We start from the raw sequence: 60,948 nt of genomic DNA, 5'->3' as shown, positions 1-60,948 counted from the left end.
GTGAGCTCATTTAACCTCAATAGCCTCTTTAAAAAATTAGACTTTTTATTTTAAGATGTAATGTAGATTCCCATGTAGTCATAAGAGATTATATGGAGAGGGCCTATGGTCTTTTGCCCAATTTTCCTTAATGGTTCCACCTTGCAAAGTTGGGATACAATTCATTACTGACTCACTAACCCTTTGAGGTTTGTGTTATTGCCCTCATTTCTATTCATGATTAACCTGGGTCTTAGAGAAGCACACAGGCATGCCCAGGTCACCCACATGGTTAATGTAGAGTTGGGTGGAATGTGGGCTTGGAATTTCCAGGCAGTACCATTATGATGGTCTGTGGCAGGCAGCAGCATTCACTTTGCTTGTTTATTCATTCATTCAACAAAGTTTTTTTTGACTAACCTCAGTGGGTCAGATGCTTTCATAGGGTTATCTGATTCTTCAGCAGTACTGATAATCAGGTAATATTTTCTTTTTTAATCTGAGAAAATTAGCTCTGCGAAGTTATAAACCCCCCAAAGGAAATATAGCTCATAAAGGAGGGATAGTAAATTTGTACAGTTCCCGTTTTTTATGCAGGTGGTACCCTAGGCATTTTATATTTTACATATCCATAATCCAGATATATTCTTGTAAGGCAAGGATTATTTTTTTAATTGAAGTATACTCAAGTTTACAATGTTGTGTCAATTGCAAGGTGTTTTTTGAATTTTGAATTAAAAAATCCTTTTTGAGGAGAGTAATTAGATTTATTTATTTGTTTCATTTTTTAAAATGAGGTACTGGGGATTGAACCCAGGACCTTGTACTTGCTAAGCACGTGCTCACCACTGAACTGTACCCTTCTACCCAAGGCAAGTTTTCTTATCCATTATTCTGCAGCTTAGGAGTTCAAATAAATTGGAGTTGAAATCCAGATGTTTTGATCTCACTGTGGTTCTTTTGTTTATAGTCTGCTGAAGCGGGTTCGGGAAAGCAGTTCCTTTGTTCATTTCTTTATTCAGCAGTTTTGAGGACTGACTATGCATAAGGGTCTGGCTAGGTGCTTGGTACAGTAAACAATAAATGATCCTTCTCTGCAGGGCCTGGAAGCCTAGACCAAAAGCTACATAATGTGATCTGAGCTACGGTAGCCATGTGCAGACTCTGAGGACAAACTGTACCCCCGTCTTTGCTTGGACTTCCCTTGCCTTCTGGCTGGTACACACCAGGTCACTGCAACCCAGAGGGGCCTGCAGCCCGCAGCACAGTATGTACCTCGATCTCCTCTCCCCTCTCTGCAGGGCCTGCAACATGAGCATCCCTGACTACGTTCAGAGTGCTGAGGACTACAAGACTCTCCCCATGGTGGTCCAAGCCGTTGGGATCATCTCAGAGGAGAATTTCTTTTGCATTTATAAGCAAATCTCCTTGGTGAGCTGGATCATCCCCTGCGGCTACCAGTGGGCACTCTGTATCTACTATAGGCACCACTATGCGCCCGAGAATGGGTGGAGCGAACTCCAGACCAACCACAAGGTCGTGGGCCTTGTCACCATTGCGGACTGCCTCTTGGCCAAGGCCTTCGATAAGCTCCACGTGCAGAGGAGCTGTATGGCACCACGCTTAATGACTCTCAGCTCTTTGTCTTTGTGCTGCATGGGGAGGTAGCCGAGCAGACATGCACCTACGTGGCGTTCAATCTACAAGGACTGCAGTGTGGTGAAGAGGATCGAGGCCTTCACTGAGTCACTCTTCATCTTGCTCAAGTCTAAGTGGCTGGATGGGGCCCCCGACAATTCTGGGGACAAGATCCCGCTCCTCTGCATCCTGTTTGAGAAGGAGGACTTCATGGGACTGGACACAGACTGAAGGTAATTAACCTGGGTGCCCGTCCGCCCTGGTTCTGTGCCAGGTTGCTTCCCTACATCCAGAAAGGGATCAGCAAGGAAGAGGGCTGTCTAGTAGCCAAGGGTGGAGGGAGGTGCAGCCCGCCGGTTTACAGACATTTAAAAGTGAATCCGCCTTTGTTTCAGAGAGATCATTTTAGGGTTAGTGTGGACACTGCCTCCCACTTTTCAGACAGGATCCCTGGTGGGACCCTTGGAGTTGCTGTCCAATAGATTAGCCACAGCCACTGATGCTAGGAGCTCTGGGGAGGAGGCTGGTCTGAGATGAGAGGTGCTGTAGGTCAAATGCACATCAGATGCTGAGACTTGTCTAGGAAAAAGAATGTAAACTATCTTGTTACTTTCTATATTGATTACATGTCAAAATGATAGTATTTTACATACAGTAGAATAAGTAAGATCTGTTCTTAAAATCAGTTTCTAGTATTTGTTTTTGTTTGTTTGTTTAGTTCTTTGTTTACTTTTTAAATGTGGCAACTGGGAAACTTTCTTTACATGGATTTCATTTCATTACTGATGGGCAGCCTGTCCTGGGATAGTCTCATCCCTTTGCTTATAGATGAGATGCTGAATACCAAGATGCAGAATGAGGCTCCGGTTGAGGTGGGTGAGGAGCCGGTGTCTCCTGACTCCTAGGTGCAGCACCTGCAAGGCTCAGGCCCTCTCTTCATGCCTGACAGTCACCATGCCAGGTTAAGACATCAGAAACACCGCCAGGGACTTCCGAAAGAACTCCTTATGCAGGAAAAGGCTTGTCACGGAGTTTGGGACAGACCAGGGAAAGGTTCATATTCACTTTGTCCCTGTGATTATGTCAAAGGCCTCACTTTGCCTCGAAAGTGCAGACGAGCTCTTCTGGGCTGCCTACTCCCCACCTTCTGCTGTGTTTCCCCGTGTGTCCATCATGCTGTCCCTCGGGCAGGAGAGGTTGAGTTGCCTTTGCAGAGAGGTGGTCCCCCTTTGCTGCAGAAAGTGAGGGAATCTGTGTCTCCCCGGCCTATGGCCTTGGGCCTTGAGTCTGGTGAGCGCTCATGGCGGTCTCACAGGTGACGGTCGGAGCTCCTAGAACGTGCAGCTGGGTCCGCTGTGGAGGCGGTGATCTGTGATTCTTGAACTTACCTAAGATCAGATCCTAATTTCTGGTTGTTGGTCAGTTGGAGGAGAAGGTGCCAGAGAATTGATAAAAAGAAAGTCCAGACCAGCCCTGTGAGTGAGAGGCACAGGGGACCCGAGTCCCACCTGCGTGTGTTGCCTGGCGAACTCTGGATGAATTTTCAGTTCCTCCCCATACATTCTTCTATGGCTTAAGGAAGGGGCAAGTAATGTCGTGGCCATGATCTGTACTTGTCCTCACAGGGCCCTGTGATCTACATGTCCGCACTTCCCTTGTGCTCCTTGGAGATGAGGTGTCAGGTTTAGGAGCCTAGGCACTGCTGAAGGCACAGCTGCCAGCACCGGGCTTCTCCCAGACTGGCTCCGTTCACCTCACCTATCACCTCCTGCTGAGCCCCCAGGCGTTAGTCCAGGTAGGTGCATTGGTGCAACGTAAGCAGGGACCAACTTCTCCCCCTGGACAGACTGCTGCCTGAGCAGTGGAAGCCTGGAGCCCTGCCCCAGCCCCGTGGCCAGTGCCTCCTCTATTGTCATAGGAGGCACTGGTGACATGTTTGCTCAGCAACTGCTTGGCTCGAGTCTGTAGACCCACCAGAGAATGCCAGCTTGTTTTTGCCTTTTCAAGTCTGTCCTTGGGATTTCGCAGAGTAGTTGGATGTGTGCTTAGCCCATAGTGTTTGACACTGTCACCATTGTTTACCCAGAACCTCATGTACCAGGCATGGTTCTCGGCATCAAAATACAGCAGCGCATTAAACCTCCCTCCTGGTGTGTCTGTCTGTTTTGGTACAAAAAGCACCCAGCCAGCATCTGAACGTCAGTGAGATAACGCAGCCAGTGAGCTCGGGTCAAGCACGTTCTTCTCCAGTCACTTTTACTCCATTGTTCCTTTTACTATTCTACAGTCATTAATTTATAAAACAATACTTTGGTGCAGGAGCAGAGCCTAATCCTCTCCTGCTACTCTTGGTGGGAGTGAGTAAAACTGTCCAGCCTGAAATGTGACCATAATTTGTAGCTCAAAAGCTATCTAGACGCATGTAGGTGGAGTTTTGGTTTGGGGCTCTGACCACGTTGGTGTCCCCCGGCAGCACTGCTCCACACAGGCCCCTGCCTTCCCTGGAGCAGGAGGTGAGGATGGGTCTCACTGTCCCTGCATCCCTGGCCTCACACGCTCACGTAAATTCTTGTACAGGCTGTCAAATTCATTTTTGTTCTTGTGTGTTTCTAATTTTCTCTTGTTCCTCTTTTCCTTTTTCTTTTTCCCTTTTTCTCTTGTACTGGCCTTTGAGTATGTTGTTGCGTCTGAAAAGGTGGGCTGTGCACACTGTGCATTGGAAATAGCTGGATCGCCCTACGTGCTGTCTCCATCGCTTTAAAAGGCAAAAACTTAACAGCTGCCTTGATCCATGTATTATCCTAGTCATCTTTTTATTTTCTAATTTTTGGAATGTTTGCTTTGTTAGCACATCACCCACTGGTGTTTGATACCTGTTAAAATCCTTGCTTTGAGGAACCTGTTTGGACCTCCTTATATTTGGTGACAAATGCGCCCTTATTAAATTTGTTTGATTGTTTTGAAGAAGTGAGATGCGAATTCATTTAGGCGGCTGCTGAGGGATTATTTTCATGGAGTATTTAAACTTGTAAAGTCAAAGTCTGCAGCATCTTGCTCAATTCCTGCTTTCCACAAACGTGCTCGGCACGCGGTTCCTGGCTGTCGCTCTGTGACGTGCGTGATGGTGCTGCCTGGCCGGAGGTCACTGGTGAGGAAGTGGCCGGCTCGTGGGTGAGCAGCTGTTGGAGGAAGCAGTCACCATTTTTTTTTTTTTGCATTCAACTTCCCAGTGCCATTTACTTTACTTTGCCTTCATAAAGGGGCAGAAGCGGGTCTAAAATCCATGTCACTCTTTTGTTCCCTTTACGAGACTGTTTTTTCTGAGTATCAGGACAACATGGCCTTCTCCTAAGTAGCTGGCTCACCTGGATCTGGTGGACACAGGGACCGCTAAATGGGACGGTGGCTTCCTCTCTGCTTCAGCCAGTGGGCATGCAGAGCCAGGTCTGTGGTTTGGCTCAGCAGCCATGCAGTCCTCCCTGCACAGGACTTTACTTTTAACACATGTTGTCAGTAAGTAGCTGACTCTGTGTCTGTTGCAGCTGACGTCCACCACTGACGGCCGTGTCGTTAGTTTGCCAAGTGAGTCTCCAACACCTAAGTCAGCCGTGTAGGAAGAAGCTTTGACCGACCTAGGACCTTGGATTCTCACCCCCACTCTGGTTCATCTCACCTGGGGGAAGTGTTTGGCCACCACCATCATGCTGGCCATGAGGCCTTGTTTCTCCTTTCATGCTCTGGTCCAAATGTGGACACTTCATCCTTCACTGACTTGGTCTCGCTTGAGACAGGCCAGGCTTTCTGAAAGAGTCCATCACATTCTCGGGGGGAACAGAACAGATGTAAGTGTCACAAGTAGAAGGAGTCTAGGCTGTCCGGGTTGGCAAATGCAGGCTTGGATCTGTGATGGCTGGGCTGTGCCCTGGACACAGGCCTTTCCCGTGGCTCCTGAGAGCCCAGGGTTCGGAGTGAGAACAGCCTTGCCTGGGTTCCTCCATCCTCATCTGCTCACTGGCAAGTGTGTCTGCTAATTAGGAGCTTCCACAGACCTCGGGCCCTTCAAAGTTCAGACCACGGGAGAACATTGAGTCCCTTCTCCAGGGCCTCCTTTGTGAGAATCCAGTGCCTACTGAGGTGACCCGTGCCAGGAGATGCCTCCCCGTCCAGGGAGCACCCTTCAGAAGATTGTGACTCACTGCACCATGCTATGAGCTTGTGGGGTTCCAGCCGTGGTCCCTGCAGAACCAGACTTGAGATGGGCTTACCGATGGAAATGACAAGACAGATTCCAGGGCAGGGCTAGGGGGAGGGAACAGGGGAAATTTAATATGACCTCAAACACATAGGTGGGTGCTGGGGCTGTTACTAATATGGGAAGCCTGGGAGGTACCTCCAGAAATCGAATTCCAGAGTAAATGGTGGACATGAGGCATTCTTAAGATGCCATTTGTCATCCAAGTTAGGACTTCAAAGACGCACTCTGGTCTATGAGCCTGGGGCTCAGGTGAAGGTGCCGGACTAGAGATACACGTTGGGAGTCGTCATTCTTAGCTGGTGTTCACAGCCGTGTAGGTGGATGAGCTCATCTCGAGAGGTGCAGACTGAGGCTGAGGGGGGGCAGGGCTGTGCCTCGGTTGGAGTAAAGCCCAGACAATGCAGTTTTGGTGTGTCAGTCAGCGGCAGCGTTTGCGATTTTCAGAGCAATACCATTTATCCTTAAGGGGCGGGGGGATGGGGAGGGCCACCCAGGAAGAAATCTGAAGGGAAGGTTGTAGCCACGTGTGCGCATCTTGGGACGATGCAGAGGCTGCAGGGTCCAAGGTCCGGGAGGGGAGTCTCCTCAGAAGCTAGAGTTGGAGTGGGGAGTAAGTAGTCACACCCATCTGTGAGGGAGAGATGGAGGCCTAGGAAGTCCCCACCCTACTGGACTCACTTTCCTATGAACAGAAGGCAATCAGACAGAGGATCTGAGGTGAGAAGGGATGGGCGCTGGGTGAGGAGCCAACCTGGAGAATGGTGCTTGGACAGTTCTGGAATAGTCTCCCTGCAAAATAGAGTTAAAAATTCTCAGACTCTTAAGAACATTGATGGTGACTGGGGAGGAGACAGTTGTTTTTTTGGCCTCCTAAGGGTAAGTCATGTATCCGGGGACACACAGAAGAATCAGGCAATCTGTTCCGGGCGCTTGACCCTTACCGGGGGAAACAGAGCAAGTTTGAAGGGGGAGGAGGGCAGCGGAGGGAAACTAGCCAGGCCCCATGTCAGGTACCAGTCGGCCGCCCTACTTGCGTGTTGCATTCACATCCATGCCTCCCAGGTGGGTGGTGGCAGCCCCCTTTTGCAGATTGGGAAGCCTTCTCAGAGGGGTTAAGGAATTGGTCTGTTTTGTGGCTAGTAAATGCTGTAGCAAGATTCAAGCAGGGCCTTGTCAGATTTCAAGGGCATGTTTTCTCTACTAATTCCGGTACCTCCGTGTTGTACGTGGAATGGTGAAGTGGGTCAGTTTTGGAGCCTTTCAGAAAAAGTGCAACTTATGTGCCTCAGGACTGTTTCACAAATCTCAGTGTTCTTTGATGGTTCGGAAGCACCGCAGTGCTTTTCGCCCCACAGAGGTAAGGTCTTACTCCTTTGACGATGACGTGGTTGCAAATGACGTACAGGTGCAAAACCAGACTTAGCAGCTTCTGAAGGGAAACTCTCTAGTTCTCCCTTGATAGACTTTCTTCCGCGGGATGTAACTGTGCTGCAGCGTAGGCCTGAGCTTTCTGTATGGAGTGAGGGTTTCATATATAAAGTTAGCATAAAACGGTCAGATGAAGAAAATCGACGTTGACAATTTACTTTTGGGTTTCATTAGACAAGATATACTATCAGTTCATGGCCCTTATAGTGAATGAAATTGAGTACAGAACATTGAATTTCTTCCTTTCTATTTAGAGTTCTCTTACAGCATAAGGCTGCCTGCTTTGGAACATCAGCTCCACCACCAGGGCGCCTGTCTTTGTGTTGGTGTGATTGCATTTACACAGTGCATGTAATCTGGGTTTCCTCAGCCCCAAACACTCCAGTGCAGAATCACGGGCTGTAGCCATCTCTTAGTCACGCAAATATTTCTAAAATTATATGATGCTAGAAAAGAAAAAAGAGAGAGAGAGAGATTGCCTTTATCAAAGTTCCTTTCAATTCTAATTGCAAACTGTTGTTGAGCAGCTCTGGTTTCCTTTGGATATGAATATATACATTTCTTTGCATGTAACCTGGGTTTTGGACTAGAACACCAAGCTCTTGCTGTCCACAAGCCACAAAAATAGTAACCATATTGCATACGTGTGAAATATTTTATTCTTTTTGTCTGAGAAAGAAAACTTGAATTTGGGACTTGGGCTTTGATTTTTGTTTTTTGCTTCTCCCACCCCTCTTGTAATCTCTCATTCCTTCACACGTGGCCCCCAAGAGGTCGTGGTCTCAAAGGAGCAGGCAAACACCCAGTTGGTCTCCATGCAGTGCTGATGTAGAGAGAGCCCAGTGAAGACCTAAAGGACATTATCAGAGAGGACTTCCTGGAAGAAATGGGCTCTACATTCAGTTGTGAGGACATAGTAAGTGTCAGCCAGGAGAAGGCATCAAGAGGATGGCTCACGTGGCAGGAGCAGCCCGGGCAGAGGCCTGGAGGCTTGTGGGGTGGAAGCTCGTGGAGTGTGCCTTGTATGGTCCAGGGTGTAGGGTGCCCTGCTGGGGAGGACACTGGAGATGGCCTTGGGTGGAGGGCTTTGGATGAGTTTGGGTTTTACTAGAACTGACACAGGAGGCTGTGAAGGGTGTCAGCAGGAAGTGACCCTCAGAAAAGGTACTTCTGGTTTTGCTTCTGATATTCTACAGAAAGAAGGGTCACGATGGGCGAGAGCAGGTATGTCTGTCCCTTTGAGTCCCACCCCGTCATCATTTATTCATAACACGAGAACTTCTGAGTGGCCAGGGGAGAGAGAGTGGACCCACATTAGTAAGCAAAATGTATTTGCTTCTTGGGAGCTTAGCAGTGTCAGAAGTTGACTTAGCCTAGAATGTTCTAGGAACAGAGGAACAAAGTGCGGAGGTTGGGGGAGGGAAGGCTTCCTTGAGAAACAGTCAAAATGAGCCTGGAGGCAAGTGGGAAGTAGCAGCAGGTCAGGGGGCCCCTGAGGTCACTGGGGACCTGGGAACTGTGGTGAGGCTGGGTGAGCAGTGTCGGGGGTGGGGCTAGAACTCCACCAGGGAGCCTCTGAAGGGTTTAAAGTGGGGGTGATGTAATCAAATTTGTGCTTTGGGAAGGCTGCCCTTGCTCTGAGTGTGTGTGTGTGTGTGTGTGTGTGTGTGTGTGTAGCAGGGAAGAGGAGGAGTGTGCCACCAGCTGGGGGGGGGTCATTAGAAGACCATTCACAGGCTGGGAGGTGACCCGTGGGAGAGGGGCGTCGGGGCTGCTTGGGGACGGCAGGGGCAGTGTGGATGACGGATTTTCTTATGGGGAGGGCTTGTTAGTGGGGCCGCCCTAGTGGTGCCTGTTGGCTGGAAGAAAACAGATGGAGGCCGCCAGGTGGACTTTCCTCTTCTCTCCTTCCCTGCCTTGTGTGATGATCTTAGCTCAGCCAACATTTGGAACAGAAGAGCTAAGTTCCAGGGTATCCCAGGACTTTGTTGAGCTCGTTCGCGTGAGATCTGATAGGATTTAGGTTTGTGTTCAGATCTGCATGTACACTTCGGTGGAAATATCCCATCTTTTGGATTTCCATAGGGGTTTTATTCTTGATAAAAATTGCGTTCTTGGTGAGAGGAAATTTAATACAGCTGTTATCTTTCTCAAAAAATCATATCTTTTAAGAACATTAATATTCAAAAGAATAGGAATATATAACAATGATAAAGTAAGGCTTTGGTGTAGTTTCTTTGGTTTCTGAGTTAATGTGGACTTACAGCCTTTGCATTACTTAATAGCACAACCTTGTCAGTATTTAAAGAGCTGTTAGGGAGCGCCCCAGGCCCCACCTCTCGAAGCATCATTAAAGTTTGCTCTGAAATAGTGAGGTCATAAAGGTCTTGTTTGCAGAAACCAAACAGTTGGTTTATAATATGCAGCATAGCTCCCTTTATAAAATAATAATAGGATCAACATTAAGAATGTGGAAGATAATTGATTTTTTTGAAACCTGAAACATAAACTTTCTTGGGTTAATGTTGCAACTGGAAATTTTGAAATGAAAAATCCTACTGTAATATAATCTACATGGAATACATATGGGCCTTTCACCATTCAAAAGTAACTGCGCAGTGGTTTCTGAAGTCAGGAGCATTCCAGCTCAGATACTGACATTGATGGTTGCTGGTTTTCAATGGAAGAGCCTAAATTTGCCTTCTTAGCCGTTTTTTTTTGTTGTTGTTGTTGTTTTGGTTTTTTTTTTTGTTTGTTTGTTTGTTTTATTTTTTTTTTGTAGTGAAAGGGTTGAGTAATGCTTTGCCAGCGTGATTTTGGGGAAATTTAGGGTTAGATGTCTTGTACCAGCAGTGAGATATTTCCATGCATTTTATTTTCTGGACATCACCAGGGCACATGTGGGGTTTGTGCCTGCAGGCAGGGATGCTGCAGTACTCCCTGATCCATCACCGTTATGTCCTGGAGCTGCTCCGGTCAGTGAATGATTTTCTGTGGCTTGGAGGTAAGGTGGTCTGATGCAGATGATCAGATGTGTAGTTAAAGTGCTCTTACTTGACATAAGAGAAACCAAGAAACATGGCTCTAACAATACAGGATGAGGGAGGAGAACTGGCTGAGCTACTTGCAGTGGGGCGTCTTCTCAGGTGACTCCCTCCCCTTGATTCCTGCCAATATCCGCCCCAGCCCTGCACGGTAATGCTGCCAAAGCAAGCATGCACTTTGCTCAGAAACTCAGTGAATTTCCTTGTGCCTCCATTGGTTGGCTTTTTTTTAAAGCACATCTTGCCCTTTGTTTAATTCCATCCCTGCTAGTCACCTCTTACACTCATTCTTCTGGACCTCGTCCATACATAGCTGCTGAATGGATGAACAGAATGTAGTATCTCCATGTAGTGGAACATTATTCAGACGTAAGAGTGAATAAAAAAGAAAAAAAATAAAGGGGAAGATGAAAAAGTCCACCTGTTCTGGGAAGTCCACCCTGACTGCTCAACCTGCCCTTTTCCCTTTGAAACCCAATACCTTATGCTCCACTCTACTCTTTTTGATAGTACTTACCACCTTCTAATAAACTTTAACGTTTTCAAAAAAAAAAAAAAAAAAAAAACAGAGAGAGATGCTGATACCACTTCAACATCTACGAGCCTTGATAACAGCATAAGTGAAAGGAACCAGACACAATCGGCCACATATTGTTGATTTCAGTGATCTGAATTGCCCAGAATAGGCACATGCAGAGGCAGAGAGCAGGTGATGGTTGCAAGGGGCTGGGTGGAGAGGGATCGGGTGTGACTACTAGTGGACAGGGGGTTTCTTTTGGCATGATGGAGTGTTCTGGAGATAGATGGTGGTGAGGGCTGCACAGCCGTGAGTGTGCAGAAGACTGCTGAGCGCTGTCTCTGGGAGTGCCTGTGGTTGGGGCGGCTTTATTTTGGCCTCATCCTGCAATGTGAAGAGTCATCTTCTGCTGTGGCCTTTCTACTCCTGTGAGTGGTGAGGCTCAGACACTTTGCAGAGTCATGTTTAGTTTTTCCTCTTTGCTAAGTGTAGGCAAAAAAGGTTTAAGCCTGAGAAATTGCTCCATCTGCAGAAATGACTTTCAGTTTTGCCTGGTGTAAAAAACTTGAGAGCTTTTTAATCGTTGAGGACAGTCTGTGGGGGGAAATAACCCGTGAAGCCTGGGTGACACTGGGAAGAGCTGCGCTTCCATCCCTGACATGGGTGGGGACTTCACCCCCGTTCAGGCAGTGAAGGGCCCAGAACCATGAGCGGAGTTGACACTCGTGAATATTTACGTGTATTCGCTGCTTCATCTTGGATATTAATTTCAAGCTGAGTCAGTTTGTGGCGGCAGCCTCATCCTACATCAGGAATTTATAGTATCTGCTCTTTGAGGTGAAGACCAGACAGACTTGATTATTTAACAGTCTCTCTTGAATTGATATCTCAGATTCCTTTGTCAAAAGGAAAACAGCAGAAATACAGAAGTCCTTTAATGCCGATGTGACCTGGAAGGGGTTTAGTCTAAGTGCATCGGTGGCCTTATCTGCGGGTGGGGAAGATGATAACAGTGCTTCCCTCAGAGGGGCTGGGGAGGGGGGAGTGAGAAGCACAAATGTAGGACTTACACGTGATGCTCATGAATGACCGAATTTAGTGCTCTCAGCCTGGTGAGGCCTCAGGGGCAGAGATGTCGGAACAGAGCAGTCCTAGCCAGAACTCGATCCGTGTTGGCAGCTGTTATGATCACTATCACCACTGTTGGTTTTCAGGTAGTTTTAAGACTTGGTAATATGAATTCTTGAGTAATGTTAAAAGACTAGACATCTCAGATCCTGTTTACATAGTTCTCAAGATTTCCTCTGAGAAATGGATGTTTTTTTCCCCATCTTAAAACTGAGTTGTGTTTCTAAAAAAATTCTGTATTCCTCCATCATTTTGCTTTAATTCTCCATTTCTTAAAAAAAATTTTTTAAATGAAGTTACTGGGGACTGAACTGAGGGCCTCATGCATGCTAAGCACATACTCTCCCAAATGGGGTATAATCTCCCCCCTGTTTTTTTTAAACTTTACTTTCTTAATATTCAGAGTTTAGAGGCCTCTAATTATTTTTCTGGAGACTTGTCCATGAACCTGTAAATCTATAATTAATTTACAAAACTTGGTGTATTAAAAAAATCAATAGAATATTCTGCAATCCATCCAAAAGGAAATGTTCATTGACTTAAAATGTTTCTCCTTTATGGTGATTTCTACTTTTTGGTCTAGCTTAATTTATTAACAGCCATCCTCATCATCATAATGACCAAACTCGCTCTGAGTGGACACCTACCTAAGGCTAAAATGCTTTCCTCATGTTTTATTTCATAGCAGGTGTTTGAGCGTAGGTATCAGTGTCTCCTTTTTTGCAGCTGAGGGATTTTCAGATGGAGCAGCTTGTCCCAAATCATACGCAGCTGGTGGTGGCTACCTCTGTTCTGGAACCCTGGCTGCACAGGATGCATTTTTAATTGCTCCTCTAATCAGCCTCCCATTGAGTGGTTTCCCGAACACCTCTAAGTCCATAAATGGCCGATTTTAGTGATCTCAGCCTGATGAGGGCTTTAAAGGAGAGACACCAGTGAGAATGTGAGACAGAGTGGCATAAATTAAAATTGCCCATTTTCAGAAATGTTTTATTCTCAGGTAATGACTTAAAAATGTAGTATTTTTTTTATTTTAGTGCTCTGTAAGCATTAAAACGAAACATTTAAAATAATTATTGTGCAAAAGAGAAGGGGGCTTTGAAAGTCCAACCATTGCTTATGATGTTACATGTTTTTCTCTAGTGGCCCTTATTGACAGATATACTTACAAAGACTGAATTGGTTTTATGTAGTCTTAGTATTGAAGAAAAGATTGTCAGTGAATATTGTAACTAAAGTCTTTACTCTTTTCTTTCCTGATGATGAATATGTAATTTGTTTTCATGACTTAAGTACATTTCTTCATTTGTGAAATTTGAGTAATATGGTTTAAGTTGTCTGACTGTGAGAGTTAGACGCCTTGTACACAAAGCACCCAAGAGGTGCTTAATAAAAATATGCTGTCACAACGCCAGATAGTTTAGAAGGATCAACTCTGAATAGTAAAGAAGGTGTCTTATTTCTGATGCATATTGAATATGTTTATATATGATATATATGAATATGGTTTAAAGTAACAAGGATTCTTTTTTTGTGTGTGCACTATGAAGTTTTAATGAAATCTGTATCATTCTAATGAGACAGGGACTAGTTAAATTGCCTTAAGCAGACGACCTTGAAGATTATTTACTCAGAATATGTATTGTTACATCTCAGAATTCATGTTGCCGTGTAACCATCCCCTCAGACATTTAAATTCGTCTGATTCTGAACAGATCGATTGAATTTAGAAAAATCCACATTCATCATTTTCAGGGAGTAAGCTTCTCACTTTTGTGATTAAAGAAAATTTTGATTTTTTTTCCTGCACTCTTAACAGGTTTAAAATATCAAAACATTGATTTGATGTGTCACTTTTTAATAGAGAGAATAAAGCTCATGCTGTTTTACTATGTAAATAAATGTTTTTGTATTTCAACAAACATATGATTTCTGGCTCTTTGAGAAGTATTTTGCAAGATACTTAGATTATCTGCTTTTGGATAAATACAGACGTGACTTTTATGAATATAGGCCTAGTACAGATCTGTTGGTTTTTGCTACAGTTCAAGACATGAGGCCTAGGGGAACTTTGCTCCGGATTGACAGGAGGACAGATCCCAGGTCTCAGTCTCCCCTCCTGTAAAATGAAGTGGCTGGACTGTATTCTTCCCCCTTCTAAGATGAGTTTCCATGAGCCTATGTCTTTTGTTTATATTCAGGACTATTAGCAATATCAGATTAAATACTGAATACCCCTCCCTTCCCCTGAAGCAAAGTGCAGTATGTGGTACACGAGCTTTTAGTTACCTGATTCTCGTTTCTCATCCTACAGGCAATTTTTGTGTTGCATGTTTCCCGGCAACCTGGAAGGTCTTTTTAGCCATAGGTGGCACTGTTGCACCTTCTTACAGTCTTAATTTTCCTGTTTTTAAAAGAAGGCTTAAACAACGTGATTTTATTTTGATTTCTTTGCTTAATGCTTCAGAATACCACAATGTCCATTGTGTCTGTCTGCCTGGAAAAATTATTCTGCTTATATCTTAGTTTTATTCTGTAATCTCGCTGTGAACTTTTCAGACTTGCTGTGCAAACAATGGCAAAATCGGACTTTTCTTCCAGTGTTAGAAACCAGTGAGCGTGAATTTTATAAAACATCTCTAAGCGGCCTCTGGAACACCTTAAAGGTGAAAAGTGTATTGAGTTCCCTGAGTATTGACCCCGCCGCTGTGTGCTTATTGGTGGGAGATGATTTGGTACATATAAGAAGGGGTGTAGTGTTTTGGCTTGGGTTTGTCTGCACGTGCTGCCACTGAGCCACGTGAGCCTGAGTCAGTTCGTTCTGAGTCTTTCCCTAGTCTGTGAGATGGGGACGCTCGTATCTGCTTTGTAGAATTGTGAGAATTAGAAGTTGTGTAAAGTGTTTACCACAGTGGGTATGTCAAGAGGGCTCTTAAACTTTTGCTGCTGTTTTGTGTGAAGCCATCATTTGATGGTCTTTGGCCACTACTAAGAAGCAGGAAAATTAGAAAAGCTGGTTTTATGATGAAAGATATTTGAGGAGGTTCCATAGTTCCTATACCCATAATTTAGCATCAGCAGAGTCAGAACTGTTACACAGTGGCCCTGAAACAATGTTAAGCCACAGAATTTTTTGTTACTTCATATATGTTGGGGCTTAAGGGGATCCAATACTTATACACATGTTGTCTCCAGAAGCAAACTGAGAGATGACACAAAAGAGTAGGCAGGCGTTAAATGTCTTCTTTGTTACTGATGAAGCCATGTTCTCCATGAACTTCAGGGCTGTGGGTAAATGAGTGTCATGATACTGTGTCCCAGAAGTAGAGACTTACCCTGTCCCAGGTATCTCTGTGCCACAGCGAGCTTTCCCTTGAGAGGATCTGCCCCATCATGCACAGGGATGTCCTGCCATGGAGCTGAGCATCCCGGGTGCTTCCCAAGGGTGGCCAGCCCTGGAGGGAAAGGAAGGGTTTCACATGCCCTGCTTGTCTCCCTGGAATCACACCTCACTCTGTTAGTGTGAGGAGGGCTAGCCGTTGGCCAGGGGTCAGGGGTATGAAGGGAGAAGCACTCTCCATGGCCCAGAGGAGTGGGGAGGAGGCATCCTCTCCTTCAGTTTAAACAGGTGGTGGGATGGAACAGAAGGGTGCACCCCAAGAGTTTATAAAAGGAGAAATAAGGATTTTCTTTGGGACTTAGACGAGCCAGGAAACACAGAAGATGATTAGAAGGGAGATTTGTAAACCCCTGTAATATTAAGTTGACATTTGTTGAGCACCAAAAATGTGCTACATTCTTTTCTGAGAGTTTTACAGAAATGTATCCTTCAATCTTCTCAACAAGCGAGTAAGGAAGGTTTGATTTTTATCCCAGCTTTACAGTGTGGAAATTGAGGCACACAGAGGGTAAGTTGGCCAAGGTCACAGAAATAGTAAGTGGCAGAGCTGGTATTTAAACCCTGGCTGTCTGGTTTTGAGGCTCACAGAGACGGGCTTTGGATGTTTAGATGTATCTGCATGCCTTGATCTCTGTACGTCTGTGCATCCATTAGCCCAGAAAGGACAGGGAAAGGAGAGTCACGCAGGTGCTCACTGTCGTGTCTCGGCCACTGTCCACGAAGAGTGCACCGTGATTAGCTTTGTTTTCCAGGCAGTAGATCTGTTGGTATAACAGAAATTTAGTCCATTGAGTTAATCTAGAAACCTTTCCTGCTCTACTTCTGTCCATGCTTGCCATGTGACTGCCTGCCTGTGATTGGGCCGTTGAGGAGAAAATGTACTCATGTTTGAACTCTGATATTTCAGTCTGGTTCATAGTTTCACGTCTTCTGTTACATTAATAATTTAAGTTTCTGGTTTTCTTGCATCAGTGTCTCATGCGTTTGGTTAATGTGAAATCAGTCCATGGGAGCCCAGGGGTGCTGACTGCATAATTTTTGAGCACGTTGTGGCACTTCTACCTGTGCAGACCTGACTGGATGATGTCCAACTTCCGCACTTTTTTACCCCAATATCAGGGTCCTATCCCATCCCCGGATGTGAGGCTGGAAGCTTTCTGAGAAGGCCAGTCAGAGGCCAAGTCCACCAATCAGAAAATGATGAACTACCTCAAAGTGGGTTTAATAGAAGAAAAGGGCTTCCAGGTAGTCCGATGGGCTGTTCAAGTCCCTTTGGTGAGAAGCTGTCCACTGTCTGTGGTTGAGCTGCTTCTTTGCTGTTGAAAAGTCTGGAGTAGATGAAGGGACTTTAAAAAGCAGAAAGGAGTGATTTCAGGTGGTACATCCACACCGGGGAGAAGTGATGGATGACCGCCTGTGTGAGGCATAGAGTCCTACAAACTTCATAAAACAGCTTCAAATGATCTTCCATCTGAGTGCACTTCATATGGGGTCCAGTTCATCACTGGTCGCCCTGAGAGGGCAAATATTGATGATGGCAGAAAGGACACGGAGGCATCAAAAAGGTCTCAGTCATGTTCCCTGTTTAAAGGATGTGGCACAGTGTAATATATTTGAGCTGGTTTTTCACTGAACAATTTTTGTGTTTTCTGGGACTCCCCAGTGCCCCAAGGTTCCATGCAGCTGGGTGTCCCCTCAGTGCAGCTCCGTCAGCGGTTGCCCTGGGCAGACGCGGTGTCACGGGGAGCAGGACGGTCAGCGTCCCCGGCTTCTCCGAGCTCTGTCTCCTCATCCGCAGTGCCGGGTTTCTCATCCGTGTCTACTTAGTAGGGTTGCTGAGAACCACACGTGATGGTTATCAGGTGTGATTGGTTGTTGTCTCTGTGATTGGCATATGGTCAATATTTGATAGAAACACTTGTTTTTTTATTCCAATTGTGGCTCCTAGATTGCAGTGGTTTTTAGTCTGCATTTTTTAATATCTTTACTCATTTTTAAATATGCACTTATTTTTATTTATTTTTTTGGAGGTACTGGGGACTGAAGCCAGGATATTTTGCATGTTAAGCAGGTGGCCTACAACTGAGTAACACCCACCCTCCTTGTCTGCACTTAAAAATAAATATTGTAATACACAAAAGAGCTCTTAAACACCATCATGGGACATAGTCTCTGTATAGGCATTTGAACACGTATACTATATCAAGAAGAATAAATGTTGGGACAAACCTTTCTGAATCTGTTAATGTGCTTAAAAACGATCATAGCTAGTGATAAACACGAGACTTGGATCCAGTACTTCTTAGGGTCTGTTTTGTCATCATGGGAAATTACATTCTACAGAGAAGTCTAATTGGGTCTCTTTGATAATTGGATGGTTTAGCAGATGATCAAGGCTTTCAAAAGCTGACAGTTTTGTATGTTAAACTAACTACAAATTTATCTTCTAGAAATTGGAAATCCTAAGCTTGTGAAGTGCCCAGTAATCCAGGGGGAATATGTCTGTGTGTGTGAACGATTGTGTGTGTGATTTCAAGAATGTAGAAAGAAGTTCCATATAGACTTCTGATATGTTTCTCCTCTAGTTTAAGCTGTAGGCATATATTTGCACAAATAAATTGATATTCTTTTGTCATTTGGCATATTGGTGGGAATAAGTCATTCTCATACTTGTTTCAGAAGGGTTGGGGAGCATGAGCTTAGAAAACGGGAGGAGAAAGAGGCAGGGAGGCACTTCACACTCTGTGCAGGATATGAGAAACAGTAGCTTTTCTCTTCTCTTTTCTCCTAAAGCAAACTGGCACTGAATCGTAAGATACGATTATTCAGAATTGCTTTTCTAATCAGATACAAGTGCCTCAGATTTTTCAAGGCAACATGAGTGATGAAATGTGTTTTAACATTTATCTTTAAAAGTAGTTTTATTTTTCAAGGAAAAGGCTATAGCCTGTTCTTTCTTCCAGCGGCAAAAGAAATTCTCATTGATCTATGTACATGATCTATGTGCTTAGTTTCTTTGCGGTTTTTTGGTTTTAAGTGTTTGTTTCATTGTGGTGTGAATGAATGTTTAAAATTTTTGGATTTTCATCTTTAGAACATGCTGATTTATCAGAACTGTTAAAAACTTGATTGTTCTTTGGTCGTTGTTTGGTGGAGCACCCTATTGATTTCTGCTGTGTGTTAAAGAGGGAAATTCTTCCTCTAGCCTGCATATCATTAAGTGAATGGCTTGCAGTGTGCCTTTAAAATTCATTGAATGCATTGAGCATGTTTGTCCAGTGAAGTTTAAATTGACTCTTAGTATTACTTTGCTTTTTTTCTGTGGCTTTTGCTCCTCTCCACAAGAATTTGAATTCCCTGTTGCATTTTGTATACGTGTTTTTAACAGGGGAAGATATTTTGAATTTTTTACAGAGGTGGGTTTTCCTATCCCCTCTGAATGCCTTCTGTAATTGATACAACAAAAATCTGTTATTGCAGTGCTAAATAATTTCATAAACTATTTTTTGGCTTAATCAGAAACAATGAGAAAGAGTGATAATAAAAAATACGAAAACCTTCCTTCCTTTGAAGAATATAAATCAGGTGGTTAGGCTGACGCATGCTTTGTGCCTGACACACTTACTCTCATGTCATTGTGTATCATGATTCGGAGATGGAGATACTTCAGGTTTATAGATTTTTGTTTTAACATTTGTGCTGAATTCTTTCTTCAGGCTGATGTTTCCTGTTGGGTTTGTGGAATGTGTAAAAGAAGGGAAACAAATGCTTTTTTTTGTTTTCAGGAGGCCTGAGTTGCTGATGAGAAAACAGTTGAGGGTGGGCTGAGGAACAGAGTGACACTCCCTCTCCTCCCGGCTGAAATTGATGAACAATAAAATCAATTAAGTGTATTGGTATTTGACCAATTGAAGTTAGCGAGCTCAAACTGGCTAGTTATGCCCAATGGAAAGTATTGAATTCACCGGCAGAGTTAGGTGCTTTACCAAGTAGAAGCAGCTTAGAGCAATCAGAAAAATCAGTAATATGATGAGCTATAAAAAGTATATAATATCCTTTATTTCTGAAACTTTTCTAAGTTAAGTTGTGTAGAGATAAAATTAAGTTTCAAGCACCAGGAGTTATGAGTGTGGGTGGTTCTGTGGGATCGTTATTCAGGGATGTGCATAGACCCTTCTAGAGTGGCTGAAGCTGGCAGGAAAAGACCCAAAACCAGGATTTGTCATCCCAGGGTATTCTCCATAATGGTTCCATGTGGGAGCCCTTGATTGGGTTAACAAATTGTAGCAGACCCAGGCCGCCTGTCAACTTTAAGAAGAAAAACTATGCTTAGTAACTGCTTTGCAAGCAAGCGCCTGTGCATCCTCACTCCTGTCTCCTTGCCTTAAAAAGCAGAGACAATGCTTTGCTTGCGTAGTTGAGGTTTTAGATAGCACTCTGCTCATTGCAAAGCAAGGACCCAGGACCTCAGCTATAAAAGCTGGGCTTGTGTGCTGTTAGATAGTCTGTTATCCCCAAAACAAGGACCTGGCTGGTCTGGTGGTCTGCTTTGTAATTCACATATCTAAAGAATGTATTTTGTTCCCCTCACCCCATGACTTCCCTAAAGATACACTAAGACTTTGTACTCATGGTGTATTCTATAATCTCTGTCTCATCCACTTTCCCCAAGTTCCTGCTTACTATCACACAACTGTTAATGACTATTTCCTTTGATTATACACAATAAATATGGGAGCATTTGATAGGCTCGTGGAGTTGGCTCCCTACTCCCTATCGATTGCTGGACTTTTTCCAGTCTTGAATAATCATTCCGTGTCTGTAAGATTTCTGCCAGCCAGAACCCACAGTTCCAGGTGAGAAGGATGCAGGTTTATCTCTCCTACCCGAGGGAGAGAGAGTAGAGAATTGAGATCTGCTCCCTTGTGGTCCCTTCCTGCCCCAGGGCAACCCCAGTTCACCTGCAGCCTTCTGGCCTCTGCTCACAAGGCCTCTGTCCCAGGACTGACTGCAGCCTTTTCTTCCCTGGTCAACATTTCCTGTGCCTTTCAGAAGTTGGTCTCTTCTCTGCAATTGAACCCTGGCAGATGTGATGGTGGTCGGTGTGCTGGTGGGCAGTCACTTGGGGCTCCCAGGAACCATGCTGATTCTCCTTAGTCTCTCATTTGGGGTTACAGAACTGTCGTGCACCGGAGGAAGCCCATTCACGTGAGGTCAACACAGCATTGCATCACTTTCATTTTATATTTGAATTTTCAGTGGAGAAATTATTTGTAGCTAACTGTTCCAGATTTTCGGCCTCCTGCTTTCCTCACCACCATTTCCTTGTTGGCTCTGGTGCTTGTTTTAAGAACCAGGTTTCTTCTCTGGTCATTTTTAGCAGCTGGGCTTGCCGAATCCTTGATCTTCATTTGAAGCAGAATGCTTCTTCGTGATGTCAAACTGATTTTCCTATTTCTGAATATTTCTTGTACACGCAGCAACTGTTTCAAGTGAAATGCTCTTGTCCAATTTCAGTTTACCCACATTTGATGATCTCCTGCTTTCATGCTGAGGGCAGTTTCTTCTTCCTGTAATAAAAGTTAGCAATTTGCATTTACTATGGGAAGGTACTGGCCCGAGGTGCTTTTGTTCTTAACAGTTTGAATACAATTCACCCATTAAAATGTACAGCGGTTTTTACTCTATGCCCAGAATTGTGCATCGCAGTCAATCTTAGAACATTTTCATCCCCCAACAGGAAGCCCCGTATACATAAGCAGTTATTCACATCTTCCCCATCCTCCCCCAGCCCCAAGGAGCCACTCTTCTCTCTATGAGGATTTGCCTGTGCTGGACATTTCATGTAAAATGAGTCATTTCATGTAAATGAAACCGTCTATTATGACTGACTTCTTTCACACTGAGTAACTTTTTCAATGTTTGTCAAAGTTGTGGCCTGGGTCAGTATTCTATGCTTTGCAATTGCTGAATAATATTCCACTGTATGACTGGGCCCCACTGTTTACCCATTCATCAGGTGATAGGCAATTTGTTTGTTTCTGCTTTTTGACTGTGATGAATAATGGCGCCGTGAACATTCCTGTAGGAGTTTTTATGTGGACACTTGTTTTCAGTTCTCTTACGTGTGTGCCCAGAGAGCAGAAAGGCTGGGTCATTCATAAACCAAATGTTTAACTCTCTGAGGACCTGCCAGGCTGTTTTCCAAAGTGGCCTCACTGTGTTAAGTCCTCACCAGCAAGGGCTGGGATCTCCGCTTCCTCTGTGACCTCATTACTGTTTGTGACTCTCTTTTTGAGTATATCCTATTGTAGTGAGTGTGAAGCAGTTTCTTCTAGTGGTTTTGACTTGATTTCAATTACAGCTAATGATATTGAACATCGTTTCTTTGTGCTTATTGGCCATTTGTATATTTTCCTTGAAAAATACCTTTTCAGATCCATTATTCAATTTTTAATTGAGTTGCCTTTGTATTGTTTAGAGGTAGGAGATTTTTTTTTTTTTTTGGAGATACAAATTCCTAATCAGATAAATGATTTGAAAAAATTTTCTCCTGTGTGTTGTTTTATCACTTTCTGGATTGTGTCATTTGAAGCAAAGTTTTCACTTTTGATGAACTCCAATTTATCTCTGTTTTCTTTGTTCCTTGTGCTTTTGGGGTAATATTTAAAATCTGAGGTATTTTATTTAAACTTTTATATATAAAATAACTTAATTTAGGACCGTTCTAGGAGACGGGTGCTGTTGTTGTCCCCAGTCTATGGACAGGAGACTGAGATGCAGAAAATTTCACTGACATATCAGTGTCACAGCTACCCAGTGCTGTGGGAGTTCAGACCCTCATGTTTGTCCCCAACATCTGTGCTTTTCACCAACATGCTCCACTCCTTCCTGGAATCGTTAATGAAAAAGTGTTTCCGTTTTTGATTTCTTGTTAGTTTGTTTTCTCTTTGGGGACCTCATCTCATTTTCCTTGCAGAGGTCAGTGTAGGTTTATTTTAGGTCTCATGTAGGCAGAAGCATTTCTATCAGTTAACTTCTTTATTACTCACTCTCCGGTTATGATTGTTGCTAGTTGACCTAATCAAGTCATGCTTAAGTCTTTCCTGCTCATGACACTAAAAACACAGTCATGACTTACAGAATGCTCAAAGAAGAAAGTACTTGAGTGATTTTATTTTGCTACCCAATCAAACCAATCAAATAAAAACCCCTGTGTTGACACATATATAAGCCCTCCAGAATAGGGTCACTGTCTTCCTTGTGTTTCATTGGTTTGGCCACATTGTCTGGATAGTGCCTTGCTGTCCAGCAGTTTTTTTAGGATACAGTGCTCGTGAACCATTTTAAGGACAGAATTTTGACAACAGACTGTGTTCATTTCACGAGGGAAAAGATCATATAGAAATACTGCTCTGATCTATTTTAAAATTTAGCTTGGAATTTTGAGAAGAGTTCAGGGAACCATAAAAAGATCTTTTTCACTAATTTTAGATCTATCTTAGACACATTATGGTTACATAGCAGAGTAACTTATCAACTAGATTTGACAAGAGGAGTGTATTATTGATTATTTGTTTTAGTTGAAATATTCTACCTGGGATAAAGTAATCAGTGCCCATAAATGAATAAATATGTTTGTATTTCTATGCAACATGGGAGCAGACTTCATATGTTTCTGTATAATATATATTACTGTGTTTTAATCTGTCTGTCAATGTTTTTATAGTTTTTCAGCAATGTTGTAGCCTTAGAGTTCTTCTAAGAAAATCACCCCTGATTCTAGTGCAGTTTGTACTGCGTATCCTGTCTTATGCATGGGATTCCACTGTCCTCTCAGTGAGGAATTTCCTCTCCTACTGAGGTAGTAGCAGAGTTAAAGGAACTGTGATTTCTAGGCCTTTGCTCTCCATGTGTTTGCAGTTGGCTGTCAACCACGATTTTACCTTTCTTGAGTTTTCATTGTTAAATTAGAATTTTGGAAATAAATATTAATATGTTGCATCGGTCTCCTTAGAATCTTGATGTGTTTGTGCTTTTCAGATGTAAATTTATGAAAAATGTAAATGCACTCTTGTTTTTAAGTAGTCTTTTTTCACTAGATATTTGTTTACCTCTTTATAGTTAAAATATTTTTTCCCAATGAATGAATCAGTGTGCATGTTTTAAAAGATACCTTACTTTTTATTTTTCTTATTGTAAAAGATATATTCATTATAGAGAATTTGGAAAATAAGGATAAACACAATAATAACTTAAAAATGGCCTCTAATATCACTTGGAGAGACAGTTGTAAGGTTTGAAATTGAGAATTACAAGTCCTCTCATGTTGTTCTTCTTTTTCAAGTACGTTTTGGTTACTGAGACCCTCGAATTCCCATATGAATTGTAGTAGCAGCTAGTCAGTTTTTGCAGAGGAGCCTGCTGGGATTGTAATCGAAACCACGTTGTATGTATGGATCGCTCGGGGAGCACTGCCACTCCAAGAGCACTATCTTCTGATCCAGGAATGTGCGTGGTGTGTCTGTCCAGGTATTTAGGACTTCTTTAATTTTTTTCAACAATGCATTGTGTTTACAGAGTATTATTTTACTTTTTTTTTGCCTTTATACTGAGTAAAAGTGTGCAAGTTACCGGGATCAGAAGTGTATTTGAGCCCCGCCAATTGCTGCCACCATGTACGCTGTGCTCTTTCTTTGCCCTGTGTAAAATCTTGCACAAAATAGGACCTCAGTAACCCTCTCTTGAATGAATGATTATATGATTGTTGGATGATGCTTGAGAGTCCTTGTGATGATGTCTTTTTCCCAGCCTTTCCCCTCCTCTTAACTATGCCCTTTCTCTTCCTTTCATCCAGTCTGGTTTTCAGCCTGCCTGTGGCATTGATTTTCCCTGTCTGTACACTCTTCCTTTCACTGGTACATGATAATGTTACATGTGGGCTGTGGAAATTTGCTAGATGTCAAGAAAGTGCAAATCCATTGCATGGTAGTATTTTCAGACTGTGGTATTCTTTTATCGATTGAAATTAAATCAGGCTGACCCCCTGAGCCCTCCCGTGAACTCTTTTCTCCTTCCTTCAGTTGATACTGCTCTGGTTGCTGCCTGTGCCCTTCCCCCAGCCTTGGTTTTGGTGTTGAGTAAGTCACCATCACTGGAGCCCTCTCTTTAAAAGATGAAAACATTTGCTCCTTCTCCCTGGTTGGGGACTTGGATGAAATGAGGTACCAGATAAAGAATGCAGCCCCACTTATTCTGATCCCTGCTCTTTCCGTTGTACTCTTTTTGAAATAGTACAGTTCAACAGTATAAAGATTGATTGTGAGCTAATGAGATAGACAAGACAACCGAAAATTTATTAAATATCCTTTCATGCCAGAAACAAATGTATTATACACACAAAAAGCACATAAAGCACGGTAGTACTGTGGTTACAAACATGGGTTTGAGATCGAGTCCTGCTCTGGAGTGACCAGTCCTGTGAGATGGAGAACTGGTATGTCGGCTTAGCCTCTCCCATACTTGTTTCCTGTCCTGCAGAGACGGGGCTCGCTAGGCGTCCCTCCCCCATAGAGGTGCTGTGGGGTGTAAATGGTGCGCGTGGGCAGCCCGAGCACAGCTGCTCGTTCCTCGTAAGTGCAGGATAGAATGGATTTGCAGAAACAGCTTTATGACCGTCCCGTGTAGACTCTCAGTGCTCCAAAGGGATGTCTTATGGTTTGGATGTGGGATTCTCACTTCTCTAAATACCCAAAAATTGTGTTATTGGGCCTTGCTGATTTGAAACTATTCTTTAGAAAGTACATATTGTAGATATATTTTTCAAGCATGTGTGCTTTTTTCTTTTATTATTTATAGTTCTACTCTCTCTTGGTGGGACTTTTCATGGAATCCAGGAAACAGCCCTAAGCCACTGGCCTCTTCACACGTCTCCGTGGCGGTTTTCTTCCCTGACTAGAAGAGGGTTCTGCATAGGAAATTTTCTTTGTTCCCCTTTTCTTGGAGTCTGTCTGTCTGCCCATCTCTCACCTGTCCATCTGTCCATTTATCAACCCACTCATTCTTCTGACTTGTTCCAAGAAGCATATTAGGCAGCTTACAGAAGAACAGATACCAAATAAACAGGTGAGAAAATGGGGCCAAGTTCAGACAGTGAGGCTACGAGGCGAGATTGTGTGATGGTTGCAGGTGTGAGACATATAAGACTTATAAGATTGCTGTGACTTATAAGATCGACATCAACAGTGTGCCTGAGGCTCCCAGCAGACACAGGGAAACAGGGTTTGTGGGAGATTCTCACTGGATGTGAAATAAATAAGTGGATGAGGAGAAGCCCAGACTTTCCACCTACTAAGGCTTAGGAGAATATTTTGAGTGTCTTCCAAAATCAGAGTATTTCATCTTTTCCTTTGTCAGAGTTCTATGTATAGTTGGTTACATTCTATACATGGAAATTTCTCCAAAACTGCTTCCCACGTGAGTCCCATGGCTCGGAATGGGGTGGTTCTGCTCATTGACGGGTGTTGGTCAGAAACAGAAAATGACATCCTCCAAGAAGCCTGGGATTTGTCAGTTATGTTTTTTCAGTGCTGTTGACTTCAGAAAATGCTTTCACAGTTCCTCTCCATCTGAGGCGGCAGCGTGCTCTCTTAGCAGCATCAGGAGCTCAGGGCCACGGGATGGTGGGGGCTGACTGCACTGCCGTCAAGACAGCTGAGGTAGTCACTGCAGGCGTGGTGCTTTCACGTAGTGCATTTCATGTTCTTTAATAGGTTTCAACAGGGAGTTAATTGAGTTAATTAACATTTAGTAAATATGATGCTTTGTTGTAAAGACAGTTATAGGCAGAATATAAGCTGTGAAGACTTTAAAAACGGTTTCATTACTGAAATTTCAGCAGGGAAGATTTAGTTTATCTTATTTATGCCTCTCTTTTACAGTAACAAAGAAACAAGACAGAAAAAGCAGAGGATGGTTTCTGTTCTTCCTCTCGGCTTGCAGGTGCCCTCACCTCCAGTGGCATCCATCCAGACACCAGCACTGACACTGGCCGTGCTCAGAACTGCCTCAGCCCTGAAGACACAACTGACAAATAGAAGGGGGCCATGCCCTGTTACAGCAGGTGCTCTCACTTTGTGGGTCCTTATGTAACTGTGCATTGTTATTCAGGATCGCCCGTTCTACATTGTGTGACGCTGCTGCGGTGTCTCCTAGTTATTTGTTTCTGTAAGTACTCATGTATTTTCTCCAATGCATGGTACTAGACATCTAAAAATGCTTTTTTCAGATGAAAAATAATGCCTATTTAATATAATAATTCTGAAAAAAGGGGCAAAAGAGGGTATCCTTGTCCCACTACTCAGAGACAGTAATTAACACTTTAACATCTATTTTCTGTTCTTTTCGTCAGTGTGTATCACCTCTGTCATAAAAACCAGCGATCACTCTGTGCCTGTTTACTGTGTGGAGACCTCCATTTTCCATTCGGCTTATTACATGTTTTTCTGCAATATTCTATCTCCCCTGGCATGATTTTTAATGACCAGTATAGCATTCTGTCTTGTGGAGGCATCGTCCATTTTACTTCGGGCTTAAATAAACTTTTAAATTCAAGTATAATTAACTGAAATACTGAAAAGAGAACTGTGGTGGTACCGAAAGGCCCCTAACTCCCTTCCCCTTATTTCCTGAGTGTAAAAGCTGTTGACAATGTGGTGTATATATTTCATGACCTTTATGCCTATGACATATATATATATATACCCATAAATACATACATACCTACATACATACACGTATATGAGAAATCTATGTATATGTGTGTGTATATATGCTTTATTGAAAAATAAGACCATACTATATGTGTTCTGCAGCTCGCTTTATTCACTCACGGGTATATCATAGACGTCCTCCCACTCCAGACTCACCCGGTCCTTTCAGATAGACTGGAGGGGTCTCCTGATGTGCAGGTGTGGTCTCTTGTGCAAGGACACCTTTGGTGGGAGAGTGATGTGGACAAGGCCCTGGAGCATGCCGAATCGCCGGCCCCTTCAGAGCCCACATCTTGCCGTGATTGACCGCATCATTTTCTTGATGTTGGACCCTTAAGTTTTCTCCATTTTCCACTGTCAGAAAGGATGTTTGACTGGCATCCCTCTTGTACAAACATTCCTCTGATCTTGTATGTGTATTCCTTTAGTTAAGGCTTCTGGAAATTTAGTCCCTGGATGTGACATTTACACTCATCACAGGCTCCTTTCAAGTGACTCTAGAAATTGCTTCTCCAGTGGGGAATGAAAAGATGTAGAATAACTTATGTAACCAATTCTCTATCACTGGATATGATTTCACTTCAGCTTATCATCCCACCATTTTAAACAGTGCTGTGTAAATGCTCTGATGAGTACATCTTTTGAACTGATTTTTTTTCTAAATGAAATGATTCCTAGAAGTTGAGTTGAGTCTGTGTGTACACACGTTTTTCAGAGTTTACATATCCACTGACATGTCGTCCTCCAAAATGTCGCTCACAGTTTGTTCTCTCACAGATGGACACTAGCTAGAATATCTTTTATAAATATTTGCCAATATGATGAGCAAAAGTGCTTTTTCATTGTTTTAGTTTGTATTTGATGACCAGTGAGGTATTGAGCATTTTTCACTCATTAGCCATCTGACTTTTTAAAAGTGAATGATCCCTTTTGTCCTTTGCACACATTTAAGTGAGGGAGCTTCTTGTTGCTTTGTGACAGCTCTTTGTATGTTATGAACATTAACCCCTTGTCTTCATCAACATGTATCACAGAGCTTTTTCTTGTCATTTCTTGCCTTTCATTTTGTTCAGTAGGTTTTTTATTTTCGTTGTGGCCCAAAATATTTTTAAGATTGTAAATGTCTTCCTTTTGGGTTTTATCTTTGGTATTATTCTTAGAAACACTTTCTTATAATGATATAAATCTCTTCTGTAAGTTTTTTTAATCTCTAAGATGGAGATGATAATAGTACTTGTTATAGTGAGGAGAAGTTGAATTAATATGAGCAAAGAGTTGCATTTGTTGTTATTAGTATTTTAATATTTACATCACTATCTGTAATTTTTCTTGTGGTCATTAGCACAGGAATAGAATTTGTTCTTTCCAGGTGATTCTCTGATTGTCCCAGGACAATTATTGAATTCATACTTTGCTCTTTGATTTGAAATCCCACCTGTACAATATACTTATGTACACTAGAGTCTCTTTTTGAGCTCATGGTTTATTTCTGTCAATTTTAATTTCTTACTCCAGTGCTATATCTTACATATTGTAAAAATTTATTTAATAACTGAAAGTGTGATTTTTTTTGATTCTTTTCTTCCATCCCAAATTTTCTTGGCTAGTATTATGACTTTATTATTCCTGAAGAATTCTAAAATACTTTGTTCAAGTTAAAAGAAACAGATAAGTGTTTTCATGGGATTTTTTAGTAAGTTTTGAATTATCTATAGGAGAACTTACATCTTTACAAAACTGCTTTCCTCCATGCAATATGTTGATGTCTCTACATCCACATCTCTTACTTTACTCCTCAGTAGAGTCCAGTAGTTTTCTCCATGTAGAACATGGGCTTTAATTTTGAGTTTATTCCAGATTATTGTTGATGTCTTTGTTAATTCTGTAAGTGAGAATTTTTTGCTATTATATTTTGTAACTGTTAAAACTGACACCTAGGAAGGCAGATTCGGTTTGTAAATACTCACTTTGTAAATTGTCATTTAAAATTGTAAGTATTAAGTAATTGTTCCAGAATCCTTTCTTTTCTGTTTTTAAAAATTTGTTTCCAAGATTATCAAAATGGTCATAGCTTAGTAGTATATTTGGGGAGACAGATGGAGAGAGGTAGTTTGGCTCATGTACAAACTCTGAACAGTTTCATGGCTGCATTTAGGCTGGAGAAGCTGCAAAAGAGCCCAGGTTAGACTGGGGATGGCTTTTTATGCACTTGAAAGCCAGCTTTCCTGCCTTTATGGTGAAGCATGTTGGGCGTGGCAGGTAGACGATCAAGGTCCCATGGAGGCCATTGGCTGCACAGAGCGCTGTGACTGTGAGAACTGGAGACCATCGCCATGGGAAATGCTTGGCGCCAGGAACACTGCAGGGGAGCTGGGGAGCCTGTGTGTTAAGGATTTTCCAGTCCTGGGAGTGGGAAGATCAGACTCTGCATTCAGATCTGAGTTTGAATTCATCCTCTCTTGTTTACTGGTCCTCTGACTTTTGTCAAGTTATACATCCTCTTTGAACTCCTGTTTTCTTGTGTCTCAAAATAGGAGAATTACGGTCTGCTGCTAGAGTGTTTGATCAGGGTAAATGATTTGTGTCTATAAGATGCCACGTACTGTCACAAGTTCAGTGAGAAATGGGCTGTTGCCTCTTCTTCTGCAACTCAGTGTTCGACAAGACATCGGGGGAAAGCCAGTCCCTAGTTTGTGTGTGATGCAAGTAGGAACAAAATTAATGTCTTGCCTTTCCCTAGCAGTATTCGTACTCCTTTGCTTCATTTACTTCTTTCCTCCTTTCCTTTCCCCTTTCCCCTCCTCCACCATAAGAGCCTGATACGCTCTCAGAACACTAGATTCAAATTACTTTAAAGGTTGTCTCATCCTCATGAAATGACAGTAAGATAAAAAAATCTGTAAATATCCCAGAATTCATTGTATTTGATTTACACACACATGCACACACACACACACAATCAGGCTACCTCCCACTTGCTGAGGGAGAAGGAACACTTTTTCTGTGTTTCCATTCACTGAGCGTGAGAACAAAGTCTCTTATGCAGACTTTCTCCCGGGTTCTTGCATGGTGTTTTTAATTGGATTTCTGCTTTGTTGCCATAGAAATATTCTCCTAATAGAAGAGAGGAAATGGAGATATAGACATTCTGCTGAGATATTGGTTTCATTATATTTGAGTTGGAAAGTACTTAAGAGCATAGAGCCGTAACTTTTTATGGGTGAGAATCCATGATGGTGTAACTTGGACAAGAACCTGGGTCTTCTGCCATCGTGTCCATGCGGGCGAAGAGGCAACTGGGCAGGGGATGGCAGGGGTCCTTCTTGCTTGAGTTCCAGGGTCTTGCTAGTTTTCATTGCTCACCTGCCTTTAGTTTATGTCCATGTGGCCTCTCATGGGAAGGCCACTCTGTCCTGGTAGACTGAGTTTCTAATCAGCAAAAAGCTCTGGATCCACTCATATTTCCCAGAGTTTTTCTGCTGACCTGCTGACACTTTATATAAATGAGGCCTAAGAATCTACTGAATATAAAATTCTTATTGATATCAGTTGCCCTCGAATTCCATAGGAATGGGGTGCTGTCTCAGGCTGTCTAAGGCTAGATCTGAACAAAGATATGGTGATAGGCTGTGCTGCTGGACCCTCCACAGTCAAATGGGATTTCCACCTAGTTTTTAGAATCAGGCAGATGAGTTCAAATCTTGCGTTTACCAGTTATTAGCTTTGTGACCTTGGGGAAGAAACTGTACTTCTTTGTGTCCAATTTTCTTTGTCTGTAAGTAAGTTCAGTAAATATTTTAAGGTTTTTTTTTTTATAGAATTGAATGAGCTAATTCCCTCATTTATACCTAAAATACTGATCATGTGGTTCTATGTTGGTGCCTTGGTAGTTGATTACTAAGAAACTCGGCAGTGAGAATGTGGGTGGTGGACCCTTGGATCATAGAGCTTATATTCCAGGATATGCTTGTAAAAGACTGGATGTGCAGTGGATTTTTAGTAAATATCCATACCTTTCCTAATCCACATTGATTGTTTATATATCTTTACACTAATATATGAACAATTTTTTATTGAAATTTAAATATCTTTTTAGTATTTAAAATATGCAGCTATAACAAAAATACATGAAATAAATAGATTTGACATTTATTTTCTTTTCAATAAGCAAAACAAATAAAATAGAAAAGAAAAAAAGTTTTGAAGGAGTAGAAATAATTTTATTTCCATGGAATCAATTCCCTATGTTAGGTTTTTTGGTTGTGTTGTTAAACAGCATATAAAATTTAGAGGTTGTGACATATTGGAAATGAGGAAACAGTGGAGACATACTACCTCCAATGAAGTCATTTAGTTACCACATCAAAGCTAGTTCTGCTTCCTGAATGACAGGCCAGTAAATCGGGAGATGAGGTGTTAGAGCAAGGAATACTGACTTTATTTGAAAAGCTGGCAGACCCAGAAGATGGCATACTGATATCCTGGAGAACCCTCTTCCCCAAGTCAGAATTCAGTCTCCTTTTTTACTAAAAAGGGGCGGGGGTGTGGTTGGTTGTTGCAAACTTCTTGCTGTACGAATTGATTTCCTTGGAATCCTTTGTTCTTGCAGCTGTCCATGTGGGTCAAATCACGGTGACCCTTTAAAACCTCCAAAAAAAAAAAAAAAAGGTTATTCTCTATTTTGCAACTTGCCATCTCTACATAAGTGTAGAAGAGCTAACATCCTTAAAGATCAGAGCCCGCAGAATAGGCCCTCCTGGATATTTCAGGCTAAAGGCAACTTTCTTTTACAAAAGGTGCAGAGCTAGCATGTCTGAGCCTAGAAAACAGGGAACAGGTTTAAAGCCAAAGGAACACATCTAACATGAAGTCAAATTTTTTCTTTTCTATTAAAATTCCTTTTTCCACCTCATAAATAATTTTAGTAAGGAACATGAACATTTTTTAATTTTTCTTCTCAATAATGGATAAATGAGCCAACTACATTTTTGTGAGCAGGGATGCTGTGCGTGCCTTGGGGTCACAGCAAACTCTTGTTGGGGGTGGTCGACCCTGCAACATGTCTGATGCCCTGTGAGTGTTGGTGAGGGTCTCCCTAACCTGGGGCTCTCTTCAAAAATCAGCATATGGGCATTGACTTCTGGAGACCCCTTTTTCAGCTGCAGGAAATTTTTTCAGATACTGTGATTGAAAAATCACTCCAGCTGGGGATAAGTAGGGAATAAAGGAAGAGGAAAAGGGCTTGGAGTAAAGTAGAAGAGAAGGACAGAAGATTAGGGAGCCTGGGGGCTTGGAAGCGGGGCTTCGGGAGAGAGACGAGCAGAGGTGGGGAGGTGCCCGGCTCCGGAACCAGCTCCTGCAACTGTCCGTGAGCCCAAGCCACACAACATTTAATTGGCCCAGGACGCTATCCTGTCTGGATGTCACCCTGGGCAGAACCTTGAGAATCAAGGTAAGGGGTGGGCAGCACTCACCTAGGGGTCACTGAAGGCTTTAGTCATGTCCACAGTGCCTTTTATAGTCATGTGTCTTCACTTGCCCTTTATCTTAGGATCTGAGAAGCAGGAGCAAGGAACTCAGGGAGAGATCCAGGAAGACATCTGACTCTGTTAAGAGATGACAGTCACAGCAACAAGGGGAGCGAAGACACTTGCAGCAAAGCAAAATGACTTCACAACGATTGCATCAGAGCTGCAGGTGTGAGAGAGCCTAGGCCTGTCTCAGAGTGCAGGGGACAAGTGGAAAGGAATGGTAAAATTTCCACTGACAATTGAAATTTTGTTAAATAGCCTCCTACTCTTAATTGTATCTCTTCATTGTATGTAGGTGTATTTCTGTGAGCATTTATACGTTCACACAACCCCACCAGCACCTCTTGCCCCCATCGGGGATGGGCTTTCTCAAGCACAGTGCACCTCATGCTTGGGTGGGCCATGCTGCGGGTCCTCGCCTGGGGCCGGGTTGCTGCAGGGCACTGAGTCCCCGAGGCACGGGCTGTGAGACACGACAGGAACATCTCAGCTCATGAATGAGGGCCTCCGTTTCCCCCTGCAGTGTAAGAATGCCGGTGACTCAGTTAGAAGAATGCTTCGAAGCTGTCCGTGTACTTGCCATCCAGAAGCAGAGTCTGGGAGCTTCCGAATTTCTCCAGAATGCGGTTTACATTCACCTTGACAGGTGAGAGTATGTCCTTTTACAAGTGGAGGAATTACTGCTGTTTCCCTGGAACTTACTCACCACTAGTCTATCTGATTTTCCTGTGCTAGGATTCAGTATAGCCTGCTAAAAATTCTGGAGTCAGATCTTGAAACAATGATGAAGAGGATTATTTATTTTATTTCTTTATATGATAGTATTTTACTTTCAAAATTCAGAGTTTTCAGTTCATTGAGGAATTTTTTCGGGGGTTGGAGAATCAACGTTGCTCTTACCATCTTTGTGACCTGTTGCTATATGCCTCTCACCTGTCTTCTGTCACTTGTGAGGCAGTTCCATTTGTGACCCTGTGCGGGTTGTTCATGTTATAAAATATAAAGTCTGTAAAAGTACAGTCCCTTTTACTCCGAAGACATTCCACAAGTACTACTTAAATCTGGGTGTGGTTTTTAGAAGACAGAATCATTAGAACATGTACTTGCAGGTTGCTAGTGCAAAATCCCCAAATCAATAGTCTAGCTCAACATCTAAAATCTTTCTAATCTACCTTGGATTTGTATGGATAAGTGAAGCAGTTTGCTAAGAAATCAAGACCAGGTTTAGAATACAGGCTGGTGTAGCTCAGCAGGTCCTCCCATGCTGATGCTCTGCCAGAGGGTGGGGCCAAGGGGAGAGGGCGTGTCCTGCCCTCCCTGAGCTGACAGTTTGATGGCAAAGACCTTCATCAGGTGAAGAACTTGGAGTTTCTTCTAAGAAAAGTGGGTTTGAAAAGAGTCCTAAAAGCGCGGGAGTGACACAATCCCATTTGTCTCAAGTAGGGGAGAGCGGCTGTAGGGCCACTTGGGAGACTCGTGAGTCCAGGTGTGCAGTGTTGGTGGCTTCCACTTGAGCGGTGGGATGGTCAGTGGGTAAAAGCGAACAGATTGAAGACATGTTTCGATGGTAAAAAGGAAAGGATGAATGTTGTCTGTGAAGTTAGAATGGATTAAGGCCCAGGTTTCTGGGTGGATTAATGAGGTAAATGATAGTCCTGCTGTGCTGTGATGAGGGAAACCTGCAGAGGGAGTTCTGGGGAAAATCTGATGAGTTCAGCTGTGGGTAAAATGAAAGGCTGTTTGATGTGTGGACTGGGAGCTCTGGTGAGAGCCAGTAGTGAGTAGGGTGAGGGGAGAGAGACTTTCAAATCATTTTGTCTTGTGAACATACAAATAAGTATGAGCAATGACACACTTAACACCTCTATATTCTGGATTTAAAACCCAGTAACATTTTGCTTTATTGACTGCAGAGGTTCTTAATTTTTTTAACAGAAATAAAATAAATAGAAACAAAATAGTGGAGTTAATCAACATCTTAGAGTTGATGTGTGTCCTTGTATATATTTTGATACCTCATCTGTTTATAACTATAATCTACAAAAAGTTAAATTGCTTAGCATAAGAGTTAAACAGAGGGACGTGACACACTCTGTTAGGGGTTGCAGCTGATCACCTTGGGCAAATTATGTCGCCTCTCTGTGCCTTAGTTGCATCTTCTGTGACTGCCCCTGGGCCCCTCATCACAGCTGATTTCCTAGGCTTGATGTTGGGAGGGAGGCTGCTGAACGGAGTAAGAAGTGGCAACTGCTAGGGATACTGAAGAGAGAGACAAAAGCAGATTAAAGCCGATAAACTGAGTGCAAATACCCTCAAAAGAGAAAGAATCCCGCAGTGTTTTGAGCCACTTAGCGTAAGGAAAACAAAATCACGTGGGCCCAATTCTCTTGAACATTTGAGTATTGTGGGTGGGAGGGTGTCATCAAAAAAGTGTCAAGAAAAGTCCTTTTGGTTTCCCTTGACGTTTCCAGTAAGGATGGGTAGCATAAGCAAAATCCCCCGCGGTTCACAGTAGAAGGTGCCTTTTTGTGCAAAACTGACCAAAGTTTGGAAACCAGTCTTCAGCGGTGCTGGCAAATGAAGAGACTTCTGGATTGGGTGGGGCACTTGGTGTGACTTCCAGGTGACCTGCTGGCTGGGGACTGTGAGGCGGGCAGCAGGTTTGCAGGGAGACCCGGGCATAATCCCTGGCTCTGAGGCTGCTAGTCTGATTAGTCCCCTGGGCACCCGCAGTCCTAATGGGGCAGCTCGGGATGTGGCCTGGGACACCTGCCATTCTGAGGGCAAGAAGAGGGCTCCTCTGAGGGGGTGTCCCTGTGGAGAGTGGAAACTTCCTCCTGCAGGGGAGGAAGTGCCTCTGAGCACGGGGCCGGAAACACAGGCAAGACCAGCCTGAGCACGGAGGGTTTGGGAACCCGGAAGTCATACAGTGGCCCGAGCAGCCTTGTTCCTGAGAGACTGGAGGGAAAAGATGCTGAAAAGGCAGGCTAGGTTCAGACCCTGTGGTGGGTTATGAGTGACAGTAAAGGACTGGTCAGGCAGGCACGAGAGAACCATGTGGGCGTCCCAGCTGGGGCATCAAGCCGGAGGGAGGAGCAGAGTTATAGACTTTGCCACTTATTAGCTGTGTGACTTTGAGCAATATCACCCCAGTTCTCTCTATATATATCTTCATCTGTAAAGTGACAGAGTGACAAGCTTGTGTCATCAGAAGGCTTAGTTTAGCTCTGATCCTCTGTGTCCAGTCCTGTCAGTGCTGCCCTGTGAGGTTCTGCAGCGGCTGCTCTTACCCTGAGATGGGAGGGCGTAGAGGGACATTGTAGCACCCGAGGGCAGGATGGGTTTGCTTTAAAAGCAGACATGTTGCCGCCTGCAGCTGCAGGTCGTGGAGAGAACTTTGGAGGCCTTAGAGTCGTCTTAAGACTTGTTTTCACTTAGGAACCGGATTTGCCTTTGCAGATTAATGTTGAAGATTTGGGCTTCTGGCAAAGCTGTTTTCAGAGATGGGTATATACGTATCATATCGTATAAAATAAAATGATTTTCTTAACGTGTGGGAATTTGCAGCTGTTCGGAACAGCTCTGTTGCCCTGGTCTCCACGGAGGACACTAGTGGTCAGCAGAGCGTGCGGGAGGACAGGCAACCCACAGTGCTTTTGCCTGCTTTTCTCCCCAGTAGGGCAGTCTGCTGAGTTGACTCTTCTCTAAGTTTGGATACCAGATGAGCAGACAGCAAAGTAATGAGTTCTGGTGGGACTGTATAATGACAGGAAGAAAGAGGAACCAGTAGTTTTTCAGGACTAGAACACGCTTTTGGTTCCTGATCCAGTGTATTCCATTACAGAAGTGATGAGTTGTGTCTATTCTGGGACTTGATTGAAATAAACGTTCAGCCTAAAATTAAGAGTTGTGTTTCATTTGGCGGGAGGACTCGAGCCGGGATGACAGCCTCTCAGATCACTCTGAGGAACTGCTCCCAAGAGGTATGGGAAGAGCTAGGATATACAGGAGCTTTACAACAAAGACCAGGTAGTTGGAACAATAAAAGATTGCTTGTTATCTAAAGAAAGCCAGGTATCTCAAGTTAAAGTATTTAGTGGTTTTCTATGTATGGGAGGAAGCAAACATTTGGACTCACTGAATTCATACTTTAATAAGCACCTAGCTATCTAGGGCAATTATCCTGTCCTTTCTTATTCTGAGTCTGCTCAGAGGGCACCAGTATGAGTGGCTGAGAGGCTGGGCTGCAGGCCTGTCCTCGCTGGGGTGTGGCAGCGGCTGCTGATGGCTTGGCTACAGGATTCTTTGTTTACTGACATGGTTGCAGTATTTTCTTTCACATTGTAGTACTTTCATTCACAGTGCTCCCCCTTGGTCCTAAATTCGACCAATATTTTGAGAGACGTTTCATGACCAATTTTGTCCCACGGTGCTAGGATGGCTCATTCCTAGTTCAGGTGAAGTATCTTCTGAGCTGCCATTCAAGGTGTTAGTTTTTTATCAGACCCTGTTGATACTAAAAGTTCTCTGGATCGCCTGTCTTACTAGTCTATTATGATCCAGGAATTGTTTACCCTTCGTTGCTCATTACCATAGCTAGAATCACACTATTACAATTATTTTACACAGAGTTATAAATTTTATCTATTCCTTCAAGATGTTTAGCCATCATCAATCTTGTAGGCCTAGTTACACATTGGGAAATGTAACAGACAACAATTTTATTATATAGACAGGATATAAGTAATTCAGCTAGTAACGTTTATAAAGTCATGAGTAAGAATTTAATAGTCGAGAAGTTATATTTTTGGGTTAAAATTTTCCTTGTGTTCCTGATTGAGTTTGAGTGATCTTATGAGAAATTTCATATTTATGGTCAGGGTCAGAGCAGGTATTAATTGGCCAGGTGAGGTCTCCCACCTTGTAAGATCAACAGTGGCCTAAATAGAACTATAATTTCTTTTTAGAATAACGTTTCTGAGGGCTATCTATTTAGAGCCTTGGAGTAGGGAAACCCACCAAGGTAACACAGAAGTACTAGACATAGGTAATTTACCATAAACTTAACAGTTGGAGTAGTTCATAATCAAAGGTAGGAGAAATTATCAAAGTAATTGGTATACAGGCCTGGTTCTGTGTCTTGGGTCTGCAGTCTTCTTCAGATGTTGTCTTCTTCTCATCCTGACCTGTTAGATTCTTCTCCATTTGGGCATTGTTTTAAGGTGAGCAGTGCTCTATAGGCCAGTGCACTGCAGGGGCTGTTTCTGATAGTAAATGAATCTGAAATTCCGTTTCCTTCAGCTTTGGTGTGTATGGTCTAGTTAAGAGTACCTGATAAAGGATCCTTCCATTCAGGTTGGAGACAGTTCTTTAAGTCATGCCTGTACCAGTATTTATAATACCCTGACTGCTGGTCATGGGGCATTGGAACTTTACCAAGGATAGATTACTGAGCCTCAGAAACAAACCTAGGGTATTCTTTTCATAATTCAATTAACCTTTACAGCAATGTGACATAACAGCAAGGAATGATCTGGGAAATATCTAAGTAAATATAGACCTCAATCAACAAAACTAGAAATTAATATCCACTAAAATATAATCTTTTTCCTCTCTAAAGTTACCCTCAGTTTTCTCAAATATAGTCAAATCAAGATTAATTTATTTACAAGCTAATTCTGATTATTTGATTATATAGGCTTTTTTTAAATTGGCTGTGTTTGAACTTTTAATAAGGAGTCTCAGGGTAGAATGTTAATAAGGTTTTCTTTGGCCCAGAATGCCTCGTCAAGGGCTTGTCATGGATTTCTGCCTTACAGATTTAGGTAAATTCTTTTCTCTTTAAAATCCTTAAAATACTTTGAGATTGCTATATCTGTTAGGGGATGATCTTCCTCATTTGTCTGATAGAGCCACTGGGGACCTTAGAGTTTTTAGTCTCTTGAGGGATCAGATAGAGAGAAAAGATAACTGTTCCAAGTCTGCATACATAAGTATAATTTATCAAAGTTCTGTGAATCATAACTAGCTTAAGGAGAAGAGTTTCTTTATGTCTGGGAAACAGGTTAAAAGCCAGTAGTATTTCAGACAAAATCAAAAATTATAACCATATTCACCAGTTTACTCAGTCCCATGTAACTAATTCTTTTACTCTGAGTTTTCATTAGACCTTTAAAATTTCTTACCCAGTTAGTTCAGTGCTATAGTTTGAAATTTATTTGAAATCAATAAATCTCCTTGAAGAGAAAACAATTTGCAGAATCATCAGAAGGAAACAATTAACTGTATATAAATGACAAGTGATTTAAAAGCATGGTTAAACAACGTTACACTATAATCAATAAAGAAAGCTGGTCACTATAACTAGAATTATGACTGGTAACATTTCAGATATACCAGAATTTTAGGGAATCCATATAATTTCTAGAATATCTATATTAATAATATTTTCTCATACAATATAACCTAGGAAGATCTATTATTCATTTGACAATACCATGTTATTTAACATGCCAAATGAAACTTACTAGTTTAAAATCTCTCTTTGGGATGTTTCAGGGGCCCTCTGTAGCATCCCAAACTTAACTGGAGATTAAAAGAACTTTAATTAGAAATTGATATTTGGGGAGCTTGTTAAAAGTTTTCAGAACACTTGGTCAGATAAACATATAGATCACTGTAAAGTAGTTCTTTTTCATTAACAAGAAAATACGTTAAAGGTAAAAGCAGAACAGGTCAGTTATGTGGTATAAGAAGCTTTACAATTTGTTACTGAAAGTGGATTAACATTTTAAGAAAATTTTGTCATCTTAACAGAGAGAAAACCAAATCTAGTCTTGTACCAGATTACTTCTAAGATTCATTTACTTTGCCCAAGTTGATTCTAAACTTAGACAATTCCGACAACGTACAAAACTCTTTCCTCAGGGTTCCTCTTCCACAAGCGTTCCACAGCTTTCTATACTCACATTAGTGTGTCCTTTATTTTCTCTTCCATTCAGAAGTAACCAGCTTCAGAAGAAAGTCACTATTTTTTATTAACAAAATATAATTACATTCATATATCTTCCTTTACACAATTATCTTGCTTTCCTAGGATACTGAGATTGTACCCTTAATAATAGAGATTATTTCAGGGTAGCACCAACCATTTATTAATATTTCTAAACACCTTTAGTTTCTCTGTAAGGGTAAGTTAAATGTTAAATAATTCATATTTCAATCTTATTTTATCTGAAAGTGTCATAGCTATTTAATAAAATCCTATCATTTAACTTAATTTAGCACAACTCTAGAATTTAAAGATACCAAACATTTAGAGATTATCTTAACCATACATTTTAAAAATTTATTTTAAAAACTTACCCAAAGCTCTCATCTCATTTGCATTTAATTTACTTAAAATTTTACTACACCACATTACTATTTTTTTTTCTTGACAATTCTGCAACAGATATAACAGGATCTTATTTGACTTTCATTAAAACTAGGTACAGTAATGGTATTGTACTTAATATTGATGACTTTAAATGTCTATATTAATTAGAACATACTTAAACTAAACAATATCAAATATTATCTTAATATTGAATATTTTCCAGTTCACGTGACGCTGAAAGTCAATTTGGTCAGTTTTTATTTTAAAAATACTTAATTTGTAAGCTCTTATTTTTTTTATGTCAATTAAGCAGAGATCTTTGACTTTGATTTTTCTTTTTTTCAGCTGTAGAAATATCTCACATCTATAATGTGTACGCAGGCTTATAAACAGACAAAAGCTAGAGATCTCATAGCTTCACTTTAAAACTTACTTATAAGATAGGTATAATAATAGTTGGAGTAAGCTGAATTTGCTTGCCCAAATCACTAAGGCTTACTATTTATGAAACCGACATTTAAGATTTCTTGACAAATGCTGAAGGACGCGTCAGAGTTCTGAGTTCTAAAATGCCAAAAATTTCTTGGCCTTAAGTATTATCTCGTTGAGCTAATTAGGCTCAGTCCTAGATCACTGTTTGCTGTATTTATATTTCTGATCTGCAAGACAAAGACAGACCATTCCAGTTCCCCAGAGAACTGCTCTGTCAAGCAGATCCAATTGTATCTCCTTAATTGGCTTTTTTGTATCAGTGAGAAGAGCTGTAAACAAAGAATTCCATGTTTTAAAACTTTAAGATTTACTTTAGCATGTCTTCCAAAGCTTGCATAAGGTATTTAGTGAGGTCTCTTTTCCTTGAGTTATAAGTTAAACCCAGGGTAAACCTCTTATTTTATTGTCTATTAGCCACTGAATATTAGTTTTTAATTTTACGTTATATTGGAAGGCTCACGAAACTCTATTGGTTTCCTTTACTTTGTTCAATTAATATTTTCTAAGGGACAGATATGTGCCCAGCCTTATAATACCAAGAAGGGGAAGCGTTTTTCCATTGAAATGTATCTATCCCACAATATAATTAAGCAAAAGTTTTATATAAAGCCCATTTAATATACCAATTTTACAAACTTTTATCTCAATTTTATTAAATCTTGTACCTTTAATTTTTATATTTATTAGGTTTAATCAGTAATTCCTATTTCTAGAAGGAGTGTCAGAAGCTTTTTTTTTTTTTTTTTTTTTTTTTTTGTGCATTGTATCTAATTATATAGAAAAGTCTCTGGGATTTCCAAGTTTCAGCCAAACAGCTTAGGCCCTTCTCAATTTTCAATTTGATTAATAGGTCTGTTGTCCCAATCATTGATCAAGTATTTCAGTCTATAAATATGTATTTTTTTAGCTCTATAAATACATATATTTTAAACTGTGCTAAAGCGGACTTGTTTGAACTTTAATGTTGGGGGGCAGTAGGTGATCTCTTTGGCCCTTTTTTTTTTTTACTTTACATAGTGTAGTATCAAAACCTTGTCTCTAAATCCAAAAATGTCCATTTTATTTATCTCATTCAAAATAATCATATAAAAATATTTATCCATTTGGGATAAGCCACTTATCTTATTTTTTTTTCCGACATTTTTACAATCCTTTTTCCAGTTATTCAGCCTAATTAACATTAATTATTCTAAGTATTTATTAGCATCTCTAAAACCATTGATCGGAAAGGAAAAACACAAATGTAGCTTTTCAAACCAGTTTTTTTTTAACTAATTTCTTAGGTTAACCATTAGATATATTTTTCTACCTCTAAACTTGATTTTAATAGGTACCAATAAAACGGCTGTTTATAATGAGAGCTCTTTCAACTTTCACCAATTTAAAAGTTTTCCCAAATTAAAGGATCCAGCATATGGCCATCAATTTATATATATATATATATAGTGATTTTAAACCAATAAGATGAAGACGCTCTTCCACATGAGAGTGGGGGTGTTGCTTAAATAAAATTCAAAAGTTTACTTTCCAAAAGCTAAAAGCCTTTGTGGTCCAGGCTGATGCAACAACGGTTAAGATAGCAAAATATCTGAAAATTGGTACAATCAAAGGATTTTTGAGAATCCCAATTTATTTGCATGGCCACAATATGTACAGAATACTTGTACCTTTTGTATGACAGAGTCCAAGGTTTCGTTTAAAAAAAAAACACATATATACATAAATACACACACATAAAACACCCAGAGAAAGATAAAACGTTTACATTTCAAGGACACAGGAAGAAAAATCCAAGTTCCCACTAAATGGGATTTTGTTCTTATAAGTTCAGAATTCCAAAAAATATTTTATCAGACCTGGTTAGTTACTTTCAGGGTGAGTTATTTTTTTCTAATTCCTAATTAATGTTGTAAGTTTTGTACGTATATAAACCTGGCTAGTGTATTAGTTGGAGGCTGGCAATCTGTCATTTCTTTTTCTGTTCTGTTCTGTGTTTTTATTTTTTTTTTTTTAATTTTTTTTGAAAGTTCTATTCCCCATTGTAAGGTCGGGTTCTCAGAATAAAATTGCTGGTAAGATTTCCCGCAGGGACAACACTATGGCTTGAAGTCTTTGCCTCTACCATCCCTGAAAGTTTCTCCGTCACCCAAGAAAGCTGTTACTAGCCAGGAGGAGGGTCCCATTTTTGGAGTTTAAAGGTTCCTCTTAAGAGTTTAACTTTTATTCCGAAAAATTCAATGGAGGTAACCAAATCGAGGACAACATTAGACCAGCCTCTTACCTAACCACTCAGTCCTGAACCCAGTGTCTTTCAACTGGGACCCACTCAGGATGTTTTCACTGGGTGAGTATTTTCCTGGTATGTTTCCACCAGCACCACTTTGGGTCTCCTCAAGGTGGGTGTTTCCTGTTATCTTTCAACCAGGCCCCATCCAGCATGTCTCCACTGGGTGGGTAATTCTCCCCCAGTATCTTTCAACTGGAGGGCCAGGTACCTGGATACACTGCCAAATAAAACTCAGGATCATCAACCAATATGGGAGATCCGAGAACCAGGAGAGACTCACCCAAATTCACCTGGATTCCCCAAGGAGGCAGATGGGCACAAAGTGCCAATGTTGCTACCAAGGCTCTGGTTCCTCGGAGAGTTCAGCTGGAGAGAAGTCTGCTCTGGGTCCCTTCCTGGTGTCCAAAACTTTTGACTGAAATACATGTGCAGCCTAAAAGTTAAGAGTTATGTTTTATTTGGGGGGAGGGCTCGAGCCGGGATGACAGCCTCTCAGATCGCTCGGAGGGACTGTTCCCAAGAGGTTGAGGAGGAGCTAGGATATATAGGAGCTTTACAACAAAGACCGGGAAGTTGGAACAATAAAAGATTGCTTGTTATCTAAAGAAAGCCAGGTATCTCAAGTTCAAGAATTTAGTGCTTTTCCATGTATAGGAGGAAGCAAACATTTTGACTCACTGAATTCATTCTTTTGACAAGCACCTAGCTATCTAGGGCAAGTATCCTGTCCTTTCGTATTCTGAGTCTGCTCAGAGGGCACCGTTGTGAGTGGCTGTAGAGGCTGGGCTGCAGGCCTGTCCTCGCTGGGGTGTGTTGGCAGCCGCTGATGACTTGGTTTCAGCATTCTTTGTTTACTGACATGGTTGCAGTATTTTCATTCACACTGTAGTAATTTCGGTCACAGAATGATTATGGTTAATCTGCAAACTTGGAAAGCAACCGAGATGGAATTACTTCAGGTACCTTCTAATTTAATAAGCCGTGTGCAAACATAAACATGGAGGAAGCATACAAAAGGATTTGGTGGTGTAGGGAAGGTGTTCTGCACATTACAGGAGAAGGCAGAATTCCTTTTCTTTGTGGGCAGGGACATAAGCCCACCTTTCTTTTCTGTAGTGGTTTCTGAGAACAGTTTATGGTAATTAATGAACATTGAGAAACGGTGGCAAACATTGCATTCAAGAGCTGGCCGGCTGCAAACTTGTGTATTGGACAGGTGGATTTCATAGGCAAGTGGTCAAGTGGATGGGAGAGAGATGGAGCCCAGGCCTGAGCCCAGATTCAGGTTTAAATCACCATTTCCTCACCATGGGGACTTGGACTAGAATGTAACCTCTCCTATCCTGTTGGTGAACCTGTGAAATGGGCATGATAATATTCGTTTCTACTTGGGATTGTTGTAAGTTGTAAAGAGTATTAGAGCACACATGAAGCACTTAACACACTGGCACTTAGCAGTGTTCACTGTGTGTGGACGTCCGGCTTCGCGTGTGTCAGAGCCGTAAAGGCAGCATTTGTCTGTTGAGGATGCACTGGTAGCCCCTTGAATAAGTTGTGAATTTGGTTATTTCCTTTAATCTTTGTAACTCTGTGTGCCATGGGCAGTTATTTTCATGGACAGATGAGGAATCTCAGGGTAAAGAAGACTGTGTAATTTGCCCAAAGTCAGACCATAATTTTGGGTGCAGGGGCCTCAGTTCAGCATGGGCCCCTGGGCCTTCTACCTCTCCATTCAGCACCTGAGCCAGATGTGGGGTCAGCTGTCTCCCAGCCAAGAATATCCAGCAGGGAGCAAGACATACCTGGCCCTGTGCTGCTTGAGCAAAACTCCGGGGTGGAGGCAGTTACAAAAAGGATAAACATAAAAACAGATGACTGCAAACTGTGATCAGCTCTGAGAAGGAAAGGAACAGGCCTCGCTGTGCAGCGCTGGGAGCTTTCCCGTCGGGGCTGCTCTGGAGGCGTTCATCTCAGCTAAACAAGCTCTGCTGCTGCACCAAGACAGGAAGGCAGGGCGCGTGTGACCAGGTAGACTGGGCCTCGTTGGTCATAATCATTCCCCATTAAGCGGCAGCTGTCATGGGCACTTACCTAGTAAACAGATGTTGGCCATAATCATCACGCACTTTGCTTGGTAGTTTTATTGGCCCCACCTTTGAGATGAGGTCATTGAAGCTGGGGAGTTTGCTGCATGCCCGTGATCACCTTCGAAATACCCCCACTGGTCTTTCAACCTAGACTGGCGTGGCTGTCATGCCCCAGCCGTATGAATGGCATTGCGTAGCTTCTCCCAAGTGGCCCAAATGACTGATATTGATTTTCTTAATTCGTAGGAAATGGTATGTGACAATAGGAGAAAAAGGTAGTAAGAAATTGTTTGGAAAACTAGAAAAAAATTCAATTCTTCCCAAGCTGGGGGAGCGTAAGCTCTGTCACACACTCCACTCACTGCCTGGCACCTCCTCCCTGCCGACTCCGTGTTAAGAAGCCACTCTGAGCCTTTGAAGAACATTTTGCCTCATGACAATGTTGACTAGGACCTGCGACCTCTCTGTCCCTGGTTAACAGTCTATTCAAAGCCATTTAAATTTTATGCAGGCTCCTCCGCTCAGATGTAAGAATAGCCTCTTTAAACTTCTTAATGCAGCTCCTTAATGAGGATCTTGTGAAGGAAACCTAGTCAAAACCTGGGATGTATGCATATAGTGACCGTAAACTCAGCACTTTGTGAAGTTCAGAATCAGATGGGTGGGAGACTCAGGAAAGGCTTTTTAAGGTAGAAAGGGGAAAGTGAAAGGACGCAGGCTGTGTAAGACTGAAACATCTCGGTCCCAGCCAGCAAGGCACCTGCGTTCATGATGGTGGGTGGGGAGTGCAGAGTTGTCACAAAGAAAGAAGTGGTGGGACGGGAGGGAGGACAGTTAGGTACTTTACTGGGGAGGGAAAATGTGGGCTGAACATTTCCTGGTTGAACAAGAGGACTGTGACATGATGTGCTTGTATTTTGGAGAGAAGGGTTTTGTGGGGACAGGCCTAGGGAGAACGCTCTGTGGCTGGGGATTCAGCACAACAAAGAAACACAGAGAACCGGGCAGACCCCAGGGCCCCTGCTGGTGGAGAGGCTGCCCGCCAATTCGAGCCCTTGGGGCTGCTTCTGTCCCTTAGCCGGGGCCTTAGATCTCCCTTCACAACCCAGTCCTGTTGATACAAGAAAAAATAAGTGGGGCATGAGAAGGGCTGTGTCCCAGGCTTTGGTTGAGCCCCTTGGATGTGCCCTGCCAGATGTGGGTACTTGGCTTCATGCAGAAAAGTATTCAAGCGCAAGCCACTGTTGAGTAAAGGTAGATTTATTCAGAGAGATTCATTGAAAGGCAAGAGAAATTCCACGATGTGTGGGGGTTTGATGCTCAGATTAAAAGTAGGTACACACTCCACAGAGTGTGGGCCTTCTCTGAAGCGGGAGAGAGAGGTGTGACCCCTAGGTGGTGCTGTGTTGCTTGTATTCATGGGCTTGGTGGTTTCATATGCTAATAAGTAGAAGGACCAGCCTAAGGGCAAGGGGCTGGGATTCACAGGGAGTTGGCCATTTCCCACCCTTTGACCTTTTTTGGCTAGCCTTGGGACTGCCATGGTGCCTGGGGGCGTGTTATTCACCATGTTACTATTACAATGGGTGTATAATGAAGCTCAAGATCTGCTAGAACTTAAATCTCTTCATCCTGAGCCTCAAGGCCTATTGGGGGTTGAATCCTTCACCATTTTGATGTTAATTGCTGTGGCCTTCCTTGAATGGCTCTGCTCTGCCCCCTTCCATCCTGTCTCACTGTGATGACATAGAGAGAGCAAAGGCCGGGCCCTGCCTGTGCTCCTGCATTTAACAGGGGGAGGGGTGGGGTGGGCTGAGGATGACTCTGGGTGGTGTGAAGGATGTTTCAGATTTTCCCACGTGGGACATGGGGACCTGCCAGCTGCCACCGCAGATTTATCTCACGGGCATTATCACTTGTGTCACTCATTTGTTTCTATTTTTCTTTTTTTTTTTCAAGTATTTAATCTAAATTTAATATCAGGTTTTTTAGGAAACAAATTTCTCTTTTTCTTTTCTTTGGGGCTCTTTTTGGGGGGGTAGGTAATTAGGTGTATTTATCTGTTAGTGGAGGCCCTGGGGCTTGAACCCAGACCCCGTGTATGCTCTACACATGCTCTAACACTGAGCTCTACCACCCGCCCCTTCATCTTTTTCTTTTTGCTTTAGCTGCCAAAAGTCTTACAGCTGAATTTCTAGTCGGCCTTTAACACTTACACTGACTTCATGGCATCCATTTTTATGACTTTACCTCTCCCTGGTTTCATTTAAGTATTGAATCTCCATTTTCTTTTCACTCTCACTTTTGTCTTTTTGTTGTTATGGTTGCTAAGCTGTGTTTAAAAAATTGTTTAAATTCTCTTTTAGCAGGAGGCTGAAAGTAAATAAATATGTAAATAAACATCACACTTAAATGTTTTTATACATTCTAAGCTGTTTAGTAGTTACTTAAAAACTGGACTGATATTAAAGTTATAACATTTTTACATTATTTTTTAATTTTTTCTAAAGGTATAGCTGATTTACAATGTGATATGTTTCAGGTGTACAATAGTTTCTCCATTTATAGTTATTGTAAAACATTGACTGTATTGCCTATGTTGTAAGATACATCCCTCTAGCGTGTTTACGTTACATGTAGCAGCTTGTATAAGAAAGTTGGGTAACACAGAGTCTGGGGCGTGGCTGTGTCTGACTCAGGTTCCAGGTCACCCTGCCTGTCAGACCCCATGGCCTCACACCTGTCTGCAGGGCAGCGAGTGGAGGCAGCTCTCATCAGCGCTGGTACCAACCTCTGAGTGGCAGTGACAGCAGTGACTGTCTGTGGATGTGCAAAGTGTTGTTCCAGGAGATTTACATGCATTTCTTCATTTATTATTTAAAGCCCTCCTGTGAGGAATCGTTTTATGTTTTTAATGAATAATACACTTTATTTTTAATTTGATAGACTTCAAACTTCCGGAAAATTTACAGGAGTAGTACAATGAACACTTAGATACACTTCACCTAAAAGGGCAGTATTTATCCTTTTGTGTCTGGCTTATTTCAGCATACTTTTTTAAGGTTCATCCATGTTGTAGCCTGAAACAGTAATTTATTCTTTTGGTTTAATAATATCTTTTTTCTATTTTTTTTTTTTGTTTTTGGTCTATTTAAAAAATAGTTTCATTGAAGTCTAGTCAGTTTATAATGTTGCATCAGTTTCTTGTTTACAGCACAACACTTCAGTTATATAGGACTATACATGTATTCATTTTCATATTCTTTTTCAACATAAGTTACTATAAGATATTAAACATATTTCCCTGTACTATACAGTATAAACTTGCTGTTTATTCTATACATAATCAGTATCTGCAAACCTTGAACTCGCAAGTTATCCCTTCCCACACCGTCTACCCTCTGGTAACCATAGTTTGGTTTCTATGTCTCTGTGTCTGTTTCTGCTCTGTAGATAAGTTTCTCTTTGTTTTTTTTTAATTTTTTTTTTTTTATTTTTAAGATTCCACATATGAGCGATCTCATATGGTATTTTTCTTTCTCTTTCTGGCTTACTTCTCTTAGAATGACATTCTCCAGGTCCATTCATGTTACTGCAAATGGCATTATTTTATTATTTTTTATGCCTGAGTAGTAGTCTATGGTATAAATATACTGCAACCTCTTTATCCAGTCATCTGTCAGTGGACATTTAGGTTGTTTCCATGTCTTGGCTATTGTAAATAGTGCTGCTCTGAACATTTGGGGGAAGGTGTCTTTTTGAATTAGGGTTACTTCTGGATATATGCCCAGGAGTGGGATTGCTGGGTAATAGGGGAAGTCAATTTTTTGTCTTTTGGTGAATCTCCATACTGTTTTCCACAATGGCTCCACCAAACTGCATTCCCAGCACAGTGTAGGACGGTTCCATTTTCTCCACAGCCTCTCCAGCATTTATTGTTTGTGAACTTCTGAATGATGGCTATTCTGACTGGTGTGAGGTGATACTTGATTGCAGTTTTGATTTGCATTTCTCTGATAATGATATTGAGCATTTTTTCATGTGCCTATTGGCCATTTGTATGTTTTCATTGGAGAAAAGTTTCTTTAGCACTTCTGCCCATTTTTGGATTGAATTGTTTATTTTTCTTTCTTATCAAGTGTAAAAGCTGTTTATATATTCTGGGAATTAACCCCTTGACAGTCTCATTTATTTTAAATATTTTCTCCCATTCCATAGGTTGTCTTTTTGTTTTGCTTACTGTTTCCTTTGCTGTGAAAAAGCTTGTAAGTTTAATTAGACACCACTTGTATATTTTTGCTTGTATTTCTATTGCTTGATTAGACTGCTCTAGGAGAACATTGCTGAGATGCATGTCAGATGTTTTGCCTACGTTTTCTTCTAAGAGGTTTGTAGTGTCTTGTCTACATGTTTAAGTCTTTAAGCCATTTTGAATTTATTTTTGTGTGTGCTGTGAGGGAGTAGTCTAACTTCATTGATTTACATGCAGCTGTCCAGTTTTCCCTACACCATTTTCTGAAGAGGCTGTCTTTACTCCATTGTATGTTCTCACCTCCTTTGTCAAAGATTCAATGACCAAAAGTTTGTGGGACTATTCTTGGTAATTTTGTTTATCCGTTCATTGATGGATGGATATTGTTTGTAACTTTGGCTGCTCTGAATGATACTGCCATGAATATTGATGTGCAAGATTTTGTGAGAATATGTTCTCATTCTGTTGGCTGTACAGTTGGCCCGCCTTATCTGTAGTTTCCACTTCATGGATCCAGATGGCTGGTTGTAAAGGGACTCAAACATCCTTGGATTATGGAATCCAGGGTGGTGGGTTCCTGAACCAACCCCTCGAGGATACTGAGGGATGACCCTATATGTAGGAGTAGAATTGCTGAGTCATATGATAACACTAAACTTTTGAGGAAACACCAGACTTTTCCAAAGAAGCTGCACCATTGCCCCTTTCCAATGGCTGCATATTGAGGGTTCCCATTCCTCTGCCTCCTGACCGACACTTGTTATTGTCCGTGTTTTGATTATAACCATCCTAGTGGGTGTAAAATGAGATCTCATTTTGATTTTGATTTGACTAGTGATGCTGAGCATCTTTCATATGCTTATTGGCCATTTGTGTATCTATTTAATTCCTTGGTAAATTTAAAAATTGGGTCGATTTTCTTTGTATTGGTCAGTTGTAAGCATTTGTTTTATATCCTGGATACTAGTCTCTTATTAGATATATGCTTTGCAAATTTTTTCTACTATTCTGCAGATTGTCATTCCACTTTACTTTTTTTAAACATTAAGACAATTTCTTTATAGGGGAGGTAATTAGATTTATTCATTTATTTTATTTATTTATTTATTTTTTGCCAAGCATGCACTCTATCACTTGAGCTACCCCCTTCCCCTTTCATTTCACTTTCTTGATGATGTCTTTTGTAACAAGTGGTTTTAATTTTGATGAAGTCCAGTTTATCTGTTTTTTTTTTTTATCACTTCTGCTCTTGGTATTGTATCTAGGAAACCATAACCTATCCTAGGACCACAAAGATTTATACTATGTCTTCTTTTAGAAAGTTTATAGGTTTAGATTTTACGTTTCTGTCTGTGATCCATTTTCAATTAATTTTTATTTGTTATATACAATAGGGGGTTTCAGATTCTAAATTCATTCTTTTGCCTGCAGATACCCAGCTTTCCCTGCACCATTCGTTGAATAGACTATTCTTTCAATGGAGTGTTGTTGGCACCCTTGTTGAAAACTGACTGTAAATGTAAGTTTCCCCCCTGGAATTTTTACTGTGTCTCATAGATTTATGTATCCAAACTTATGACAGTACCATAATGACTTGAGTACTATAGATTTGTAGTAACATTTAAAGTGAGTCCTCCCACTTTGCTCTTCTTTTTCAAGATTGCTTTGGCTGACCTGGGTCCCTTGCATTTCCATATGAATTTTGGCTTCAGTTTTTCAATTTTTGCAAAGAAGTCAGCTGGAATTTTGATAGCGATTCCACTGAATTTGTAGATCACTTTGGGGAGTCTTAACATTTTTAACAATATTGTCTACTATTCCATGAACATGGGATGCCTTCCATATATGTAGATCTTCTAAAATTTTTTCAGTGAAACTTCAAATTGTTCAATGTACAAATCTTGTAAATTTTTGTTAAATGTATCTCCCATTTTATTTTTAATGCTATTGTAAATGGAAAGGCTGATCTTTTTAAGGGTGGGACTATATATCAACTTGTTTATTTCTAGGATTCCTACACATCAAATACACTACGTTTATATTTGCTACATAAATCTATCCACAACTCTTCCCTCCCCTGTGTTATAAGAAACCAAGACCCAGGTTAAACTACCTCAACACCTATGTGGAAGTGAGAAATGAGACCCTTGGGTGGGGCTTTGTGCAGATGATACTGAGAGCTTATTTAGGATGGCTTCATATTAATTTCTTTTAAACAACCCTTTCGGTGTATTTAGTCAGATACATTAAGAACATGCCCTTTTGATGTACAAAGGAGCTAAGACTATCATTTTCAAATAATTTCTAGTGAGAATGTTGTACTTGAAACCTAATTTGTATCTATCTTTGAAGATTTAAGTTTCAGGAGCTTTCACTAAAGAACACCTGTCTTTATTCAATAATGACAACTAAATGCTCAAGCAACATGTAAGAGTTTGAGCAAACTGCCCCCGCCCCGTAGTGCTGGTTGGCTGCAGCTGTAACTGGAGTCAGCACTTACCTCTCCCAGTACACTTGTGCTGATCTGCTCAAAGGGGTTCGTCCGTTTGTCAGTCTGTTGGAGAAAGCCATAAAACATTGATTTAAGGTTGCTGGAATGCAACATATTCTTATTAATACTAAGTAAGCCCATATTGAGTGCTTACTGTATGTTGGGAATTGTCCCTCAGACTCACATGAATTTTATTTCTCTGAAAACCTTACATATTTCCTTGTTATTCCCACTTTACAGATAAGGAGACTGAGGATTAAGTCTTCTCTCTTTTTGGGGTAGTTCATTATCAATGACTGGAAGTTGTGAGGAAAAAGATATTGATTCATCCCGAGAAAACATTTTTCTGAGAGTCAGCATTGAAGAGGGTGACCACTGAAGAGGGTGATCATTGTTGGAGTGAGACGAGCCCCGTGTTGTACGGAGTCAGCATCCCAGTCCTGGACACTGCACTGTGCTGCGTGGTGGGTGAGGTGGCACGGTCGCGCAGGGAACGAGGATGCCGGGCCGTTGGGCTGTGCTCAGGCCTGGTGAGGCTTTCTCTGAAGAGCAGTGGACCGTCATTGACAGATTTTAAGTAGGGGAGTGGGTTGCTCTCGTAGATCACTTTTGTGTTTGTAGAATGTTTGCAAACATTCAGTAGGCTCGGCAGAAAGTGATGTGACGAATCAGAGTAGGGTGGCTGCGAGGTGTAGCAGTGTTCAATTTTCAAGTGGTTTTCAGTCCCATGTTTGTGGCTCAGTAGACGTGTCATTTTGGATGACGCACTCAAGGAAGTGAAACAATTTATCTAATCAATTGAAGCAGTGATGTACCGACTTCCCAGGACTGCTGTGGAGATCCAGTGAGATAACATTCGCACAGTGTGCAGCGTGGTCCCCAGCCCAGAGTCAGTGCTGAGGGAGTGCCTGTGAGTACCTGGTAGGTCAGGTGTGGGTGGTGGGGCTCGGTGACTGAGGAAATCTGAGCCCTGAAGGAGGGGTCCAGTCACATCTGTGAGTGATTGGCCTGAGCTGGGAGGGGCAGAGAGACCTTGACCCCCGACCAGGGGCCCTGGGCAGGACGGCTATGGGAGGAGCACTGTGAAGTCAGCTCTTTGCAGGTGGAGTTGGAGTTGACCTTGAGACAACTAAGTGCAGTGTCACGAGCTCACAGAGGAGGTTTGGGCCCAGGCTGTGCATTTTCCTATAATCTCAATCCCTGAGGATGCCGAGGTATTGATCACTGAACGTGAAGACATACTTTACAGGACAAGTGAATAGTAGTATCATCTCTGTCATCAAAGCTCACGTCTCTTTATTCATCACCCACTTTGTTAATTGGGTACTTACAGGGCGGTTCTTCACCGCCCTCCCCTAGGCTCAGGCTCCACAGTAAAGAGCTGGTGAGCCTCCCTCTTTTCCAGAAGAAGACACATTTAGCTGGTAGCCTTCTATACCTCGCCAGACTTAGAATTTTAATTTGTTGTTTTAATTCTATTATCTGTTGGTCATCTCCTGACAGGAGAGACGTTTTACCTCATGGTCATGTTTCAATTAGCTGTTACTGAGAATTGCTGATCTGATCCATAGTGTATATATTATATTAACTTTGTAGAGTATTTATCATTTTTCTTTCTTTGCCCTTAAATTTTGTTTGCCCCTTCAAGGTTCTATCCTATTTTGGGCCTTATTTTTTTTAATTAAAAAATGTGTGTTAGTAGTTAAGAAAACAAAAGCAAAGAAACAATGCACATGATACCTAAATTTAGAAAATATCTATTGTGTTTTCTGTCTCGGCAATGGAGGGTTCTAGAAACTCGTGAAAACGTTCATTACACAAGTTCCTTAAAATGCTGATTAAGAAATAAATCCTTCCTTCCTCATCTTTCAAGATGCACAGCTAATTTTCAAGAAAGTGAGGGGAAATCCTCAGAATCCAAGTCAAACCAGAAAGCAGGGATTCTGGGAGATACGCGAGCCTTAGAAGCCCCGGGGTGCCGGTTGGCTCCTGAACTGAGTGTTAGTTGCCCTGGCAGGAGGGCGGGATATGAGCCCCAGGCCTCTCACACTGGGAGTTGGATGGCTCATCCTATGTAAGGCAAAGCACATCCTGAGAATCCTGTTTAATAAAGGGTGAATTAGAAAGAAAGAAAACTATCACTCCTCAAGGCAAGAAATTAAGGATAGTCAATTTTTTGGGAAGCAGGGAAAAATAACAAATCCAAAGTAAGGATTTAGTTTAAAGCTCTTCTGGCATGAGAGTGCCCACAATCTCCTGGCAGAAAATCACAGCTCCTCCCGGAATGAGAAGTTGTGTTTTGAATGAATCAGTGAACAGCCATTCCGAAAAAGGCCTCCTGAGTCTTCTGGGTCAAGATACTAGACCCAAACAGCTCTCTTCCAACGTCTCATTTAAATAACCAGAAAGGTTTTAAAGGAAAGAAGCCATAATCATAGTTCTATTTATTGACATTAGTATATGCTAGGAATTCAGAGGTGACTATGGAGTTGTCTCCTCTTTTATGGACCTTACTTTCTGTTTGACATAGTTGGGGAGCTGGGTGGAGGGAGGTTTTAGTCTGTTGCAATTAGCCAGGAAAGTAAATTAAGAAAGCAGTGAAGGGTGGGTGACATTTTTAGCTGAGGACAGTCCTGTTCAGTTGGCTTTTAATTGCAGGCTCGATGAGTTTTCACTGGAGGGAATTGGTCTTACAGAGGATGGACATAACTCAGGCCTCTTCAGAATGGACAAATGAACCTGGAGAAAGACAGTCAAATCTGTGCAGACATTGAAGTCCACGTGAACGTGCTTTATCCCTGAGCCAAAGATCGGACAAGTAGGCAGCACTTCTTGAGGACAGAGGAGTGATTTTTAAGGTTCTCCAAGAATGAATCCCAGGGAACCGGGATGGCCAGTTGTCAAACTGTGACTTTGCTCTTTGGACGGTGTGCCCACCAAAGGTATTTTCCATTTATTAGTTTTCATTTCTCTTAAATACATCTCAGGTGATGAGGACGTGGGCACAAGCATTGGACGCCATGTCGAGGTGACTTTGGATACCTGCCTAGAAGCGCGGGCACAGCTGCGGCTGCGTCATACATCTTGCCGCTCACCCCGTTGCCCGGCTCCGTGATCACGGCAGGGTGGTTCCTTGATGACCTGTCCGTCTCCTTTGTGACATTGTAACCCACCAAAGACCGGAGCGTATTAGCTTGGCTTTGTTCTTTTCCATCCTTCTCTTTGAATGGACTGATAGTGGACCCAGTTATGTTAGCAGATGTTTTACAAGTAGGGCTCTCAGTACAAACCTTGTAATCCCCGCTGTGTGATCTAGAGAAGAAAGTTACATTCTTTCCAAATTGTTTTGATGCACTTATGTGGGAAAATGGTGTACGTTTGAATATGTATTTCCTCTCTGAATCATCATGGCTAGAGATGAATGTGGGCAGACATGGAATGTGTTTTCTGTATTTGAACTGTATGGTCCCCTAAATTCTCCCCAGCTTTTTAAAGTCATCACTGGAGTGCTACCTCCAGAGTGTCCCAAAGCATCCACCACTGCCTGTTCTTCAGACACTGTGAGTTTCCAAGTTGGAGAAGGCTGGTAGTTGGTGAGGCATTCTCTGGCACATCTCTGGCTGACTGATGTGGGCTTAGCACCCAAGACATGGCAGACAGTAACTAACCACGATCACTTCCATTTCTGGGACACTCATGAAGGATTTTAGACGTATGCTAGTGGCATACGTTATTTCAATTAGTTTTCCCAACAATCATAATTAGATTTTTTCACCTGTATTAATAAGTAAACTGTCAAAGCGAGTGACTTGCAGATTTTGGACTGGAACACGGGTCTTTCTGATCCCTGTCTCTGTTCCCTCCCCGGCCTATCCTTCCAGATGGCCAGGAGACTCTTCCTCAGTCTTGAGTTTCCCGCTGATATTACCACTCTCTTTGTTTCTAGGAGAGGAAAACAAGTCTAAACTTACTTTCCAGTTGGAAATGGAATGGAGAGTTAACGTTGGAAGCCGGGAGAGTCTGTCCTGTGATGAAGCGGTCTCCGAGCCACTTCAACTGGGATGTCACGTCACTGTCTGGGCCCCTTGCTCAGCCTGTGCACAGGTGATAAGCCAGATGTGCCGAGCAGTCCTCCCGGACAGGGCAGTGGGTTGGAAATAAGTTTGGGGATTTGGTTTCATTACATAGGTTCCTGAGGGCCTTGGCCTGGCACTTCGAGTGGGACCATTCCCTGTCCCACATACTCGTGCTCTGGGCCCGTGCAGACCTGATGTGGCCTCAGAGTGAGGCTCAGGGCCCGTGGTAAAGTGGAGCATTTTAGTCCAGGGTCTGTGGAGGCTCTGACAATTCTGGGTCGTGGGACATTGTCCAGGATGATAATAATTCCTCCCCGAGTTTCAGATTTCCTTGCCTGTGAGCCGTGGTAGTAATAGTTTCTGAGATGATTGTAATGATTCAGTAAGGGGTGCAGCGTGTGCTGGTAGGTAGCTGGTGCTTAAGGAGCAGAAGTCGCAGTCACTCGGTCAGCCTCTCACTGTGTGCTCTGTGCTTTGAGAAGATGTGTGTTTGGTGAAAGTCCCGCCCAAATACTAGGGTCAAGGTGAAACGTTGTTCCTTTACTTTCCCTTTCTTTTGCTCCTTCCTTTCTCTGCGTCTCATGTGTAGGGAGCAGATTCCTCTGTTTCAAGGAATACAGGCCTTTCTAGGAAAAGGACAGGATGAACGTGGAGAGGTGGGGCCGGAGGGGGTCTGGAGCATCTGCACAGTGCTGCTTCCCTGCATTTCTGCATCCGGTCCCATCAGTGCACGAAGTCAGCCTTCCTCTTCCTTCCTGTGTCATCAGGTCTCTGTTTTATGGGAAAACATTTTTACATGTCTTTTTTCACTTACATGTTTCGTTCAGATGCTTGTTGCTTTTCTCCCTGTGCTTCAGCATTCCTAGGAGAGAATTCAGCAGTGCAGCATCCTCTCTGAGCTCTATGAGTTGATCGGCTTCCACCGCAAGTCCGCCTTCTTCAAGCGGGTGGCCCCCGTGCAGCACGCAGCCCCCAGCATCCCGGAGTCTGGCAGGAAGGCCTGCTACCGACTCCTTCTGCAGATGCTTCCTGGCTACAGTCTGTCGCTGATTCTGCAGGACTTCAACAAAGGTTTTGGAACTAAAACATTGCTTCAGTCCGATTAACCATGCCTTGTTTGGGCCCTGCTCTCCTGTCTCATCAGGGTGAATTGTGATTCGTGTAGAACAGGACACAGCAGACTTTTTTCTGTCAAGAGCTTGGGAGTCAATATTTTAGGATCTGCAAACCTTCTGATCTCTGGTGCAGCTGCTCAGCTCTGCTGTTCAGACGCCAGAGCAGCCGGACAGTCCACACACCCACAGAGCTTTATTCACAGAAGTGGCTGTGGCTGGATTGGGTGTATGAACTGCAGTTTGTCCCCACAGCCTCCTCACTATTGACGCCTGCAACTGAGCGTGCATTTGCGACAATAGGTGAACCTACACTGACACGTCATCATCACCCAGAGCCCATACTTGACACTAGGATTTACACTTGGTGGTGTGCACTCTGTGGGTTTGGACAGATGTACAATGACACGTTTCTACCATCACAGCATCATACAGAGTAGTCTGTCTTAGTGACCCTAAAAATGCTCCGTGCTGCACCTCATTCATTACTCCTTCCCCTCTAGCCTCTGACAGTAACTGATCTTTTAGTCTCTGTGGTTTTGCCTTTCCCAGAACACCATACAGTTGGAATCAGACAGTTGCAGAACCTTCCCAGATTGGCTTCTTTCACTTAGTAATATGCATTTAAGGTTCCTCCATGTCTTTCCATGCCTTGATAACTCATTTCATTTTAGCACCATAAATAGTCCATTTTCTGCTGGACCACAGTTTATTTATCCATTCACCTACTGAAGAACAGCTTAGTTGTTTCTGAGTTCTGGTGATTATGAATAAAGCTGCTATTAACATCTGTATGCAGATTTGTGTGTGGACGTAAGTTTCCATTTTGTTCAGTAAACACCAAGGAGAACAGTTGCCAGATCATATGGTAGGAGTACGTTTAGTTTTGTAAAAAATTGCCAGACCGTCTTCCAAAGTATCTGGGCCATTTTTCATTCCCACCAGCAATGCAAGAGAATTCCTGTCGCTCCACATCCTCACCAGCATTCGGTGCTGTCAGTGTTCTGCGTTTTGGCAGTTCTGACAGGTATGCAGTGGTACCTCGCTGTTTCAGTCTGCATCCCCTTGATGACAGATGCTGTGGAGCATGTTTCCATAGACTTCTTTGGCATCTAGTTTCCTTCTATGATGAGGTGTGTATTGAGGCATTTTGCTCATTTTTTAAGCAGGTTATTCATTCTTCTCGTTGAGTTTAAAGAGATTTTGGTGTATTCTGGATATCAGCCCTTTATCAATGTGTCCCTGCCCTTCACCTGCAGCACCCGAGTTGTCCTTTTGGTCTCAGTGGAGTGTCAGCTCTTCAAAGAGGTTCCCTGTATTCCCTCAGCCTTAATACTGTCCTTGAATTTTTCACTTTCATTGACTCACTTTGTTCTTTTTAAATAGCAATTCCCATAATTTGTAAGTACATTAAAAAAAAGGCAATGATTGAACACCGCCTCCCCCACCAGGCTGTGTGCCCTGTGAGAGCAGAGACCCTGTCCCCACTCACCGTTTCCCATGACAGCACATGGCACATGTCCATGTAAATGTGTGTAACGTGGGGCCAAACCTAATGAGCAGCTATGATGACATGTGTTGGCTACCATTCATTGAATAGAGTTTGTTTCTTGATCTTAATTTTAAATCACATGAATGAAACATGTTTCTTTTGAAAAATAAAACAACAAAGCACACCTCCATGTGATTGGTACTTTCTACTTAGCCTTCTGACCCAGGAGGGGACGTTCACCATCATTTTGTGGAGGAGGTTGGGGAGGTAAAGTAGGAGAGTGAGATCAAATAAAGTAAAAATGATAACTATCAGCTGGCTTTATTTTCACTAAGACAAAATTTACTTTAAACCATATCTCAGCTGTTGTTCTGTTGTTTTAAACACTTCTCATAGAATTAAATGGAAGCCCACTAAACCCTGAAAGGGAAATTATGTGCTCAGGTCCTGAAAAGTGTTTATGTCTATTTCTTTAAATGCACATTTTCCCTGCTGGTTACAGAAAGCCGCGGCGGGAACACAGCCGTGAGCTGTGTGTGTCTGCTGGCTTCACCGGCTGCTCACTGTCATTTTCATTTTCTTGTGTTGCAATGTATGAAGGTTTTCCATCAGACTGTTTGCTCAGCCCCTTCCCGAATGAGGGATTGAATTTTCCACAGGAAATCTTATGGAAGAGAGTGACAAGGCACATGGGTTTCCCAAAAAGCAATAGTTGTAATAAACTCTCACATTGGTGAACTTTTTGAATACAAGCGAGTTGAAAATTTTATCACTAGGTCATATGCCACAAATCTGTCTTAAGAATAAAAAGATTCAGATTTTATAGAAGAAGCAGTTTGAATCAAGTATAAATTATAATTTGTACACTAGTTGGTGTTAGAACTTATACTCACTCTTACCATAATTGCCTGTGGTAGGAACTGGATCATTATTTATTTATTTAAAAAAAATCCTCAAGGTTCTACTTGTCCCATTCTTGATGCAGCCGTGCTGAGTTTAGTTAAGTTGGGACATTTAGAATACTTGGCTAGGTTTTCAGGACATTGATTTCAGCCTCTTTATCTTTTTTAGAATCTCTTCTTTGTGTCGGTCTTTGGTCTTTTGACAATGTGGAAATACTGCACGGATCTGTCTTTCCCTTTTTTCCTGTCTTTATGGGAAAAGATTTCTGTAAGACACACTACTAGGACATTAAGTATTTTGTGTGGGGTAAATTTGGTCGGCTCAAAGGATTTCAATTAATACGTATTAATACTTGCTATTCAGCTAATGATAAGAAAATTATAAAATAACTTAAGTATACATCAATTAATATAGTACAATAAGCCCATCACCCAGATTAAGGAATTCACAAACATTTCCATATTTCCTTTATTCAGACCTTTGTTCTTTTACTTGTCCTTTGTTGAAGTATTTGACAGCAAATTCAAGAAAACATGTCATTTTACCCTATGTACTCAAGTAGGCATGTCTGAAAAATGAGGGCCATTTCTTTGATCAGGTTTTTCCATTTGACTTATGTGCTCGTTAAGTACCAGCTGTATCAGGCATCTCACTAGGCATTAGGAATCCTTGGGGCAATGAGACAGTCCTGGCTCCCAAGGAAGTTAAGGGCTGATGGAAGAAACCAACACAGGAGCTTAGGTGCCTCACCTAAGGTCACTGCTGGATGACACCAATTGGAAAAAATTTGTGCACAATACAGTGGGATTCACAGAATGGACTGGTCAGACTAGTAGGGCAGGCCGTGAGAGAGGCGGTCAGCAGGGCTACAAGAGGAGGAATCATTTGATCAGAATCTGAAATCCTTTCTGCCAACCTTCCTACCAAGCCCCTAGGGCCCATCACACACAACCCTGTGCTGTAACTGTTTTTGATTCCTGTTACCACATCTCCTTCAGGAAGGATTTTAAGGTGGAAAATATTTAAAATCAGTAATTGTTGCCAGAAGGGACATAGAACAAAGAACATGGAAACAACACAAATGTCCATCAGCACATGACTGGATAAAGACAAGGTGATACATATCTACAATGGAATAATACTCAGCCATAAAAGATGCAATTTGCAGCAACATGGATGGACCTGAAGACTGTCATTCTAAGTGAAGTGGGGTGGAAAGAGAAAGAAAAATGCCATATGACTTCATTTATGAGGAATCTAAAATTAATAGCAATAATAATAAGACCACAAATGAACTAATTGTTATTTTGATTTCTTGAATATGCTTAAGCACATATGACTGTCCTTTGTGATTGGATTACCATATTCTGTTTATTATTCTTTTGTAGATGTCCTTATTCCTCTGGTAACTAATTTTAAAAATCTAAAGCTCTAATCTGTTCTTAGAAACAATAATTAGTACATATATGTAAACTAAAAAATGCAGTATGCTCTATACATGTATTTACATGCAATATGTGTATGTGACGTTGAACTGTAAAAATTCTACCTGATAAAACTGAAAAAGGAAAAAAATAAAAAATTTATTTTAAAAAATCACCCCCCTTAGATATTAAAACGTTCATTTCTGAGATTCTGTGAAAGACGGCATGGAAGTAGGTTTTTAAGATTTTCTCCTTGCTCCTCG

The 60,948-nt window shown here is 42.0% G+C and overlaps 2 long non-coding RNA genes across 2 annotated transcripts; both read left to right on the top strand.

Moving 5' to 3' along the window:
* Positions 1-971: 971 nt before the first annotated feature.
* On the top strand, positions 972-32,905 carry LOC135318841 (uncharacterized). The gene is made up of 3 exons (XR_010377224.1): positions 972-1,850; positions 26,330-26,615; positions 32,712-32,905. It is a non-coding gene; the product is annotated as an uncharacterized LOC135318841 (long non-coding RNA).
* Positions 32,906-33,052: 147 nt separating this feature from the next.
* Positions 33,053-57,544, top strand: LOC135318891 (uncharacterized). Its single transcript, XR_010377295.1, has 6 exons — positions 33,053-33,337; positions 50,619-50,706; positions 51,919-52,142; positions 54,337-54,620; positions 55,625-55,782; positions 56,612-57,544. It is a non-coding gene; the product is annotated as an uncharacterized LOC135318891 (long non-coding RNA).
* Positions 57,545-60,948: the final 3,404 nt, after the last annotated feature.

The sequence above is a fragment of the Camelus dromedarius genome, chromosome 22, assembly GCF_036321535.1.
Source record: "Camelus dromedarius isolate mCamDro1 chromosome 22, mCamDro1.pat, whole genome shotgun sequence".
NCBI classification, from domain to species: Eukaryota; Metazoa; Chordata; class Mammalia; order Artiodactyla; family Camelidae; genus Camelus; species Camelus dromedarius.
The sequence above is the reverse complement of the archived record's forward strand: the minus strand, read 5'-3'. Positions and strand labels throughout refer to the sequence as shown.